This window comes from Biomphalaria glabrata, chromosome 9 (genome assembly GCF_947242115.1).
Source record: "Biomphalaria glabrata chromosome 9, xgBioGlab47.1, whole genome shotgun sequence".
NCBI classification, from domain to species: domain Eukaryota; kingdom Metazoa; phylum Mollusca; class Gastropoda; family Planorbidae; genus Biomphalaria; species Biomphalaria glabrata.
Window position 1 is genome coordinate 38,651,335 of NC_074719.1, and position 72,089 is coordinate 38,723,423.

The window sequence follows — 72,089 nt, forward strand, 5'->3', positions numbered from 1 at the left end:
CACTGTTTGGATGTTATGGCAACTCCTGGCATGCGTAATTCATTTTGTCGGAGAACATGTCCCGCAAACCTCACGCGACGCTCTGTCACAATTTCATAAAGTGGTCGACTCCCAGTTCGGCATAGGATTTCCTTGTTTGAAACCCGATTACTATAACTGACTCCTAAAATCCGTCTTAGCCATTTTTGTTGAGCCACTGCTACTCCCATATCAAGCATACAATTACCGATACATATAGGGATTATTAGCATCGCTAGTTCTGCCCGAATGTACAACCTTTTAAAAGAACAAAAAATATGATCTGTTTGGCGCCCACCCTTTTAACACGCAGTACGCCCGTGGGTTGAACAATGTTTAGGTTACTACTAACAGTACGACGACCTTACTATTCTAACTGTAAACAGAATATTAGTCTAAAGATGTAACCTACATGCGTCAAAAACAATTCAACTTTTAACCCTGGTTGAACTCGCACTTTGTGTTATCGGTATGATAGTTGGCCATTTTCAACAAGAAAAGAATTTGAAGATAACATTACTGCGCCTTATGGGTCAAGAACTTAAGACAAAAAAAAAAAGGATTCGGGAGGAGGGGGAGATGTTTTAAAGTAAATTAGGGGCCAAAGTAAAGGTCTGCTTGCGAACTATGGAGTATATATATATATATATTATCTAGGTGGAATAACTCCACATTTACAGTCACATATCTCAATATTATAAGAACTATTTCCTTTTAACAATACCAAACGAAATTAATTAATTAACATTTTAACATTTAATTACTATTCAGTCAGTTATTTCTTTTTATTGATTCATGTGTTGCATTTGTAATTTAACATTGTACACAGACCCATTTTTATGTTGAGGTCAGTTGTCAGCGGAGGGAGCACTAAGGAAGAGTTGTTTAAAGATAAGATGTCTGGACAAGTTGACAACATAAAACAAGAAAAATATAAAAAATCTTATCTAAAAAACAACAAAGCTTATCTAAAGGGGCAGAACTCCGTCCTTAAAACTAGATTTACCAACAATGTTCAAGCTATTTCCCTTATTCGATATCAAGTAAAATAATTAATTACCAATAGTTAATTGACTAATAGAGTATTTTTGTTTATTGGTTCATGTTTTGTTAGGTACAATAAATACGTGTTTAAAGTACCAACTTGATCGGAGAACGCGTGATGGAGAAATAGCGTTAACAATTAGGCCTATTTAAGGAGACTAAGCCCAACTAATGTAGCCATATCTGTGAATACTGAAATATTAGTTTCCATTGCAGCTATTAAACAAAATAATGAATTGCCAGTAATTAAGTGTTTATTTTTGGTGACTTTTTTATTGACTCGTGTCTTGTCTATGTCAATGAATAATTGTGCGAAGTGTCAGCTTGATCCGAGAATGGGTGTGGGAGAAATAACGTGTACACACTTTTTACCAGACAGACAAAGTGAGATGATATAAGCTCTGTAAGATTGGACTGGTCTCTATCTCTTGATAGCCTGCTAAGAACAGCTGCTGACCGGGAGAAGTAAAGGGATTAGGTGACGTCAACTGTTAGGTCACCCCCTACTACGAAAGTCAAGGGACAGATGAGAATTAGTGTTGGAGCAAAGGTTAAACTAAGACATGCAATGGGAGATAGTGAAAGCTTTTAAGGACAGTTATTTGGTATTGATAGAATCATTTGTGTTGAACATATTATAGAGATCCACTGGGATATAATTTTATGATGATTTAATAGCACATTTGTTTTGACCCACTTCTAATCAAACCTAGGCGCTCATTAGTGTCAACTTGTTACTGCTGTTTATTACTGTCATCACACCACATTGTTCACATTCTTACATCTCATTGCAATTGTCATCTAGAACAGTGGTTCTCAAAACTTTTCTGACCCGGTGACCCCTTTATGTAGTCAAATCTGTCAACGGACCGCTAAAGTTAAAAAGCTACATAAATGCAAAATCTATAAATAATTATAAGAAAACAAAGCTTGTTGAAGGAATGTTTGAGATCATAAATTGTGTTTCAAATAAAATTTAAAAAAATAGACTTAAATGAGTTTAATGACATTTTGTGAATATAAACATATAAACAAATACACGCAAGACACACACACACAAAAGACAAGATAGTTTAGACTAGTTTAGAGCATGTGATGTAATTCAGTCACTTAAAGAGTTAAAAAGAAATAAACAATGACCAAAAAAAAAAAAAGGAACGAGACAATGTTTTTATCTGGCATTTTAAAATGTCATGAGAGTTAAAATTATTTAATAGTAATCGAATATGCTTAAACGACAGGTGGTAGTATGGTATCGTTGTTTCACGTGAAGCCTTGTTTATTATTGATTTTCTAGATTTAATACAAACTTATTGTATTGCCGGAAGTGGTAATGGATATAAACAGTCCACTACCTATAAAATGTTTCCAATGGCTTGCGTCTCAAATAGCCTCTGATGACCAGTACAACTCCTTCACGTGGCTCAGATATCCGTTCCGGCGAAACTATTTTTACAAACTGGAGAAGGGGCAAAGGCGAGTAACTGGTGCCTAAACCAGTAAGCTCGTTAGCCTTGACTAGCTACCCACCTAGGAGAAAGAAAACTTTGAATTCAAACCTCTGCTGCCTTGCAGCTATACCCAAACATGGGAGAGGCTTCGGAAGTCAACCCGCAGGAGAATCAAGAGCCGGCGACCCTAAGGCAGTTTGTAGCGCACAATGCTACATCTTGGCAGAGCCTGCGACCCCCGCTGACCCCAAACTGTATCGGCACTTGCTCTTCCCTTTGATACCTCAGCTTCGTGGAGAGGGGGAACTGCTGTGTGAGCGACATCATTCTGACCATAGCTGATGCCCAGGCATTCATCTCATTTTATTTCTATAAGATAATCCATAGTCGTTTGCGACTGAAGGAGGCCATAGAATGGACCTCATTCACCAATCGTAAACAAACAACATTTAGTCACGTGGTGCTCTATCTCTTCTATATAATTTACGATCTCATGTTTAATTGATGATGGTTGTCACGTGACAGTTTTTTTTCCATTTTTTATCAATAAGATAACGTGACTAAATGTTGTTTGTTTACGATTGGTGAATGAGGTCCATTAGGCTACATGGTTGAGTTAAAATGGTTGATATACTATTATACTACTACTATTAATATCAACTTTGCTTTTTTTTTTTTTAAATATTTTACTTGTTTAAGTATTACGTCAGTTGCAATATTTATAATTTACAGCTCCCTTGGGCATTTATTATCTATTTTTAGCTTTTCAATAAACAACTTTTGCAATTGGTGACCTTGACACATTTTATCATGTGACATTTATTCAAATTATCTCTACCATCATCAGGCTGATATGGCAATACATAAGTGAGACATAAACCACCTCTCAATAGAATACACAAATGAATACCTTCTACAACTTATGATTTCTAAACAAAATTAAGACCTATATATAGTAAGTCACAGGCAATCTCATTAACCTGAACTTTAAATTAATTCTTAAATGAAAATTAAGAGTAAACCCAATTCCATTTTTCTGAACAGGCTATAACACATAGAAAACAAATGGAAGAAAATAAAAATGTATTGGTCAAATGTAGATTCTGTATAAATGAAACAAAATTTGTTATGGAATTTTATAGCATATTTAAAAACATGTTTTTTTAATAACAATTTTATTCATCAATAAAACATTTAAAGATTTCAACTATAAAAGATATATAAAGCAAAAGCTTCATTCAATAAGGCAATCTCTAAATAGAATAGTCACAATGCAAAAAAGCAAGAATAGGAAAAAAAAAATAGTTCAATAAAATAATGTGAAAACAAAAAAAATAAAAACGGGCAAAATTTTTGGTTTTAAGAAATGGCTTATGTGTAACCACCAATACAATAATTTTATAATATAGTAAAAACTGGAAAAATATTTTAACTCTTTCTCTCCTAACTGATCATGCCAGCATTGATTTGACCCCATTAAACTAAATTTATTTTTGGCTTTAAAAACTTTAATTTGTGTTGTGCAAAAAGAGCATGCATTCTCCTATAATTCAATACCAAACAAAACATTTTCTGATAATAAGCAAAAAAGTTATTGAAGTTTAGTCACAACAGGATAGAGAAATACAAATGAGCGAAATGAATAATTCTATCGGAACGATGAAAATAATTACGTAGAGAAAGAGTTAAGTTTTAAAAAATGACGTAACTAAGCATTAAAGCTCTTAAAAAAAAAATTAGCTATTCCAAAATACTAAGTCAAACTTCACTAAACATTGTACCTGAAATAGACTATTGGTAATAGCGTTGTTGTATGTATGCAGCATACTGTACATAATAAATGATTAAACTGTTTTATGTAGGGAAGTTTACATTTTGAATACATAAGTGAACACTTCATGTTCAAGAAATTTTATATAATTGAACAAAAAGAAAACTACCCTGTATATTTAATATTAAGTAATAATATTTTTGTTTTATAAATGCAAAAAAAAATAATAATAATCCATTTCTTTTCAAATTTAAAGAAATATAGCAATTAAACAGGATAAAATGTAGAAGTATAATTTGAAATATAAGTTACTGTGTGTTGTAGTCATCAATTTCAGTTGCATGTCAAGATCAGCTTTAGAAAATGAAAATTCCATCAAAAATGGTTTAAAAACATCATATGCACACTGATATAGTCATTCTGATTTTTTTAAATTTTGAACTCTTATATGAGCCTAGAGGGCCATAATAAGTCTATATGCAGAAGCTAATGACTAATCTTCCAATCAAAATTTAGATTGTAAATTAAATCTATCATAATAATGTTAATTTAGTCCCATGGCAAACAAGAATATTACCATTAATCTATTTTAAATCAAAGTTCACATGATGAACAAAAAGGCAGATTTAAATTGATAAATGCAATTGATAGTTCAGTTTTACCACTTTGAAATCTGGCACAGTTACAAGATTAATCCAGCTTCTTTTTAAAACATATAAAAATGGTAACATAGTAAATGTCGAAGAATAGATAACTATTGGACATAATTAGTTCTTGTAGATTGAATAATTAGTTGTAGCAATAATGCTTGCAGTAGTATTGGGAAAATAATTTGACCACATTTCACCACTGTCCTAAAATTGTTTAAATGATGTAAGTTTTTAACGTAAATAAAAGTTACAATTTTATTAATGATGTTCACCCCAACACTGCGGTGTCAGGACACTATAAGCATGCTTCTAATAAAGTCAATTTACAAAAATCTAATTATAAAGGTGTCCTTATCTGCATGCAAATATATTGAAACTTTTATCACCCACTCATGCTTATCTTTATCTCTTGTTGTAAACAAATCAAGATTATCAATATAACAAATAAAAAGGTGAATTAAAAGCTTGTGCTACTATATATGCCGCAGGGATGAAATACTGTTGTTAGAGTTACACAATGATATAACAACAACAAAAAATGTTTTAAGAAGTAGATAGAATGTGTGTCCCATCTATGCCCTTGAAACTTGATCCATCAATAGTTTGGAACAGTAGTTTAATCAACTGTACCTTCAACATCTGACTTTCGCCTGACTATCAAAATACCATCTCTTAAAGGCACCAGCACCTGGGGAAATATACAAAATTTCAACAAAAAAAATCATGTCATGTATTTTTGGCTAGAAGGATTACAAAATTCCTTTTTTTTAGGAAATTCATATAACTAGAAGTCAATACTACAACCACAGTAAGACTTGAACTTCACAATAAATGTTGCTACTTTGTTTTTTTTAAGAAAGCTGCCAATTAAACAGTACAAAAACAAAAGGAGACCAAAATTATTATTTTTTTTTTTGGAAAGCAAAAGCATAAAAGGAAGGTATATGTTTTGTCTGGCTTCACACCAAGCAAAAGATTGCTACATCTCTTCACAAAAGCAAAGCAAGAGAATTGTGATAATAAGAAACCAAAACAGTGTAAAGAAAGGAACATACTCTGTGAAGATTAGGATTTGATGCTAAAACATCTGTGAATCTATTGGCGCTGCCTCCTCTGGGGTTGGATGTGTATCCAGTACCATACACAAAAGCATTGTCAATGAGAAGAGTTCCTCCAGGAACCAAAAGATTCTGGCCAAATATATACTGAAATATAAGTGTTGAAAGCATTTAATACTTTGTGCCAAACAAAAAGCAATTAAAATATATGATTTTTATGATTCAGCAGATTCAAAAGGCATTTCATTATTTTTATCTCATGATACACATTGGAAAAAAAAAGTAAAGTTCCCCTTTCAGACTTTGCAATCTTTAGGGCAGATGATGTAAAGTCATCATTTTCTGTGGCCCATGGTTAAACGAGGGTGTCATGTGGTCAGCACAATGACCAACCACCTTTACTTTCCCCCAACTAATGTTGGGCCCCCATTAGAGCTGGGTGAACTCAGTGGGGCCCAAAGATCCTGACAACAAAAATCTCTGTCTTCACCAGGATCTGAACCCGGGACCCCCTGTTCATAAGCCTATTGCTTTACCGCTGAGCCACTGCACCTCCAATACACTAAGAAACTTAAAAAATATTTTTTAATATGCAGGAAATGATTAGTTAAATTGGCCAACATGTTTTATTTATTTATTTATATTTATATATATATGGATTCAATTTTACCTCCAAAAACTCAACATAATCTCCTTGGTGTGCATCAAGAAATATAATATCAAACTGTTCTCCATCAGCAGTCAATTTTTTCACCGTATTAATGGCAGGACCTGAAATAGTTCAAATAGTTAAGAATCCTTTCAATGCAGTAACTGAAAGTAGCTAAAAAGAAGCTAAAGAAGAGACATAGAAATAATCATGGCAAAAAATAATTTTGAGCAAAATTAAAAAAAAAAATTGGTCAGACAAGCTAACATAAATGGCAGTAGAATTTATTATCTGAAAGCTTATTAAAGACAAGGCTACTCTAAACCAAAGATTTCACCAGTCCATTTCAATTGTTTTATTAACTTTTTAAGCAGCTGTCAAGGACAGAATGGCTATAGGTTTTGTGCTGTTTGTTTGTCCAACTATGACATTACAGCCTCAAAAATTAAAAGTGCTTTTAAAAATCTTATGCATTATGCACTGTTGTAAATCTCATTTCACTATTCTTTTCATCAATTTCAAATACCCTGAGGACAGGAATGTTTATTGATGACATAAAGTTAAGACAGACTTTCAGAAATAACCATTAATTCAGTTTAATTTGATAAACGACTAATTTCAAAGATATGATGGGTGGCCAAGCGATAGGTTTCAATTTCTCACGTTGGGCAGAACAGTGACAGTGTTGATTTCTGTATGATAAGTTGGGCTGAGAAAATTTATCTCAGAAATGCTATTGCGCTGTCTCATACTGTATGTCGGTACAAGAACTTTGTTAGTTTTTCTACAATCCTACGATCAAAACATATCCCATCAACATGGCTGACAAAAGGAACAGTAAATCTCCAACAGTATCTTCTGCTAGGAAGCCCAGAAAAACCACTAGCCAAGACACAAACATGAAGATCATACAGAAGTAGGATGGTGGAATGAAAATCAATAAAACAAATGTTTTGTCAGCTGTGTGTGTTTCCTTCTTTATATATAACCTAGGAAAAATACTATATGTAATTTCAACTGAATACAGTACTGTATCAAAAGAAAAAAAAGGTACTACATATATATACATATATATAGTCTACTTTAAAAAAAAAAAGATTAATAACAAGCCCAAATCTAGTGTCACACTTAACAAGAAACATGCTTTATGATGGATTTATGATGGACCTTCAGTTCTGTCACATCATTGTTTAATAACCAGTGACATGAATATAGTTGGGAAGCATGGAATACTCTTAATATTTGTGTTTCACGTGAGAAACAAGAATCCACAGTTGCATTGTGGGTAAGAAATCTCGTTTTGGGGAGTTGATCACATGGTCAGACAGTAGTAGAAGCCATGGATATTAGAGAAGACAGAAGTGTATTATTTTATGTTGAAAGTATTGCTAGATATGTATTTGATGATTTTCATTTGGATTACAAGTGAGATGTTATATGATTTATTGATGGCTGAAGTTGCCAGTATATTGTGAATTGATATTTTATTTTAATAAACGTGTATCTGCAAAGTAAGACTTGAATCAGTGAGTTTTAATACATGTCATGTTGTGTTATGTACAGTAGAGATACGTGACAACAAAAAGTACAACAACTCGGGTGTGATGAAGGATATTTATTTAGTACTCAACAGACTTTATCACTTGTCTGGACCAGTTGTGAAAGGGAAGGGAAAAAGGGGGTATCTTGGTGAATGTTTACATGATCCTTTTTTAAATTCATCAAAAAAATGTTCACTCAGGGCACAAGTTTCTTCAAGGGGACTAATTCAACTTATGCCACCACATCTGTCAAGTAGGATTTCTTTCCCTTGTTTAAGATACCAAACAAAATAATTAATTACCAATAGTTAATTAACTAATTAATATTTTTTAAAACTGATTCTTGTGTTGTCAGGTAAAAGAAATAATTCTGCAAAATTTCAGCTTAATCCGAGACTGGGTGTGTGAGAAATAATGTGTATAAATATTTTATCATACTTACAGACAGAGTGAGTTGATATAAGCTTTGAAATAAAAAAGAATTGCTAGTTAATTTAATAACACAGCTGTGAATGTGATTTAGGTGTGACTTGATGTGCAAGAAAAATGTTTGCAACTCCTTTAGGTTCCATAATTTCAGAAAGATTTTCTAGGATGTTAAAAATATTATTACCTATCCTGATTTCAATTTTTTTTCCATGCGGCGACTGTTTAAAAAATTGGCCTTCAACTAATTCTTTCAAATAAATATCTTGATCCAAAGTTATCAGCTTCCCGTCAGCTTGAAATTCAAAAGAGAAAATTATTAAATTAATTAATAGTCAGAGCATCAGATACTTAACAGGCAGTTCAATAATATTTTCTATAGTAATGAAAAAATTGTTTTTATTGATTAATTGAATTGAAGCTTACTACATGTACTTTGTTTTGCAATTACCTAATTTCATAACATCAAACTAAACCCGAACTTTCTCATATTAAAATATATTTATTTATATGTCCTTTTTAGTCAATTTATCTTCATTTAAACATTTCATTGTAACATATAAAGGATTAAAAAATAGATATTATTATTATACCTGGCAATGCTTCTGCCATAGACAAAGCACTATATCCAGTAAACATTCCAATATCCAGAATTTTCTTACACTTATGAATGCTGACTAGAGACTTTAAGAATTGCCCTACAAGAAGAAATCAATGAGTAACTTAAAATAATATTAGAACTGTTTACATACATAACCAACAATTTAATGATTATTTAAGTGTGTACATAAGCTATGCATATTCATTACAGTACGCTGGTTTGTTTTGTTTAACATGTTTTCAATGTTCCTTCATATTGAACATTAATTACATGCTAACCTAAACCTCCCACAATCACGGGACAGCAGAGATAAGCAGAAGAAAGTGGCAGACAAGGTTTGAGCCCTGGGCCATCAAGACAACATTCCAGAGCACATACCTTGCAACTAATTAAGCAGCCATACTTGTAACCAATTTCACCTAAAGTTCGGCAGATTCAAAAGCAATATTGTATTATTATTATGACTGGAAGAAGTTTGTCTTTCTATATGAATGCTAAAATCTAGATAGAAACAAATGAAGAGATTCAGGGATGGATTATTACACTTAGAAATGAGATGTTTCCATACAATTTAAAAATATTGAATGCACAACACATGGAAAGGTTTGTTAAAGTCTCAAAAAAATCCATCAGATAGCTTGATGGGTTAATATGTATAGTCAATTTAATGAGCCTACGGTAGATCTGATGCATAAGACATGAAAAGATAAAAGAAATGCTTGACAATAATGACTAAAGAAGCCCACCAAAAAAGTAAGTTGCAGAGCTGAAACCATAATAAATGGTTACAATTCATTAAAAAATCTGCAGTGGTGTGTGGAAGACCACTCCCCGATTCCCTTCAAATAACTTTTTCCTTCCATCATAAAGTAGCAGCTCAAAAAGTCTGAGATGAACTCTGATTGGTGACAAGGCAGGGAGACCTATGTCTCCATAGTGCTCTGGTAAGGAACTCCGCTGTGCAGCATAGTGCCTCATAGCCTCCACACAGATCTAGTTGACCACTGTATACGTCTCCCCGCAGCTCGTGGAGCTGCAGACACTCTTGCAAGACGTGCTCAAATAGTCAGATTCAAAAACAATATATGACATGATTTACCTTCAAGACGACCAGTCATCATTCCTGGCCTTAAGTTCCAAGTTGTCTTTCCCTGTCTGTGCACTGCATCCCAGTCATGCTTTAGAGTCTGCTCTAAGATATTGCGACATGCTGCACTATCATAGCTAGTGTTTGAATCTGTGTAATCATCTCTCTTTTGAATCAAATCGCAGGCAAGCTCAAGCGTTTGCAAAAGTTCTGGAGGCACATTGGACGATTGGGCAAGTTGTAGAGCTTTTTCTACTTGTGCCACAGCTGGGTCATAATGTGACATAGAGCGCCGAGTACTTGACATTTTACTTTAATTGTTGAAAAGAAAATGTATTAAAGCAACATTATTATTATCAGTGTATTTAGGCAATATCACACTAATGTTTTGAACAAATTCTTAAAGCTTTCATAGAAAGCTTAGTGCATAGAAGTACCAAAGAGTAAAAAAAAAGGGGTAAATATATGGCTATATCATAATAAATATGCTAGTTTTAAACAAAACAATATATAAATTGTCAATTTAAGCTTTGTGTCAGGTTTTTAAGATCTGAACAGATCAGATCTAATACAAACTATATAATTATTATAATCTACACACACATTATTAATCTGACAAAAATATATAAAGAGATCTACTCATCTAGGGCTTTATTCTAGGACTACTGCAATGAGTACTGGATGTACTGATTCTGGGTTAGACAATAGTGACATAATATATTTAATATAATATTAATATATATTATATTATTGAGGCCTTTACTATAGTCTATAGTATTGATTCTTTGTGACTGTACGCGGCGTATACCCGCACATTTTTCAATGTGGGGGAAAATTATTACTTTTCTTGTATTTTAACGTTTATATGTATTAGTAGTTAAAATTAGGGAATAAATCACTGAGTACCGCCCCAAATGGGCTAAAAAGTCCTCGTGACATTATATACTGTACTGTCACTACTGACTACTGTGACATAGCCTTTTTATAGGCACTATGTGAATGTGACTATAGTGCTATAGTGTATAATACTGTCTAGATCGATCTAGATCTAGTATAGAGTATATAGTATAGTCATAGATAGAGTATAGAGTCTAGTACTATAGTCCCTATAGACTATAGATAATAGAGATATAGATCTAGATCTAGTCACTATACAAATTAATTAAACTTACACTCTGATAATCCAATAGATCTAGATCTATATAATTATAAGACGTATTAACTTATAAATCTTAATATAAGTGGCCTCCTAAGACTAACTTCACTCTAAGCTAGTAGATCTTTAGGCTAATATAAAATATAGTCTCTAGTATAGGCTAAGTAGGCCTACACTTGCCTACAGCTTCTCTAAAGAAATTGATTTGTCATGATTGTTACATTTTAAAGGAGGTCAAGTCACTGATATATATATCTATATCTATAACTGACTCCTATAATCCGTCTTAGGTATCTTTGTTGAGCCACATTTTAGTCTTTTTCAATTTGGCAGATGACTATATAGGTTTATATATATTCACTGCACTTTATTAATGGAGCCCAGCCATATACTGGTTTGAAATTTGTAACCTCTCTTGGCTATGCTCTTGGAATTAAGTGACTGTAGTTTGCTTTAGATTTTATATAGAAAAGGGAAGTTTTATAGTCAAAATCATTTGGGTAAACTAAAAAATCTGTGGAGTTTTTGTTTGTTTGTTTGCTTTTATTCAAAATTTAACCCCTCTAGCTACGCTCATAGAATTTGGTGACTGTATTTTGCTTAAGTGTGAGCAGGTCAGGCAGGCACGAGTGGATAGAGAGAGAGACGACCTATTCTCTGCTGCTCAACATTAAAATTTACCTAACAGTAGGCAGATGTTTGCGCTACTGGGTGGGCTCAATCTGTGACACCTCAGTCTACGACCAAGGGGCTAGAGTCACCTAAGTAACCAGACATACTAAACTAAACTAAATGAAAACAAGATAACAAACTTTAGTTTACGATAAATAAAACAAAAAGAAACTTTATTTACATACAAAATAAATCAATAATAAAAAATAATATATACACTAACTACTATAAACTACCCTCTAAATCTACACCACTACAAACACTACCAAACTAACCAAACCAACTATCTGACACAAACTGATCAAAACAACTATCTAACTAAATCACTAAAACTACTACACTAGACCTAGATCTACAATAAACACACTACAATAAACTAGTCTAGATCTACGATATCCTACTATTTCACTCATAACACTAACACTAAAACAAGAATATCTTATCCTTAGGCTCAGTACCTTACTATTCACTAAGAACAGAACTGAGAAACAGACTATAAATTTAATAAATATAACTAAGTTTACTAATAAGGCAACACTACAGAAACAAAATAAAAACTAGATTCCCTAGAATTAGAATAGATCTACAGCAGCAATTATAAGCAGCAATATCCAACAGCAGCAGTTAAAAGCAGTAACACAGCAGTTACACAGCAGTTACACAGCAGTAATAATAGCAGGCCGTCCCAGGTACAGGAATAAAAATATAATTAGATGACAGACCACAAAGATATTCAGCTGTCACACAGACAGATATGGTACTGACCACTGGTCAACGGTACACTGAACTGTTTTAAAACAGCGTGGCATCACTTTTTATACACAAAAAGCGGAAGTAGAAATAATAAGTTTGGCACTAGCCTATAAAAATAAAATATATAAAAATATAGCTCTGGGAGCGCAAGCTCACATTCATCCCGCCTTAAATTTTTGCGTCCTCGCAAAACAAAATACTAACAAACTACTTAAAATGCATTACATACATACTGCTGACATATTATACCATCAAAGAAAATACACACTAAAATCTATTTCACACAAAAATATACATCTCCATGACATGACTTAAATTACATTGCTTTACAAGGACAAAAGCAAAAAAAAATATATACACTTCATCAGCTAAAAACACAAGAAAATACTCTTGGTTCTGTACATTCTCAAATAGGTACAGCAACTACTAAGCTTTAAAAAAAGCTTTTAAATACACATGTAGATAACATGTACTCATAGAGTTATTACAAACTAGTACATCTTGATACATTGGAATGCAAATGACATATTAAATAAAAAAATTACAAATACAAATGAAGAATTATGCTAATATGGTGAGGAAACGAACTTCATTTCTTCCTCTCGTACATATCTGTATGTACTGCCATCTTCTGCTTCTACCATGTACCAGCCAGAAGCATACTTGGGTACTGCAGTAATTATGAAACAAGAGGGTTCATACTGCATGAACATTCTTCCCTGGCCTCTGACTCTCTGTTCGACAAGAACTCTGCACCCAATGTTCAGAAGGTCGTTCCTTTTCTTCTGCAACTCAGGAACCTCATGGGAAAGCAAGGTGGATTCTGGTTGGACCGGATGAAACTGTAGGAAAGGATTTGTTTCCCTACCTTCTTCTGCATGATTACTGGAAGTGTCAGGTGAGGCAACTTCTGTACGAATCGACATCATTTCTGCCACTGCAGGATGGCTTCTGCGAACCAACGAATCAGGTGTAGTGTTGGGTCGCCTAGGATTCTGTGGCACCTCCACCGACAATTCTGTTGGCTTGGGGGCAGGTTGCAGTTGTACTGCCTGTGGTTGTTCCACTGAGGCAACCTGAACGTGATTCACTGCTGCAGTGACATCAGGGCAAGCTCGGGTGAAATGGTCCCGGCTTCCACAATTCAAGCAGTTGCTTCTAGAAGGGTGTTGCTGGTGAGCCCGGTTCCCTGGCTTCTTTCGCTGACCTTGAAACCTATTCTGTAGCCTGCAATTTCTTGCAAGATGGCCAGGTTTGCCACAAGTGTAGCATTTCCTGTTCTTCGTCGTTGGCCTCTTATGGTTAAGAGTGCGCTTTGTCTCCACGCGCCGTTGTGAGGTAACCTGTCTCACATTGCCGCTAATGTGATCAGGTTGATGGTGGTTGCAGTGGGGACAGTTAGAGTTCTGTGGTCCCGAAAGTTGTAGGAGCACAATCTGGGCTGCAAGCTCCTCCACTTGCTTGGAGAGCGCAGCTAGCTGGCCTTCAATGTTTATCTCACTGCATGTGACGTTGACTTGCGGTGCGACATTCTCGTCCTGGGCCCACCTGATGGCCATGTCTCTTAACGCCAAGAATTCAGTTTCTGGCCTGTCAAGTAGTCTCTCTCGCAGGTCTCTCCTTAGGGTCCTGTCACTGAGGTTTTCTACAAACTGGTCCCTCAGGATAGACTCGCTGAAGGGAGTTTCAGATAGAGCTCTCTGCCTGTCTGTGAGTGCTTCAAATGCCTGAAGGAGACGGTGTGAGTATGCGCGGACAGACTCATACTGGTGCTGGCTTATTCGGAACAGCTCCCCAATGAGGCAGTTGATGCTCCGCCTTTCTCCATAAGTGGAGCGTAGAACTTGTACAAGGGCATCTGGGCATGCCCTTGTCGTCTGAGGGTGACACCTAAGTTCGGCCTTCACTGCCTCACCTAGATGTGCAAAGAGGAAGTCACATTTTTCCTCTGGATGCACCATGTGTTGAGACTTCCAAGCTCTCTCAACATTTTGAAGGAACTCTTCAATTTCCCTGGCAGGACCATCACCATGGAAGCGCCGGATACTCATCTCTGTCCTAGGCACCAAGATCATTGTCTGAGACGGCTGCATTCTTGCTGCTGCTGCCTCGCTGTTCATTTACGTAACTACTCAACAAAACTAAAGCCTAATAACCTCTCAATAACAATACCAAAAAAAACAACTAAACTAACACTATCTATACCGCCTATCAATGCCTAAACTCCTACGCAAACCTAATCTATGCCAATAAAAAATACAAGTCTGGTCACTCAAGCACAGATCCCACTTCTGACACCAAAAATGTGAGCAGGTCAGGCAGGCACGAGTGGATAGAGAGAGAGACGACCTATTCTCTGCTGCTCAACATTAAAATTTACCTAACAGTAGGCAGATGTTTGCGCTACTGGGTGGGCTCAATCTGTGACACCTCAGTCTACGACCAAGGGGCTAGAGTCACCTAAGTAACCAGACATACTAAACTAAACTAAATGAAAACAAGATAACAAACTTTAGTTTACGATAAATAAAACAAAAAGAAACTTTATTTACATACAAAATAAATCAATAATAAAAAATAATATATACACTAACTACTATAAACTACCCTCTAAATCTACACCACTACAAACACTACCAAACTAACCAAACCAACTATCTGACACAAACTGATCAAAACAACTATCTAACTAAATCACTAAAACTACTACACTAGACCTAGATCTACAATAAACACACTACAATAAACTAGTCTAGATCTACGATATCCTACTATTTCACTCATAACACTAACACTAAAACAAGAATATCTTATCCTTAGGCTCAGTACCTTACTATTCACTAAGAACAGAACTGAGAAACAGACTATAAATTTAATAAATATAACTAAGTTTACTAATAAGGCAACACTACAGAAACAAAATAAAACTAGATTCCCTAGAATTAGAATAGATCTACAGCAGCAATTATAAGCAGCAATATCCAACAGCAGCAGTTAAAAGCAGTAACACAGCAGTTACACAGCAGTTACACAGCAGTAATAATAGCAGGCCGTCCCAGGTACAGGAATAAAAATATAATTAGATGACAGACCACAAAGATATTCAGCTGTCACACAGACAGATATGGTACTGACCACTGGTCAACGGTACACTGAACTGTTTTAAAACAGCGTGGCATCACTTTTTATACACAAAAAGCGGAAGTAGAAATAATAAGTTTGGCACTAGCCTATAAAAATAAAATATATAAAAATATAGCTCTGGGAGCGCAAGCTCACATAAGAATAAAATTTTAAGGCGAGGTTTTCAACCTAAAACTCTCTTTATGGGGGTATTTAAACTCAAAAACATCAGGAGGGATTTTAAGCTCTGGAAGAGGGGGTTTAAACTCAAAACCCTCTTGCTTGGCTACGCTCATAGAATTTTGAGTGTGTAATGTGCTTTTTTTTATATTGAAGAGCTATTTTTTAGCTTCAAACCCCGCTAAAGGGGAGTTTAAACTCAAAACCCTCTTTGGCTACGCTCATAGATTTTTGAGTGTGTAGTTTGTTTTTGTTTATATTGAAGATGTATTTTTTTTTTCGCTGAAAGGAGGGTTTAAACTCATAACCCCCTATATGGCTACGCTCATAGCATTTTGAGTACGCCTATATGTGATTTGCTTTGTTTTTAATTGAAGGGGGATTTTTTCGAGCTTCAGACCCCGCTGTAAAGGGGGGGGGGGTAACTCAGTGCGCAAATCGCACGACTTACATGGCTCCTCCTTCGTGATCGAAGATGAGCACATTTCTCATTTCCTATGGACTCGAAGATGACTGTTAGTCCAATCCTCGCTTATAATAAAGCCGGCGACATAGTGGCATCGGTAGTTTGGTCAGTTGCAGTTAGGCCTGCTTCTTCTCTGAGCTTTTTGTTTGTTCGGTGCTCTTTCACCTCCTAGACTCACAGCTTCACGCAATGCGGAGAGATCGAGAGCTAGTGCTTCCCAGTCGTGAATGTCGATATCGCATTCTTTGCGCAACCGCAAGACTATAGGCCTATAGTGTCCCCTATAAAAATCAAAGAGAATACACATGCCAATGTCACATCTGTCGGTTGATCACTCACTGACCAACGTCACAGTTCAGTTACAACAATACGGATGTGGTCTTGAGTTTAGTTTTGAGGGCTGTACCTTTATAGTCTTTTCAGATTGTATTGAGTTTCGAAAAGTGTTGTTGTGGACAGTGCAGTGCTGGCCAGTATCTTAGAGCTAGGTATTTCAAACTACTGACACGTGTCAGCTTTCGCCCCCCCCCCCCCCAAATATTGATGTCCACTTTAATGTCCTGGCTATTATTCATATAATTTGTTGTTTTTATTTCTGCAATGGTTTGCCACCTCCATCATTGTAAAGGGTTCGGAGAAAGTCTCTGCCCCATCTTCGCTGTCGACAAACCTGCGTCATTCTTTAGCTCTTCTGATGCGATCGAGGGCCACCGACATGGACGTTTTCTTATGAGCTTTAGAGACCCCAGCAAAATGCGTGTTCAAAGCTTCAGCTCTTTTCTTCTCAGTTATAACAGGACCACCTGGTGTTTGTAGAGGTTTCGTTCCCCTCGTTCCCCCACTCCAGCCAGATTTTTTAGTAACTTCCACGCCTCTCTCCCATCCGCAAAGTCCAGGTTCGCGCAAACATCCGACCTCTTTTTAATCAATTCTTCTGACACCGTATCTCTTACCAATGCCGTGAGTTTATTATAGGCTCGTCTCGTCTCATTTGTTTTTTGTCTAGCTTGCCTTCTTCGTGCCGCTTTCCGTTGCCTGACAAGTCGTGCCAACTTTTGAGACCAAAATGACCGGTATTTGCGCTTGCCATTCGTTCGCGGTATGGCCCTGCGAGCCGCCGTTAAAAGAGCCTTCACAAAGAGTCCGTAAGTATCATCAATGTCCTCAAAATCAATATCAAGTTTCTCCTACCGCACCGGCGCACCCCTATTCAACTTTTAACCAGGCACCCACACACTGGGTTGGACGCCCCCTGGATTTAACTAGCTCCATCCATTTGGCTTGGCCCTGAAAACCGTAGACGGCGGAGATCCCAGTTAGCCGCTGCTAGAGGCGTTCGAAGCATTACCATCGTTCGCCACGAGGAGGCCGGGGTCGCCTGAACCACCTGTAGAATGCCTAGACATTCTATAGAACGCCTAAAAGCGTCAGGCAAAGTACGAAATGAATTCTTGATTTTTTTTACTTTGCCAAGGAGGGCGCGGTGGTGAAGACTAAGATTTTGAATTTCGGGATTTTTTATATATAGGTCTGTGATGATCTTGTCTTCCTTTAGTATGAAAAAAAAAATCAACAATTTAATAAATATTCTAGATCTAGATAGATAGATCTTTTTATATTCACAATTATCAAACTTATTTGTTTTAATCAGATAAATCAATTTAGATTACAATATAATTAAGCTCTAGAATGAAGATTAGAATTAGATCTATGCTGGCTGTAGACTATGACTATGTTTTACAATATTGGATCCCAAAATAGATCTTCAATTTACGTACGTCATGTGACATCCGTACGTAGCTGTTGATCAAATCTCATCATTATAATGATCATTAGCATTCTCAGCACAGCTTAGATTTTAGATCTAAACTTAAACTAGAGTCTAGGACTGGAATCTACATAGATCTAGAGATGGGAAAGCAATGCGTTGCCTTTGGCTGTTATAATAATGATGAAAAAAAAAATGAATGTAGAGAAAGAAAAATAAGTTTTCATCGTTTTCCTATTAACAACCCAAAGCTCTGTATAGAATGGATTTTAAAAATTAAAAGAACAAATTTTACGGTAAATAAACACAATGTAATCTGTTCTGAACATTTTGAAGAGGATTGTTTTACATACCAGCCTTTTACTAGTAAGTGAATATAGATCTAGACTCATTCCTCAAATCAACTATAATGTCTAAATATAAACTATAAATAGATCTACTTAGTACTCACTACTACTACTAACTAGATCTAGACTCTAGACTATAATTTATAATATAGAAAGACTCAAGATCTAGATCTAGATATATAGTCTAGATTAGATTTAGATTCCGAGATTAGCCTCATGATTAGGTACAATACTTCAATAAAAATTTCAAAATGATAATAAAATATATATGGTCTTTAGAATGAAAGTCTAATGCAATGTAACCTACTTACTTAATTAGACTTCTAAAGGCAAGTAAAGGTCCTCCCGCACATTGGGCATCAAAATGTCTCCATAAAGATCTGTCATTGGCAATGTCTGAATCCTCCTCTTACCTGGTGTCCACTGTTCTGAGGTCCTCCTTGAAGGTGTGGCGCCAAGTAATAACTTAATACGAGGACAGCCCTGTTTGCGATTCCCTTGTATTGGACTTGCAACTCTTGGTGTATGCATTTTGTCTTAGAACATGACCCACAAACCTCATGCGACGCTCTGCCACAAACTCTTTGTTTGAGTTCCGATCTGTGTAACTGACTCCCAAAATCCGTCTCAGCCATTTTTGTTGAGCCACATTTAGTCTTTTCTCAATTTTGAGAGATCATGACTTACATGTGTTGCAGTTGTGTAGGTACTTTGACAAAAAATTCAAAATAAATTTATAACAGCAGAAACTATCTGATCTAGTAATGTAGAGCTTGCTGAGAGGTTTTACAATGATACCAAATTTATCTTTCTATGTTATATAGGAAAAAAGTTATGCCATTTTATGTGTAGAAAAATGGACCATAGAAAATGTAAAAAAAAATGATAAAAAAAAATAATTTTCTGTCTTCATCTCATCATAATTTATAACCATAATAGATAGAAGCTTGAAATTTGGAACACAGCTACCCCATTTTATGATTTTTAATTTTGATTGTTTCATCTCACATGCAGCTAACATTCATTCACAGCTAATCCAATTGTTTGTAAATTGATCCTTTTTCTAGAATGCCGTTTGGTAGAAACTTCCTTAGCTTTATATTTTTATAAATATAATGTAAAATAACACCTTGATAGCATTCTCTCCACTAGGCACTAGGTTGATCAAAGATAAGCCATTAAACAATGCATAAATTATTTAAAATTCATATTATCAATGAGCATTGCTAATGTCTGGTGCCACATGTCGCTGTATCATGGAGTGACTTAAATTTTAACATTATTAGGATGAGCCCAAACTTGCCTTAATAAGCTGATTTCCTTTTATATTTTCTGTACCTACTTATAGAAAAAAAAAAGATTATTAACACTAATCTATAATAGAAATATTGATTTTAATACTATAGTCATAGATTGTTATGGTAGTTATAATTTTTCCACTTACACATTTTGAAAAATAGCGTAATTTAGCATCATTTATAACTGATAACAGCATGTTAGGGTAAGTTTTTTTAATTTTGGAGGACAAAAATTTCATTAAAATATAATGAAATAACAAACTTTAAGCATAAATCTAAGTCTAAATACAAAAAAAATACCAAGCTTGCTTAAAAATGATAGTAAATGCAAAATCATTTTTACCTATAACTTAACTGTAAATTTTCTAAATAAACACGACTTTCATTTGTTGACAATATGGTATCATTCAAAAGCTTAGGAATCCTCCTTTAAGATTATCACAAGGGTTTTTAAAAAAATGAAGCAAATTTAATGTAAAAACAACAGATACAATCAATCAAATAAACTTAGAGCTTTTGATTCAATGATTCATGATTGATACCAATTTTATTTTGCAGAGTTAATTGTGAGGGAAATTTATTACAATTTTAGTTGTCAAAAACTAGCCTTCTTTAGCTTTTCTAAAAAAAAAACCATCTGTGATAAAAAAAACTGACAGGTGAACTTTAAAAGTTAAGTGACCAGATTATAAAAAGTCTATCAGATATGGGTCAAAAACTTCACAATCTTTTTCATTACTATGTATTCTGTTCAAATTTATTTATTTTAAATCTTTTTTTCTTGATCTAATTTACATAATTTTTTTCTATGTCCCTTTTTTATTATTTTTTCAGTCTTTTGTTAATCAGGTCTTATAGATTACAGACATTTCTTCAAAAAAGAAGATAATTATGACAATTATATCCTATGCCTTCCATGTGTTGATCTATAGCAGTGGTCTTCAACCTTTTTTGGCCTACCGCCCCCTTTTCGAATTTTTTCTTTCAAAAAATCCGCCAGCGCCCCCCTCCCCCCCCCCCCTCTAAGAAAAACAGTTATATAGAAGCGTGAGAAGGCAAATTTGAACAAAATATCATCTATCTATTAATTTGTATGCTGTCAATAACACCTATCCCGGGAGAGGACCGCATGCCAAAGGCGATTGTTGTGAACTCCTTGGCCTATGACTGACGAGCCTTGAGCGGGACTGAGTTACAGAGGTGCCCCCCTCCCCCGTGAGCGCTATAAAGATTTATTCAGGTGCCATTTCGCTCTCACTGGCATAGAGAAAAGTACCTGGCAGCATTCTCTGGCAGCAGATAGCCTCTGAGAGAAACATTTCGAGAGTTCTTACAAAAACTGCGGGATAAACATTTGATACTCAAAGAAAAGCCAGCATACAAAGGCTTTGTCTGCATAAATTCGGGAAAATATGTAGGTCGCTGTTGGGTTTGCGTAGTTATGTGAAACACTGTACTCAGCCCAAATCTTCTGAATTATAGGCAAAAACAGCCAATATTATCATTATGCAAAAATTATTTCAAATAATTTGCAGTGATTACACACAAAAATTAATTGTAAAGACTTTCTTTCAAATCCTAAGAAGTCTCCGTTTAAATTTTAAGGTTTAATTGTAAATTTAGTTTTATTTTTTAATATAAATATTATTATTGCTGAATTCACTACAAAATGAAATTAAGCTAATGGTAACCTTGTGCCTCCTGCAGTCTGACAATATTAGAAATTTCAAGCTTTAAGTTAGCCAAGGCAAGGCGAAGGTCTCCTCTATTTGCTACATCCAGTCTATTTCTTTGCTTATTCATTAACTTTGTTACGCACTAAATCTAGGTTAACCATGTATGTTTACTGAAAAGCTAAAACATAATTCCAATTTCGACCACAGTTTTGGAATTTTACTGAAACATTTAAATGCAGCCACATCTCTGTTGTGGCTCTAGAGGCGTAGCTAGGAATTTTCATCGTTTGGGGGCCAGGGGTCTTGACATCTTTGGGGGCCGCTGTATTTTGCGTAATATTTAATTTACTTAATTAAAAAAGCACTTATTTGGGCCCCCTTAAATGGGGGCCAGGTTATTTTAAAATTTCCCCCCTCCCCCCACCCTAGCTACGCCACTGTGTGCCTTCTGCGTTTACATTCTTTTTACTAAAGACATGGTTTTGTAAATTTATTTTTCATGCAACTCAATTTCAATGTCAGTAACAGATGTTTAATAATTGTCATTTATATATATTTTAATTTAATTTTAGAAGCGAATCTTAATTTCTTCATAGAGCATTGTTATGTGAATTGCATAGATATCGGTGTCCTTGGGCAGTAATTCATTTTCAACAAACAAGTTATGTGAGATTGTAAAACTCTTTAAAATAGATTTAATATCTCGGTAAAAGAGAAAATAATATTATCAGTAAAAGTCAATCTCTTTCCTAGCAGTTGGAGGTTCATTTCATACATTTGTGTTAGATGCCTACCACGTAAAACAATTTTTTTTTAGCCTGCTTTAAGTCAACGCCAACTGTTGAATCTTCCCGTTTCTCAAAAAAAAAAATGTATTTAAGAGCTTAAAAAAATGAGCCATAACAATTAACAAACTCCTTTCGAAATCCAGCGAACTTCATTTTACAACAAGAGTCTAACACCTTTTTTATCATTTGTTTCATAAAACTGTTGAAAGATGCGCTTATTTTCGGCATGGGTTTGTATTTTATTTACAGTTTTATAATTAGATTCAAATAGAAATCAAATTGCGGGCTAAACTTTTCTTGTGTATCATAACTCACAATGTGAATAGTGAATAGATTTGTTCTTTATTCTATATTACCTATGAAGTCATTGTAGCGTCCAACCACTGATGGTTTCCTATATGTTCTCATACGCTACATAACTTAACAATTTTGAAATAATATTTCATCTCTAACAGAAAAAAAGTCTTTTTGTGTTACATATGTTTTAAAATAAATTTAGTTTTTAATCAATTTTTCAACAATATCATAAGAATTTTTAAAAAGCTATGCATTTTTCTAAGAAGCCATTAAAACATATCCTGCTTTGCCATTTTTTGTTTTTAATATTGTTTTAATTGTAGATTTTTATAATTGTTCATGAATATTTTTAAATTATTATTGCACATCGCTATATGTTCGTGAAGCCGACTTGGTTTCATAACCTCATCTGAAAATGCCATCAAAGTAGAACTTACTTTTTTTCTAGTGGCAATTCACTAAATCTCAAGGAAATATTACATGGCATACCAGTGAGTTTTCGTAACAACATTTTATCAATGTTTTTTGTTTTTAAAGAGTTAAATTATTCTATTAAATGTTACCTTTAATGTATTTGCAATTAACATTTACATATCAATATATTAACATATGTAGATACAATAAACTATAATCTAAACGGCGTATTACCTACTTTATTTATCAAATCTTAAACGTTTATACGCGCGGATCCAAGGACAATAAATACTCTCCATTCATAGCAAAAAGAGTAAGAATTTAAAAATAGAAAATGGGATTCCCGAACTCAATTCCTAACACTGTTTATGTTCTTAAATTAAAAGCAAGTTAACTATAATTTGTCTATATTTAGTTTCCAATCTTTAATGTTGAAGAATTTAAAAAAATTTTTTTGTTTCAGAGCACCTTTAGTTTCTTCTTTCCGCCTTTATGCCGAGCGCCCCTTACCGCCCCATTTTTTGCCCAGCGCCCCCCTACCGTCCCTTTGGCTCTCAGCGCCCCCCCAAAATCTCAAAAACGCCCCCGTTGAAGACCACTGATCTATAGTATAGTCATGCATTTTAAGTTTTTTTAAATTGTTAATTTTTTTAAATTCGTGTCTAGTATATTAGTCACCCTTGAGCCAAAAAATCGCATGTGTACACGTTTTTCTTTGAGTACTAATAATTGATAACATATAAATTCTTGCATGTTCCCTATTTTAGACTAGATTTTGGTGGTGTGTAGGCCCTATATATACACCCTATATTATAATTAGTGATTTCTGGTTAGTGTCATTAATTTTGCAAAATGTTTTTTTTTTTTAATTTGGTAAAGTAGCTTCTTCTACTATGAGTGTGTTTGTTTTTTGTTTTTTTTTTTGTTGCTAATAGAACTCCTCCATGATTATCTTCCCTACGTATTAAATGAGAAAGAATTTCTTTCGAAAGTGTTTGGGAAGCATATTTTAGCTTTTATTAAATATCATACTAGAGGCGCAGTGGCTGAGCGGTAAAGCACTTTGCTTTCATATCGTGGTCCAGCGTTCGAATCCTGGTGAAGACTGGGATTTTTATTTTTGGGATCTTCGGGCGCCTCAGAGTCCACCTAGCTCTAATGAGTACCTGACATTAGTTGGGGAAAAGTAAAGGCGGTTGGTTGTTGTGCTGGCCACATGACACCCTTGTTAACTGTAAGCCATGTAAACAGATGACCTTTACATCATCTGCCCTATAGACCACAAGGTCTGAAAGAGGAACTTTACTTACTTTTAACTTTATAATATCATACACATGCATTTTAAATTGTATATCAACAATTCTCAGGTGAGGAATGAACATGGCCGTGTTGGGAGATATTTTACATTTATTTTGAAATAAAAAAGTTTTTTTGTTATAAATAATAAAAGATATATTCTAATATTCCATGTAGATCGCAGATTTATAAAGCCTGGTGCTGTGCCAACAAAGTTTTCATTTTCCAGTAAATGTAGTAGAAGAAGCAAGAAAAAAACCATGTATGACTTAAGGTAAATGTTTTGAAATACCTGTAATCATATATATATTCTTTAAAACATAGGACTAGATGTGATGCAATTTTTTTATTGCAAATATTTACCATTAAGGTAAAAGCATTTATATTTTGACATTATGTTTAACTGTGCGTACATTTTTTTTTTTCCATTTAGAGAAAGTGTTCCTCCTAAGAACACTATGAGTGAGGACAAGACAAAAGAGGTCAGTGTCCATACAGACAAGGACTTGATTAGTGATCTCCTAGATAGTGTTAATATATTAGAGCAAACTATGGTGAACCTTATTTAAATCAAAGTGCCATGGAGTGACTTGGATTTTTAAAAATTTGAATTACATTTCAACAATCCTATCATCTATCTCTTGACTTTCATTATAGCGGTGCTGTGATGGTTTGCATTACCGAATCTCCCAATTCTTCCTGTGCAGCAGCTGTCTATAACAAAATATCAAGAGTGAGGCTGGTCCAATTTTTATCTTGCCCAGCAAGCTTTTCTTTGGATATTATAATTCTTTTTTCTATTTTAACACGTAGGGTGTAATCATCTTCTTTTTTGAAGTACACCTTTCAGACCTTGCTATCTATTGGACAGATGATGTAAAGGTCACTACAAAGACCAACCACCTTTACTTTTCCCAACTCATGTCAGATACCAGTTAAGTAGACTCAGAGGTGTCTTAAAAATTTCGAAATTCAAAATCCCGAAATTTAAAATCTCAAAATTTGAAAGCCTAGAGCTTAACCACTCAGCTAGCTAACCTCAAATATATATAAGATATTCATAATGTTTACATGAGAGGCAGTTAAAGAATATTGTAGTTAAAGACATGACACACTGATAGTTAAACTAATATACTACAACAAACAAAATCATTTTATATAACAGTGACGACATGGCCTAAATTGTGCCCTTGTGCCTAAATATTGAATATCATATCATTTTATATAATTATTCTTTTTAGCTGATCTTATAATTACAGAAGCTCTTCTTTCTCATCTTATGATTACAAAACCTCCACGATAGAACATTACAGAACTTCCATGATACAACATCTTATGATTACAAAACCTCCACGATAGAACATTACAGAACTTCCATGATACAACATGTTATGGTTACAGAAATCCCCTCAGAGCAATGTCTTTTTATAATGTATTAAAATTTCAAGCTAGAAGGATTAAAAAAAAAAGACTCATTTTACATTTAAACAAATTATCTTGTTAATTGGGTGATTAAGGACATTACATAAATGAATATGAAACCAAAAAAAAAATGCATATAGACCTGATGGGTTTGAATGGCCATTCATTAGCAAATCATGTGAATAGAGCAATGACAATCTTTCTTTTCTACAAACACCAAGTTATCATCATAAATGGCGGCATCTGTGAAATTTGAAATTTAAAAAAAATATTCTTCATATTTAGAATTTTCTAAATAACATACTTGTTTTTCAAACACCTCATCACTCTAGCATATCACTCCTGTTATTTAATTGCTTCTTTATAATGTTTATAATAAAACCTTTTTTTTTTTTCAGAATTTTGGTGCAGATTACACCACAGAGAAATATCTAAACCCAAGTTATGCCAATTCATCTACTATTAGTAACATTAGGACAATTTTGATGTCCCCGAGTAAGAATCTTGGCAGAGAACCAGCTTCCACTTCAACAAATGCAACAGATACTGGTGGTTTTAAGCAAATTAAAACTCTAGGTTTAATGAGCAAATCAAGACCAGAAACAGGCATTCCAAATATTGTCTTAATGAGTCCTATAAACCTATCTGATGACACTGCAAATAAAGTTTTGTTTGTTTGGCATAAGCCTGCTCCGAAAAATATAAGCTCTCATGAATCAGGTGTGTATATATATATGTGTGTGTGTGTATTTAAATATATATATGTATATATATATATGTATATGTTATTATTATAGCTTTTATATAGCGCTACTTTCATGCTTATAGCATGCTCAGAGCGCTTTTGGTCCAATCTCATTTGTGGATATATATATATACATATATATATATATATATATATATATATATATATATATATGTATTTAAATATCTATATATATTTATATATGTATTTAAATATCTATATATATTTATATATGTACATAAATATATATATTTATGCGCCTCCATCCCTCAAATTCCTTAATCTTAAAAAATGCAGCCCTCGATAGAAAAAGGTTGCCTACCCCTATTCTAGAGGTTCAAGTGACTTTAAGGATATTTGGAAATAATCCGTTCTGATCTCTTTGCTCTCGTTCCGGTGTTAAATATAGGAAATGGTGTTTTTCTCGTGTGTAGGTGTTGTCTTCTGCTCATAGTTGTGAGTAGTAATGAAAAAACGGTACAACATTTATAAAGTTCAAAATCACCCTGTCGCTTCTATGATCTGCATTAGCATCATTATTGTTTCTTTGCTGTTTGAATTTATTCTGCATTGTAAGCAAAAACCATCTAGTTGAACCAAGACCCAGGAGGTTTTAAATCGTGTTACTAATGATAGGCTTACAAAACTAAATATAACTTTTAATTTTCTCTAGAGATACCACATGTAGCTGATAAGGCAACACATTTTACAGAGGAATTAAGGAAAGAGATTAAGAAAGAAATACAATTTGAGGATGAAGAAACATCACATCCATGCAAGGAGCGTAGTGTTGGACGAAATTATGTTTGCGTAAGTTACAAAACTTATTTTTAGTTTAGTGACTTCTCTAAAGTAAATAACTCTTTTCATGACAGTGACTTTTGTCTATGTATAAAGTAGCCTACCTGTAGGTTGTGTAAAGGAGTGTATGTATAAAGTAGCCTATCCTTAGGTTGTGTAAAGGAGTGTATGTATAAAGTAGCCTATCTGTAGGTTGGGTAAAGGAGTGTATGTATAAAGTAGCCTATCCTTAGGTTTTGTAAAGGATTGGATGTATAAAGTATCCTATCTGTAGGTTGTGTAAAGGAGTGTATGTATAAAGTAGCCTATCTGTAGGTTGGGTAAAGGAGTGTATGTATAAAGTAGCCTATCCTTAGGTTGTGTGAAGGTATAAAGTAGCCTATCTGTAGGTTGTGTAAAGGAGTGGATGTATAAAGTAGCCTATCTGTAGGTTGTGTAAAGGAGTGGATTATAACTTTTGGTTACATGGCAAGTTCGCAAGAGTTTGAGTCCCTAAAGCTAAATTGTTTGCAGAGGAGCTAAAGGCAGCACAGAAACCTTCTGCCAGATACCACCTGCCCCGACATGTCCACAAAACCATAACACATTGAGCATAAAAGATATGCTAGCATATGGGACATGAAAGTGCCTTTATCTTTGTGTCTGAGTATTTTATTAAGTTTTGTTTTTGTATTGAAGATTATGGTTCAGTGTTTTGTTTATAATTTCTACAGGTACATTACTTAAGTCTTTTCTGGTTGATTATATTTTACTTTCTCAATAGGTTCTTTTGCAATAGCTACATGTTTTACCTTGCTAATATCTCTTCCTAATGAGTTCGTTTTCAACTAAGAAAAAGTTCAATGAGATAACAGTGCTCTAAAAATATCTTAATATTTTTATTTAAAATATCATTCTGTTTTCATTCTACAATCAATAATAAATTATAAATAAATATTTTGGGTTAGGTAATCCTCTCTTATAAAATACAGCCATTACTTAAAAAAAAATGATTACGTCTGACACATGTACATAGGTCAATCAAGTCATGCATGCTAATCTATGAATTAAACTCTGCCAAGTCATTGGTTTTCCAGCCAACCCATACCATGCTTTGTTAGCACTAGCTAGGGAAGAAGGAGTATTTGTATAATATGGAACAAGAAATGTGTATTATCTTCATGTCTTTCTGAGTATTTTATTATAATTTGTTTTTGTATTTGTAAATTATCTTTCAGAGTTTTATGTACTATTGCTACTTAACTATTTTTTACTTGAAGCATCTCTAAATTTAGTGATTTTACTAAAGGTGTTAGACTAATCAAATGTGAATATTCCTTTGTTGTGAACTCATTGCTATATTTTGTGTCTATTTTAATGTTTCAGCCATTGCTGAGTGGTAAAGTACTTGGCTTCTGAACCAGGGGTCCTAACTTCGAATCCTGGTGAAGACTGGGGTTTGTTAATTTTGGGATTTTTAGGGCATCTCTGAGTCCACCCAGCTCTGATGGGTACCTGACATTTGTTGGGGAAAAGTAAAGGCGGTTGATCATTGTGCTAGCCACATGTCACCCTCATTAACCATGGGCCACAGAAACAGATGACCTTTACATCATCTGCCCTTTACATCATCTGCCCTATAGACCTCATGGATTGAAAGAAAAACTTTGCTTTAATGATTTCTTGAGTCGCCCCATTAGATTTAAAAAAAAAATTTAACAGATATGCTGTATTGAAACACATTTTGCAAAACTATTGGAAAATGAGTGATAATTTAAAATTAAATTTGTAACACTCTTATTTGGAACCTTCATTATTTTTATTTGTATAAAACGGGTGCACTGAATATGAATAATTTTATGTTTTCTTTGAGCAGGATAAGGAGATAAAAGTGGAAATAGATGAGCAAAATATAAACTCTGGACAGACTGATGTATCTGGCGCTGTCCAAACACCAACAGAAGAAGCACAAAGCCTCTGTACAGATGAAAAGTTGGATATAGGAAATTTTGAGACAGTAGGAAAGCAATGTAGGTGCCTCATTTAGTATAATATTATTTACTTTACAACTCTATATAAGAAAACCTTTTCGTTAACTCTACCAGTCTCAGCTTAGTTTTTTTTATGTTTAAAGATTAAAATTCTTCAACATAGTCGGGATCTTTTTATGTAAAGATTAATCATGAAATTCATAGGGACTGTGGGGTATGATTGCCAAGTGGTAAAGCCTTTGGATTTTGCAATGAGGGCTCTGGTTAAAGTTCTGCTGAATACTTAGATTTTGATGCCCCTGAGCAGAGGCATAGCGAGAGGGAGGCAAGGGTTAAGATGCCCCGGGCGCCACACACAGAGAGGCGCCAAAAGAATGAAAATTATTGTAGGTATTTTAGTTAGGTAATACATTCTAAGGTTATTTGTATTACATTATTATTAAATACTTTTTATTTACAAGCCTATATTTCTATGTGATGTTCATAGAAAATTTGGGGGGGGGGGGAGCGCCAATCAAGTTTCTTGCCCCAGGGTACATTTTGCTCACTATACCTCTGCCCCTGAGTTCACCCACTGGGAAAGTAAAGAGTAAAGGCAGTTGTTGTGCTGGCTACATGACACCCTCATCAACTGTCTGCCATAGAAAGAAACATTCAGTTTGTATATCAAATCTGATTTGTGACAAAAAATGCTGCCTTTGTTGTTTTTTTTTGAATGCCTTTCTCCTTTCTTTTCAGCTTCCTTTTGCTTGCCTAACCCAGAATTTGTTGATGCAAACATGGTATCCAGATTTGATTGCTATGACCATTTTCCTGCCATGGCAAAGATAGAATCTGGCAGAAAATGTGTGAGAAACGGTTGTGGCCGAGTGTCTTATTTCTTCTGCAGGAAATGTAGTGAATTTTTGTGCATCACTGGCACCGACATCAATGATGACTGCTTTTATTTATATCATCATCGCTGACATCCTTACATCAGGCCTCTGTTGAGTTATTTTAGACATTATTTCCATCAGTAACTATTTGATGGTTCTAGTACTTTATAAGCCTGGTCAGAAAGACTAAATTTTAAGAGCTGTTCCTAAAGGACTAATGGTGTTCTCTTGAAAACTGCAACTGTGATACTCATGAAGCTTTCCAGCTCTGCTATGAAGGACACAGAGCATTTGTTTGGCAAAGTGTGGGTTCGATCCTTTTGTGGCCTGTCAAAGCTCTGGCTCATCATCTACACCTCTATCCCTGTTTAACATTGAGGCCTCAATTCTAAAAGGCTTAAAGTGATGATGTATTTAAAAAAAAAAGCTAAATATGAAAATAATTTAAAAAAAAAACAAACTTATATAAGGAAAGAACTCCACACTTACTAGTCTCAATAATGTAGCTGTAGAAGGTTTTTCCCTTTTTATATCAAACAAAATAGTTTATTGCTTAAATTTTTTTTTATTGATTCCTGCTTTGTTAAGTTACAATAAGTAATTGTTTTAAAGTTTCAACTAATATGAGAATGGGGTGGGGGAGAACTAATGTGTTCAAAATGTTTGACAGCCATAACTTTTGATTGGACTATTGTGACTTTATTATTTTTTTTCCTTTTTCTTTTAAATGAATAGATTTATTACCTCATGCTTTTTTTTCCCCATTATCTTTTTAATGGATAGATTATAAACTTTTGCAATTTATGTTTTTAATTGATCAGAATGGGATACTTTCATAATAGATCATTGAAGTCCATATGTTAATTGCTTTTTTTAATGCTAACATGTAATACATTTTTCTATTTGTGTCACTGATTGATATAATTGGCTCGTGCTGTTCTTAGCATCTTTGGATTGTGATGGCAGAATGGTAAAGGCTTCTGAACAGATGAGTCTAGAGTTAGAAGCCCTGTGTCCGGTTTGAGGAACTCAACTGGATACCTGATACATGGGTTGGGGGTGTGGTGCTGGACACATGACCCACTTATTTATCATCGGGTTGGGGGTGTGGTGCTGGACACATGACCCACTTATTTATCATTGGTCATAGAAACTGGTGAGACTATGGTGCCTCCATAGGTTGCAAGGTCTGACATATTGCTTTTCAGTACTTTTGAGCTAGCAATTAATACAGTCTAGTTATCAACATAAATTATGAAGTTAATTTGATTGGACCAGAGTTTGCAAGAGCAAGATCCCATTTCTCTATTTCATAATGAAATAAAATTATGATAACTTGTTTTTTTCATTGTTTGTTTATTTGTGAGCTAAGTCACATGACTTTTGCCTGAGTTGCTTTAAATTACAATGTAGATAAGACGCTCTGCACACTCAAACATTTATAAATAATTATTAAACTAGAAGATGCAAAAAAAATATTAGAGTTTACATAATTCAAAAAAAAAAAGTTTGGCATGCATCTAGCAGGAGAGTAAATGACATTACATTGCAATACACACGTCTGACAACAAGACATACTCATTCTACTGCTTCCAATAACTTGAAGTCATTGCCTAACCTTTCCAAATATAAATTGTTGCTATATCTGGATCGAAATATGTGGGTGTAGCCTTTAAATTAAAATGTTTCAAAGCAAAAAATGTAAATCTTCTAGAAATATAGCAATGGGAGTGTACTGAAACAAGAATTGACAAAATAAAAAGCTTATTAGATGATCACCAGAAGTAGAATCTAGATCAACTTTTTAAAAAATTTACACAATTATTTTATATAGTTTGTAGTGTGTGCTTTCTTAAGCTTAAAATTATAAGTGCTGCATAACATAAGAGTGTTTGTTTGTCTCATTGTATAAGATTGTTGTATTGCAATAACATAATTCTTCGAACCGACTCTTTTTGGAGATCTTCATACATGGAGATAAATATTGTAATAATGGCAGCCATGTCTTCGATTCCGAAGATTATGGATGACTGCAGTGTTGAAAACGCAAACTCAGTTAAAGACCTGCCTATGTTTCTACACTTGATGCAGCCTAAACCGTTGTCCACCGGGGGTCTATTTAATCCATAACTTGCAAGCTTGTTGGTGTATCGGTGTAGAGAAGAAGACGGAAGTATTGATAAGGGAAGCATTTTAATAACCCATATAATAATGTTATGCTTTTTTCAGCGCTGTGGGATCACATTTCTAAATTCTTTCTTTTGTAGCACAAAGTAATTTTATTCTTTAGTTGACAACAGTCATCGTCCATTACGTTCTATGCATTCTTTAATTTGTCTATATTTTAATCTCTCAATCTTCCTTTTTTTTGGATTAGTTTGAACTAAAAATCAAATCAAATAGTAACAAAGAGCAGATTACTGTGATTAATTTCCAGTCTGAAAATCTCCATCAAAGTAAATAAAGCAAAAGAAAAGAGTGTGCTCGATTAAACAATATTTAAAATTAACATTTAAATTACAAGTGAAGTTAGGTATAATAATACACATCTTACTATAAAATACAATACTTAAGGCTTGATTCGTTCAAATCTCTTGCCTTTGTAAGCATAATTTGTATAATAATAATATTGGCAATGCCTTCAATTCGGAAGATTACAAAGAGGTGCAGAGTTTCACAAACCCTGTTGCGACCTGCATATTTTCCATACATGAAGCAGACAAAGCCGTTTTCCGTTGGGGTCCTATTTAAGTTTTCTGCCCCAGTCTTCAATAAGTGCTTTTCTTTAGCAATGCTTAATTAAATGAGATGACGCCTGCATGAGGGCACCTATGTCAATTTGTCGCGCCGATGGCAACATATTTAACATACGGCGCTTGATCTCCCCGTTCTAAAATTAAAGAGTGTTAACTGGCTGACCAATATAAATAGTTCTAGATGAAAAAATATGTTAGGAGCATTTTGAAAATGATGATAACAAAATAGTAGGGTCTACATTTAACAACGAGTAGCAACAACAATAATAATAATTGAATTGATATAGCGCTGTAAATAATGCGCTATGATAACATAGCAGACATAAACACCAGAGTTAAAAGGATATTAAAAAGTTTTGAACAGATAGTTTTTAGTGTTCTTGGTTGTAGTGAAGCATTTTGTATGTCTGAGCTCAATGGGAAGCGAGTTCCAAACTTTGGTTTATGCTCTGAAAAATCCCGCAAACCGTAACTTTCTAGGGATCTCTAAGGGACATATAGCGATCAGTTCAGTAACGTACAAGGCATTTCTTTGTTGTAGTAGATGCACTTATGTCAAAGTCTGGCCACGTTGTAGTTGATTACTGCATTCACAGGAAGCCAGTGGAGTGTGTGCAAGAGAATAGCGGCTGAATGACGTCATGCTTTCTGTACAGCGTTGCCCTGAATTCACTGCAGCTAATGATTATGTCATCGGATAGGCCTATACCTGCTAGTGCGGCATTACAGTAGTCAGTACGAATTACAAAGCTAGATTTTTTGTTTACTATAGGCCCCTATTGTCAAATATGATCGGATCTGGCCATTATCTGTGTTGCTGCAGCTAAAGACCATTGCAGAGCTGAAGCATGTAAGTCAAAGCTGGCGTTTACAGCTAGATTTAAACCTCACAGCTATTAAACCTTTTAAAACTATAAAGTTTAATGAAGGAGTTGAGTCGAAAAAATCAATAATATTAACATAAACCTAGTAGCCAACAACATATAAAAGTAACGAAAGCTTTTTCACCTACATCTTCATTTTTTTCTTTTCGGAGGAGGGTAATAGGTTTGAAAGTAGGTCCTAGTAAGCACGACATCGAGTCCTAGTGTTTCTTTGAAAGCTTGACATCGAGTCCTAGTGTTTCTTTGAAAGCTTGACATCGAGTCCTAGTGTTTCTTTGAAAGCTTGACATCGAGTCCTAGTGTTTCTTTGAAAGCTTGACATCGAGTCCTAGTGTTTCTTTGAAAGCTTGACATCGAGTCCTAGTGTTTCTTTGAAAGCTTGACATCGAGTCCTAGTGTTTCTTTGAAAGCTTGACATCGAGTCCTAGTGTTTCTTTGAAAGCTTGACATCGAGTCCTAGTGTTTCTTTGAAAGCTTGACATCGAGTCCTAGTGTTTCTTTGAAAGCTTGACATCGAGTCCTAGTGTTTCTTTGAAAGCTTGACATCGAGTCCTAGTGTTTCTTTGAAAGCTTGACATCGAGTCCTAGTGTTTCTTTGAAAGCTTGACATCGAGTCCTAGTGTTTCTTTGAAAGCACGACATCGAGTCCTAGTGTTTCTTTGAAAGCTTGACATCGAGTCCTAGTGTTTCTTTGAAAGCACGACATCGAGTCCTAGTGTTTCTTTGAAAGCTTGACATCGAGTCCTAGTGTTTCTTTGAAAGCTTGACATCGAGTCCTAGTGTTTCTTTGAAAGCACGACATCGAGTCCTAGTGTTTCTTTGAAAGCTTGACATCGAGTCCTAGTGTTTCTTTGAAAGCTTGACATCGGGTCCTAGTGTTTCTTTGAAAGCACGACATCGAGTCCTAGTGTTTCTTTGAAAGCACGACATCGAGTCCTAGTGTTTCTTTGAAAGCTTGACATCGAGTCCTAGTGTTTCTTTGAAAGCTTGACATCGAGTCCTAGTGTTTCTTTGAAAGCTTGACATCGAGTCCTAGTGTTTCTTTGAAAGCACGACATCGAGTCCTAGTGTTTCTTTGAAAGCTTGACATCGAGTCCTAGTGTTTCTTTGAAAGCACGACATCGAGTCCTAGTGTTTCTTTGAAAGCTTGACATCGAGTCCTAGTTTTTCTTTGAAAGCACGACATCGTGTCCAAGTGTTTCTTTGAAAGCACGACATTGGGTCCTAGTGTTTCTTTGAAAGCACGACATCGGGTCCAAGTGTTTCTTTGAAACAGTTTGATCTTGTTCTCAAGGTGTCAGAAACTGGAGTGGCAATCAATGTCATATACAGAGCAGGGGGGTGCTAACGTAGGTATACAGTAAGGAAAAAAAAGTGAAATAAAATTTACTGCATTCATTATATAAAAACAAACTAATGTCACAAAAATATTTTCTTTCAATGAAAGCATTAATTATGCTTAACTGAGCTTAACTTATAGTTATAATGTTTTTTGTTTGGTGTAATGCACAAATTGTAAGACAAATTTCCTTACGGATAATAAAGATTATTATTATTATTATTATTATTAAGTAGCGATACATACTTGTAGCATTTCCTTTTTATTCTTTCAGTATAATAAGTACAGTAAACAAATAAACGTATTTCCTCTTTTTTTTTCATAATCACTGTATACCTTCTTGTGTCCCTGTATTTATGTTCTTTCTAACAGTGAATAGTCTCTTTCAATAGTTTTCTAAACTTTTTATTCAAAGCCACATAGATGAAGAAATTACTCGCACTGCAAACGTTGTCTAGGAAGTAAATTGCAAGGGACAACGCGAGCGCTAGTTCCCTTGAGTTGTAATCTTCATTCTGATTTACAAAGTCGGCAAAGTATTCTATAACGCTTGCAAACTTTGTGATCGAGAACACTGCGCATACTGTTAGTAACATCCTCGTAGTTTTTGAAGAACTCGCTTTTGTTTTCGCCGAGGCCGATGAAACCAAAGATCTTCTTTTTGCCAGTGTTAACTTAACTTTTGTGGCTATAAGCAACGATCCTAGTGTTACTACTATAAATGGCATGTACAGCCCAAGAGGAATTACGACATAAAGATTTGTCACCACAAATAAATCGTCCAAATAGATCAAAATGCTTCCAGCATAAAGGTCCCAAAATTTAAAATATTGAAATGAAAAACGATACAATGTGAAATTGTACAGAGGCCAGGGTAGCCATATGACGTAAGCCAAGATGACTGCAAGCCACGCCCTCTTTGTTGTTACAATAGCTGCGAATTTTAGAGGGAAAAAAACGGCGATAAATCTTTCGAGAGTTATGAAGGTAACAATGGCAGCGCTTAATTTCACGCCGTATACATTGAATCCGTGAATGATTATAGTTAATATGTAAAGAATATAACATTCTGTCTCACTGTACTCCCATAATGTAATGTGGTTAGGTTTTTTGCCAGGTAGAAATGACGTAAACCTTGGGATATTCACAGAGGCAATCAGAACGAAAGTGTCGGCAACACAGAGCGCTGAAAGAAGAACGTTTGAAGGTTTGCTGAAGCCTGACTTGACCAGAACAACAATGCTGAGAATGTTTCCTGTGATTCCAAACAAGGCGATGATGGGGTTGACTAGAACTGTGGCGAATGTGTTGATAACATAAAGTATTGGTATGTCGATTATCAAAAGCGGTTGGAGTGTTCCATTTACAAATGATGTCAAAGTATCTGTGGTGTTTCCATCCTTAACAGATGTTCCCATCATGATCAATGCACTATATTAGACATTATTATTAATGTTCAAAATTTATGTTCCTTATCTTACAGTTCAGCAGGCACAGTGGCTGAACGGTAAAGCGTTTAGATTCTAAACAGAGGGTCACGGGTTAGAATCCTGGTGGAGACTGGGTTTTTTATTTCGGGATCTTTGGCACACAGCTCTAATGGGCACCTGATATCAGTCTAGGAAAAGTTAAGCGGTTGGTCGTTGTGCTGGCCACATGACACCCTCGTTAACCGATGAACTTTACATCATCTGCCCTATAGACCACAAGGTCTACACAAGGTCTGAAAGGGGAACTATTATACAGTTCCAAACAAACAAAAAATATTAAAACAGTAAGCCTACAAATTTGTTATTTTATCTATTCGTTTTTACTAGAACAAGAAGAACCAATAGTTCTGATTCTCAGTACCATCTTACACTTTGTTATTTTTTTTTTTTTTTTAAATAGGGCAAATAAAAGAATTTTTGATTTATTTAAAATAATATTTAAGTTTAGAGAAAATGTTGAATGAAAGACGTGTCTATTGAAATCTTTTGGTCACTTTTAAAACGTTCAATGTTTTCTTCGTTTACAGCTAACAAAATGCATCAGTACATAAGTGTTCTATTGTCTTCGTACGATGTCGAGACGTATATAATTAGATGAGGTGGGCTGACTTGGTGTGCATTTTCTAAATTTCTGCTAATATACAAAATCTCTTTGTAGTGGGAAGCGTGGTCGAGAGGTGCGCTTGAACTTGGCTTGGCTTGGCTAGAAGGGGGCTCGAGGTTCCACACCCGACTCGGGCAGAATTGTGTCTACTGAGCGCCTAAAGGCAGCACGGAAAACCAACTCCCCCTCACTGGTCCACAAAAGAGATTGGACCATAAGCGCTCTGAGCATGCTTTAAGCATGAAAGTAGCGCTATAAAAAAGCTATAATAATAATAATAATAATCTTGTTAGTTAGACTTTCAAACACATTTTTTAAAAAATACCTAGGCATTATTTTTCCTGTCTAATTCTATTTATTATTCCTTTCTAGAGTAAGGGTACTAGAAATAAAGATTTATCATTTGACTTTGAGTACTATGAACATTATTTATATTTCTGCAAAGATTTATTTTAGGTTACGGTCTAGTAGTAGTACTGTGAAATATATCTTTAACTAACATCGTACGTCAATTGTAATGCACCATATTTTTTTTAAAATTTCATAAGCAAATTAAAATGTAGAAGACATTTTGGGCTAATGTCTCACAAAGTCTGCTTGAGTTATAAACATTAGGGAAAAAAAAACATGAGGAAGGCAACAGGAAGAAATACCAGAAAGAATTCGCCAGTAGCGTCAGAACGGAAGCCTCGATGCAGGGTCTGCCTTAAGCCACTGCAACCTATGCGGCCGCAGTGGGCCCCGCACTTTTATAGGCCCGGCGCTAATTCGGCGCCTTCGACATTGTCACGGAGGTCACGGCTCATTCGAGGTGTAAATTACTAAATTAAACCATTATAACTTTTAACGGGGTTTCCGAGGCCTCCTGATTTTCCGTGAGCTCCTGGAAATCTTCTAAAATTATAAAAATCTCCTAAAAATCTAAAAAAGTCTTTTAAAAAATAGACAAAAGTGTCATCTTTAAGACATATTCGGTTAAATACCGCTAAAACCCGACTAGAAATTTTAGCTTATCTGTCCGCGAATTAAAGATACATTGCTTTCCTAAACTACTTTGTTGCAGAATATTTTTAACAATACCCGTAGCTGTGGCATCTGCTGAAAGAAGCTTTTCGCGCCTCAAACTAATCAAGAATTACTTGAGGTCAACGATTCACGAAGACAGATTGAACAAATTGGCAATTCTTGCTATTGAGTATGATCTATGTAAAAAAATATAACTTTGACGATGTATTGTATGACTTCGCTACATGCAAGGCTCGTAAAATTTGATCATGATTTTGTACTTAATAAAGAATGAATAAAATATAATGAGTTTTTTTTCTAATACAAAATCTCAATCTTCACTTATTATCCTTATTCCTACCCAGACTGGGCCCCGTGCTATCCGTTTCGCATAGGGCCCCGCCATGATGATGACTACACTTAGTTTAGGTCTTTAGTTATATAGTTTAATATTGCGAATTATCTGGTTTAAACAAAATTGTAAAATCACTATAATTTGTATTTTTACAAAAAAATAGTATTTTTTGTATTAAATTGTGTACTGGAAAATGTCGAATACTTCTAAAAAAAAAAAGCTAGTTCTAAATAATACACAGATCTTGGATAAAATACTCGTCAAAGAAAGTACTGTAAATGTGTAGTTTCACGTATTTTATAGCCTGTACCCCAACTCTCCGTATTTTTGTACAGATTATTTCTTCTCTATCAGCTACACCATATATTCATAGCCTAATAATGACAGTTTAATTTAAAAAGAGAACTGAAAAATGCACAAGATATACAAGGAGAAAATGTTTTGAACAAAGAAATGAAACTCATATAGCAATATCGACCATTTCTACACCAAACAAATGATTAACTTTATCTCAAAATTCTCGGTATGGCTATTGATTGTCCATTCATTGCAAAGTAAAATATTCTTATGGCCTATCAACCTGTTTTACTGTATAATATTTAACTTGTTCCAAAATAAAACTTTTGTTGGATACGTTATATATCAGTAAGTAAACAATTAGGACTACTCCAAGAAAATTAAAATGATGTGATAAACTAAAGACAATAAATAGAACAAATAAAGAAAAAAAAAGGTAAAATACGGACATATGTATTTTTTTATCCCTTTATAAAAACAAAATCTATCTAAAATAGTTAGCTATCAAATTAATGATTTTTCCATTGTTTGTAGAAGTTTTCTACTTCTATGTAATAATTTTAAACTTCGACTTTTAACCTTTGTTCTTGTTTAAATTAATTGTGAATGTTCGAAAGTTATACCAAAATGATCTGTTGGCATATTTGCCCTCTGACAATTTATCAATTTACTTAATAATTCTGCTATTACTGTGGCTGTTATACTTCATCACACCGATTGTCTCATCGCGAAGCCTCTCATGTAAAGCGTTTTACTATTAATCGATATCGGTATAGAACTATCTGTTAATGTCTTGGTAATACATTGTGAACTATCAAACAATCATTTAAGCTTTGAAGTCAATGAAATAATTTTATAGAGAGCAAATAAAAAAAATGTTCTCAACTCTTTGACCAACCAATTATTGTCTTTCTTTTTTTAAATGCAAATAAATCTATATTATAAGCGCAAAAGCCCCAAATTCACTGACTGGCACATCACTGATTCGATTCTCCCTTTTGCTGTGGACGAAAAAAAAAAGACAATTTAACCCTTAACTACTTTCTGTACGCCTATAAAAACAAAGTACCTTTCACGTTCGAAACTGCAGCGGTTAAATGTACCGAATAGATTTTTTTTTAGACCCGAAAGTTGTTTTTTTTAAGCCGACAAGTCAAAAAGCACTTTTATCAGCCAAGTCATCAAAAATTGGCTTTTTGAAATTAAAGATAGCTTGAGGGAGTCCATGCTTATGCTTATATTGCATAAGATTCTGGAGATACCCACACCATTCAATGCTACAATGTTGGTGCTATGGGTTATCATCAGTAAGAGGCATCATTCATGCTCTCACTCTTTCTCTCTCATGAAAAAAAAAAAGAAAAATAGTCTAGATCTATCTTATTAATACTATTATAATTTTTTTTGTTTTTTGTTGTTTTTTTTAGACCGCGTCTAAAAGGAAGTGGATATGACGTAAGGCATATAAAAAATAAATAGAGAAGGAAAATGAAAAACTGCTTTAAAAATAAGAAATTTATGATATTTTAAAAATGCTTCAAATGTAGACTGCGAAATTCCGAAAATAAAATACAAAGATTTGATAGAAAGCTCGCGGTTTTTCGAGAATCTTTCAAAGCTAAAATATAGTTAATAAGCACTTAGGAGGTAAAAGGAATCTGCGTAATAATGTTCATTGATTTCATAATTAATGATTCAGTAAGTCAGTGGAATTTTACGTTCATATTATAGATATTTACATATATTACAATATCTGTGACAGTGTTCAATTCAGCAATATGACTATTGTCACAGTCTCGCTTGACATTGAGTGTTATTTGTTCATCTCGGGTCAAGAAGGTGAAAGCTCTAGAAAACCTCTGAGTAGAAAGAGGAAGTAAGAATGACTAAATTCACTTTAAGTCAGTAGCAGTCGTCTTTTGGTACTTGGAGCAGAACAGACCTTTTGAGAGTTGCATTGTTACCCGCTCCGATGCTGACGTGATGTATAGCTGTACTACTCGTGTGATCTTATTTATTTTAAAGCAATTATTATTTGAGACCGCCGTGATGCGCATGTAACTGTATTTCAATATGCTGGATTATGTTTATGTAACTACTATGAAAGATATCATGCCATTTCTTATTCAACGAGTGATTTATTTCTGAATGCAGGGAGTTGCAGTATATTATTCTCATTAAATAAACGTTATTTTGTCTGCTGAAATCGGACTATAGTCTATGTGTACTATCTGTGTTTGTGACGTGCTAAGTGTAGCTCCAGGTCACACAAACCCAGACCATTCCACATCTTGGTGACCAGCATTTTACGCATTGATAACAAACAGCGCGTTACATCTTCAATATTTATATTTGTCACGTAACATTTACATTTTGGTGGCCAGTATTTCGTATTGCTATATATATATATGGGTATATGTTATATTGGGTACATGTTATATATTATTATAGCGATACTAAGACTTGTTTTTCTTTTTCATTTATATTAAGCTTCCCTTCCGAAAGTCAAGAAAACACTATATTACTTTATTGATTTTCATTTTTAAAAAATCAATTTTTCAAAAGTTGCACTTATGTTACAACAATATAGATGACCTATGACTCTTTTATGTAGAAATAACTATAGCCTTGCAACTCATTCAAACGTGATCACTACGCGTTTTCATATTCAAATCCGATTGGCTGTCGTTTACGAAATACACGATGTTAATTGGTCCATCCCGAGACTTGTTTTTATAGATGCAAAGAAGGTGAACTGTTAAACAAAGATAGCCTCGTAGAATAATCGACGGGTCATAAGAGGCTGTTTTTACCTAAACTGAAGGGTATTTGAAACTAGAAATGTCATGTTAAGAGCTTGCATGGTAATTAGTATCATATATATATATATATATATATATATATATATATATATATATATATATATATATGCCGGGAAGGTTTCCGAAATACTGAGTTACAAGTCCTAATTAATGAGAACTGATCAGGATTGTGAAGTTAAAGGTGACAAGGAAATCCCCCTCAGGCTCGATGACTAAGGAGGTTGCCCCACTTGCCATCCCTAGGGTCGCTACTGACTATAGACACACTACTTTCAACGGGCAAAAGTTGTTTTAATTAATTGTGTTGATTATTATGGAGAGCAATCCATAAGAAAGAAAGCAATTTTGTATATCAGGTCTACAAAATAATTGTTTATCAGGTGTACAAAATAATGGAGTATGGAAAAGCGAAGTATTTAAAACTATTTATAAGCCATATAATATGATATAGTAATTAAAAAGCTTACATAAGCCCACTCTGTCTGCCTGGTACACTTTTTAACACATTGTCTCTCTCACTTCCCATTCTCGGATCAAGTTTAGAAACTTTGCACAATTGTACATTGTTCCTAACAAAACACGAATGAATTTTTTTAAAAAATTAGTTAATTTGGTTTGGTAGCAAAAAATAAATAAATCTTATAGTATTAAGTGGACTGAAATGTGGAGTTTTTCCCATTATTATAACTGCAGATTTAAGATTTTACTTATGGCAAAATATAATTTGATTGTATAGTTAAAGATTGTTTATTCTGCCTATTAATTTCAAAATCTCTTATGATGTTTCAATTTTCACTTTTGTCTCATTTCAATTATATTGTCACCACATTTCTCCATATATCATTTTCCTCTATTATGTGAGAGACACTATTGCTTACAGAACGTTGAAGGGACCTTTAAAAAAAAAATCAAAATGTAACCGAATGTCAGGGGGAGGTATGGCGAGAGTGAATGTTAGTTTGATACTTTGATTTGATAGTGATATCCCCTTGTATATGTATTCCCACGTTGTGAATGTGAACAGTCTTGCACGTGTTGTGAACGGAATGGTTTTAAGTCTTCGTTGAATGTAAGAGAGAGTGTTTTAAGTATGTGAGGTCTTACTTCCGGTCCAGGAAGGTTGGACGTTTACTTCTTGGACTGGTGTTTGTGTATTATTTACTGACAGTTAATATAATTGTGTTTTATTAAGTATTAAGGTATTATTGGGATTTCCATGGATATCTGAGTTGGAGTTAAGGTATATCTAGTAGTAATTGTTCTTATAAGTATTGAGTAGTCACACCCCTAATGAGCCAAGTCTAAGACAAACAAGAAATGTGATGAACCCTGACACCGAAGAGGATTTTTTAGTGCCGAAGATTCCCCCAATCACTTTAAACATTTAATGTGAATAAGCAAGTTTGTTGACATGACAAATATATTACGAAACATTTAGGGAACATTAACAACACAAATACCAACATATGAAAAATGTATTTTTATTTAAAAAAAAAAAAGCCATTTGATTCTAACTTGTATAATAAAAAAATTATATAACGTAAAGTAACGCCTAAGCATTCTTATAATAAATGATATTACATTTTAAAAAAAAGCTAGCACATGATCTTCTCTATATAGGCCAAATATTTCTACGTTTAACGATTAACCTTATTGCTATGTAAGTGGTTAGGAAGTTGAATTAGAAAAAAATCAGCAATATCGCCATACTGGTAAGTATAAGTTCATTATTACTATTTCATATATTTCATATATTTATGTTGTAAGTATTATGTTACTAATACAATGTCTACAACGTTCACATTCAATGTGCGAATATGTTCGTTATAGGCGCATAAATATCTTTAAAATATAAGTTAGGGCTTGGGAGGAAGGAGCCGAAAAAAAAATTGAGTAAACAATAAAAGTGAAATTTTCTTTATAAATCGGGATCTGTCTCCCTTTGTTCATATTTCTAAAACAAAATCTTGCCTACAGAAAATGTAAATTAGTATTAGTTTGATCACAGTGTATTTAACGTATAGGCATAATTTGTATCTATCATCCTTTAGTCACGTTTGTTTTCTATTAATTTGTAAGTCACATAAGCAGAAAGAAATAGTTTTAAAACTGGTCTATAACATATGAATGTATCAAAATATATAAAGACATTTGATCATGTTTTTAATTAGGCTACATTCGTTATGCAGCTTTGATGATGATTACGTAATAATTACATATCTCTATGCTATACACATTTTAATGTAAATAAAAAGATTTACAATTTAAACATCTTGTCATGATTTCAGATTAATCTTCATCAAGTATGTGTTTAGCACCATGAGCCGCTCCGGCGCCAATGGCTCCGCCAGCCACCATTGCTGAATACGAAATTCCAGCCGCTCCAGCAGATTGCAGGACAGCCACTGGCACACCAGCAGCCATCATGGAAGCTCCAATGGAGCCTGCGGTGATTCCAGCTGGAAAGATACAAAATTTGCAATAATACTAATAATACTAATAGTTTATATAAGAAACTAAGTATAATACGCTGATACTAAAATAGGGTTATGACTGAAACGGGTATTATGGTGCGCACCAGTGCACTATTCAACACGGGACTAAGACCTGACAGTTCAGAGAGACAGAGTTTATGTTCGGCCCTAGCGACAAGAAGGGTATTGGAGATTTTCATACATGGCGGAAAGCAATAAATATCTAGTTTTTTTTTTTTTTTTTTGGGGGGGGGGGGGGTTCCGCTATACAGAATAAAGGAATTGCGATAAACTGTGTTTTTTTTTTAAGGTAAATGATAATTTTCTGAAGTCTTCCCTTTATAGTAAAAAATTAAATCAATATGTAGTTGAATTGCAATTTCAATCATTGACTTACAACTTATTTAATGAGTAATTAACTAGCGGTAATGAAGAAGACTTGATACGAAGATAACTGCCACGCATTGTGATATTGTTAACATTATAGGCCATACTTTTTCTATTGGTTGGAAACAGTAAAGTTTAATTCAGCGTCCTTGACATTGTTTAGTCTCTCGTGAGAATCTTCCATGGAATCTGGAGTTCATGAACTTGAAAAAGGAAAGAGCAAATCATTCGCCCTGCCAAATAATTCGCCAGGTCAACACAGAGGAGCGTGTTGTTGGTGCTACATGGCAGGGGTCGCCTGAATAGGCGGGAAGGAGAGGTTAAACTATGAATACAAAGATTTGAGAGTCGCTGTTTGATGCCATTGTAAAGGTCTCACAACTTTCTTCGTTATTTAACATCATTCATTGTTATCTCTTTACTCGTTGACTTGATATACGTTACAAAGATTTATTGGTAAATAGAATGTGATAAATAGGGACTAATACGTTCAATAATCATATGTAAAGAAAAAATGTCTGAACCAAAAGTCCAGTTCCTCTTATGACCTTGCGATCTATAAAGAAAAGAATTACGTTGAAAAAAAGGTTGAAAAAAATAATATGTTGCAAATATGTTGATAAAAAACGTTGAAAATAGGCCCTATATGACTACAATTTGCAGCTAAAATATCTCATCTCTCACCGAATTTGATCTTGTCCATCTGAACTAACGAAGATGCAATGCAAGATTCAGAAGACAGAAAAACTTGACATATCATACTAAAGTAAAATCATGAAGAATAGAAATTGCCTTGATGTAAAGTTTACTTGTTCCCATGAAAACGATCAGACGCGTTTACTGTCATCCAACAAAGGAGATTTTTTCCAAATACATTTTTTTGGCTTTCCATCTTAATCGGCAATTGAACAAGAGACATTACTGTTGTAAACATGTCCAGATTTTTAAAAAAATGTAATCTGATGGCTATAGAATAAAAATCAAATAAAAATATAAACCTATAAATATGTTTGCATGGCTCCTTCTATCTCTGAAGACAATGGATGCGCCTTATAAATATTCTGCAATAAAAAAAAGTACCTGTTGTGAATCCTAGCCCAGCCAGTGCGAATGGTCCAAGTACCCCAACTGCAGCCACACCGGCGACCGCTCCAATCACCTCTCCAAGAAAAGCATTTGCTGCCAAAGGTTGTCCAAGGATCAACAGCACAAGGAAAGTTACTTGCACTTTGGCCATTTTCTAAGTAAAGAAGAAACGCAATGATTGCAATACAATTTACAAATCAATGAAGCTTTGTTGGCAATTACATCTACTAGAGGGGAGCGCGATTCTCATGTTATTGCTATATTGGTTGTAGAAGTAGTGAAAAACGCGAACTTGAAATTGTGTTGTAAAAGCATTGGTTGAATAAGGAACCAATGAAATAAGACAGAAAGAGTTAAACGTCAAGTATTACACTTAGATTGTATTAAGACGAAAAGAGTTAAAAGTCTAGTATTACACTTAGATTGTATTAAGGGCGAAAAGAGTTAAAAGTCTAGTATTACACTTAGATTGCATTAAGGCGAAAAGAGTTAAAAGTCAAGTATTACACTTAGATTGTATTAAGGCGAAAAGAGTTAAACGTCAAATGTTACACTTAGATTGTATTAAGGCGAAAAGAGTTAAAAGTCTAGTATTACACTTAGATTGTATTAAGGCGAAAAGAGTTAAAAGTCTAGTATTACACTTAGATTGTATTAAGGCAAAAAGAGTTAAACATCAAGTATTACACTTAGATTGTATTAAGATGAAAAGAGTTAAAAGTCAAGTATTACACTTAGATTGTATTAAGATGAAAAGCGTTAAAAGTCAAGTATTACACTTAGATTGTATTAAGGCGAAAAGAGTTAAACGTCAAATATTACACTTAGATTGTATTAAGATGAAAAGAGTTAAAAGTCTAGTATTACACTTAGATTGTATTAAGGTGAAAAGGGTTAAACATCAAGTATTACACTTAGATTGTATTAAGACAAAAAGAGTTAAACGTCAAGTATTACACTTAGATTGTATTAAGGCGAAAAGGGTTAAACGTCAAGTATTACACTTAGATTGTATTAAGGCGAAAAGAGTTAAAAGTCTAGTATTACACTTAGATTGTATTAAGGCAAAAAGAGTTAAACATCAAGTATTACACTTAGATTGTATTAAGATGAAAAGCGTTAAAAGTCAAGTATTACACTTAGATTGTATTAAGGCGAAAAGAGTTAAACGTCAAATATTACACTTAGATTGTATTAAGATGAAAAGAGTTAAAAGTCTAGTATTACACTTAGATTGTATTAAGGCAAAAAGAGTTAAACATCAAGTATTACACTTAGATTGTATTAAGATGAAAAGAGTTAAACGTCAAGTATTACACTTAAATTGTATTAAGGCAAAAAGGGTTAAACGTCAAGTATTACACTTAGATTGTATTAAGGCGAAAAGGGTTAAACATCAAGTATTACACTTAGATTGTATTAAGACAAAAAGAGTTAAAAGTCAAGTATTACACTTAGATTGTATTAAGGCGAAAAGGGTTAAACATCAAGTATTACACTTAGATTGTATTAAGACAAAAAGAGTTAAAAGTCAAGTATTACACTTAGATTGTATTAAGGCGAAAAGGGTTAAACATCAAGTATTACACTTAGATTGTATTAAGACAAAAAGAGTTAAACGTCAAGTATTACACTTAGATTGTATTAAGACAAAAAGAGTTAAACGTCAAGTATTACACTTAGATTGTATTAAGACAAAAAGAGTTAAACGTCAAGTATTACACTTAGATTGTATTAAGGTGAAAAGGGTTAAACGTCAAGTATTACATTTAGATTGTATTAAGGTGAAAAGGGTTAAACGTTAAAAAGCACATCTGATGCCGACTCGTGTTTACAACTTCCCTTGGACCCAATCCAACTCAGCGAAAAACACTGTGTTCTAAGTCTGTTGAGAATGGTTCCTTCGAGGACGGTGTGCAAACACAAGTCGTAGCAATTTATATAGCTTTATATATTTATACTTCTCTTTATTTCTACACTTCCTTTTATCAGCTTGCAAATTCTTCATCGGTTAAAAAAAGGAAAAAAAACCTGGGATGGTGAACACGTAGCATTGAATTCACTACTTTCTTTAAAAACTTGGTCCCTGGTGCTGCTATTCATGTATGTTTAATATATGTATGTATCACATTTGTTTCAGCACCTAGCTTCAACTCTATGTTTACGTTCAGTATTTACAGCTACGGATAAATATTTAGGGTTCCTTCCCCTTCGATAATTGAACACGTGATTTCTCCCACATCCATTCTTGGGTCAAGTTGAAAATGTGCATTGTTATTCATTGTCCCTCACAACAATGAATCAATCGAAAAATCAAGCAATTATTTTATCAGTTAGTTGTAATTCATTAATTTCGTTTTATACAGAGAGAGAGAGAGTACCTGCTAAAGGGAGATAAGCCTTATGTACAGAATTAAGTCTCCCGATAAAAATTTGAAACTAACAATATAGATAGCTGAAACGCCTTCCCTCTTATAAGCTCAGTGGCTAGCTAGTCGGCTCTCCATCAATGAGTTTTCAGCCCTCAAGTCCAAATTCAGTTTTAGAAATGTTTTTAATTACTTTTGAAAAGCCAGTATTAAAACTTTCTCCTAAACACCCCCACCTCCCTTTCCCAACTGGTCCACACAAGTGATTGGATCCTTGATCCGACCATAGCGCATTGAGAAAACTAAAAGCATAAAATTGTGCTATTCAAAAACAATTGGTACAAATAATTCCAACCTCATAAATTTGTCATAGTTATTCTAGATTTATCTAGATCTAGATCTATTAGCCTAAAAATTAGTTACATGATTGAATCAAAATAATTACTACAATTACATTACATACAAGCTTATATTATTTTTATAAGTATTCTTTTATTTTTTTATAAGTATTTTTTAAAAAATGTTCTTGCTAAACTTGTGTCCACTAACCTTAGTAAGTTGAGTTTACAGAGGAAAATAAGAGCGCAAACAAGAGACGAAACCTTGAACAGATCGATTGGGCAAGTCGTTGGCACGTTTTCTTGTTGAGTTCGTCGGCAGCATTGTATTTATAGAACATGGCAACCTGTTTCCTGGAATGACGTTGTGTTTTAGTTTCAGTTTGCTTCCAAGTAACATTACGTGGATATAACATAAGACTCTTACTCATGGATTACTGTTTCTTTTTTTTTTCCTTTTACTCTTTCTCTCTCTCTTTCTCTCTCTCTTTCTCTCTCTGTCTCTCTCTGTTCCCCCCTCTTTCCTTTTTAAAGTTTCTCTTTCTCTCTTGTTGTTTTCTCTCCCATCCCCACTGCTACTCTCTTTTTGTTACCACCACCTCTCTCTGTTTCCCTCCCTCATTCTTTGGTTTTTAGCTCTCTCTCTCTCTTTTTTTCTCCCTTTCTCTATCCTTTATCCCTTTTCCCTCTATTAGTTTTCTCTTTTTCTCTTTTTTTTTTCTCTCTCTCTTTTTTTGTTTCCTCTTTCTCTTTGTTTATCTCTTTTCACTACCCCCTCTTTCTCTTTGCTTCCCCCCCACACCCTTTCTGTTTTATCTTCTTCCCCTTATCATTGTCTCTATTGTTTTCTCTCTCATTCTTTCTCTATTTCCTTCTCTCTTTTTATTTGTTCCCCACTCTTTTTCTTCTTTCTCTCCATTTCTCTCTCTCTCTCTTTGTTTCTCTCTTTTGCTTTAATTCTTGCACTCTCTTTGTTTCTTTCTCTTTTTCTTCCTCTCTCTCTCTCTAATTTCTGTCTGTTTTTCTCTCTTAGTTTTTTCTTCCTATCGCTCTCTCTCTCTTTTTCTGTGTTTCTACCTCTCTCTCTCTCTCTCTCTCTCTCTTTCTCATTTTGTTTTTCTCCCTGTCTTTCTTTATTTGTTTTCCAACCCCACCCCTCTGTCTCTTTCTTTTCCTTTCTCTCTTTCTCTTTCTCTCTCTCTCTCTCACACACACTTTCTTTCTTTCGTTCTTTCTCTCTCTCTTTCTTTCTCTCTCTCTTTCTCTCTCTAATTCTCTCTCTCTTTATATCTCTCTCTTTCACTCTCCCCCCTCTCTCTCTCTCTCTCTCTCTCTCTCTCATGCAGATGTTTTAAAACAAAGAGAAAATGAAAACTGTATTTCCAGAAGGGCGACGGTTTTGATTCAAACGAAACAGTCAAGTTTTAAGAAGGGTGGAAACTGTAGTGCAAGCTTGGAGGAATCGGGGGGGGGGGTGGGGTAAAAAGGTAAACTGTCGGTGTCAAGGTCACATAATTAAAGAGTTCGATTGAAATGTTATGTAAAAATATAAAACTTCGAATAGAATTGAATAAAGTCTCTATAAAACAAACAAAGACATAGTTCCTGTAGAGCTATACAAAGCTATAATACATATCTGACAGGAGGTGGGGAAGTGAATGGCTGTGAGACTAATCTTTTTATCAAACAAGAATTCTTGAGATCAGCCCAGACTGGGAAGTAGAGGAGGCACGGTGTAGTTCTGGTCGTTTTTTGTCGACCATTCTTTTAAAGACAATCAACAAATACGGTCTTGTGAAATCTTCACTCTAGCATGTCATGGTAGAATTGTCTGATATCCAGTGAATTGGCCTTTCCCATTGTATGCGATGCCTCCGAGCCCCTCAGTTTTGTTTAGGGATATCAAAAGAGTGGGCTTCGTAATATGAGAATACTAAAGGTTAAAGGTTAATGAAACAGAAAAGGGTCAAAGTAACATTTCAACACGTGCAGGGCAGACTATTAATTTTAAAACGTTATGTACCGGTAAGTGAAAACAGTCTACTCCCATGGACGCAAAAGAAACAAAAAATCAGATAGGATCAATTTATGCAACATATGAACTTTTAAAATGGACGTTCTAAATGTATATTTGTGTAATTTATAAACATAGTTAGCTCGGTATCTGGTCTTTCCGGAAGTAATAAACCATTGTTTCTAAGGACGCTAGCGACGTGACAAAAGGAAATGAGAGTTGTAATAAACAAAGATAGTGGTCACGTGACAGAGCCTATGACACACACTTACATAATTCGTTTTTTTTTTCTTTTGAATTTGATGCTAATATTTCTAAGATTGGGGTGTCACTTGGCGGCTGATAGTTTAGCACGAAATAGAAATACTAGAATAATATATGCTTCATAGTAAAGTCAAACAATGCAAACTTAAACTCTAAGGCCATATCATAAGGTCCACAGGGCTCGTAAAGACCTTCTTTCTGGGAACAGTACCAGGAAAAAGAAGAAGAGGCAGACAGATAAAGCGATGGGAACAAAACATAAGAGAATAGAAAGGTCTGTCATTAGGAGAAATTCTATCCAAGCCAAGGCACAGAGAGGAATGGAGAAAGACGGTCAACAGATCTTTTGTACCACTAATATTGTTAAATACACACTATAATCGTTGTGATATACACTGTTTTATTCCTGATAAAAATTTGGTAGACTTAATTACTATTAATAGTTTTATAAAGTTTTAAGAAAACTTGTGACCCTAATTAATCAAAAGTTTTTAATGTTGATAATAATTAGCCTTATTTGTCATTTTTATGCGACAATAATAATCCTAGATCTTTATTAACATTGCCGTGTATATGGTGTAAATGTGAATAGTGCTATGCTTTTGCATGATAGCGTAGCTTTCTGTAACTAATGTAACTGTTAATAGTTCATACACCAGTATAAGTTAATAGTTATATATATATATATATATATATATATATATATATATATATATATATATATATATATATATATATATATATATATATATTAAAATTAATTAGAAAATTTATTTAATAAAATGTATGTATAAATTTTACAAATAAAAACAATAGGCCCTAATTTGCCTTTCTTTTATTTTTTATTTATAAAAGTTGATTTAAAAAAAAATACAAAATTGAGATGAAAGGAGGATTACTTCCATAATAAAAGAACCAGAGTTGTTCACCCCTGTCTCACATCAACTAGTTGAACCTTTTAATCACATCTACAAGCACAAGGATTCCAATGTCACCATAATTCTCTTTGTCTGCATGCTGGTGTTGTGGGCCAATATTATCTGACTTCTATCTTCTATCTCAGTACTCCGCATTAGCCACAGAACATTACAAGTTAAAAATACACTTGATAACAACTTTCACTGTTATAAAATGACACCTTTATATATCACTGGGAAGTCCGTCTATCTTATCTTATATGATATACAGACGTTGCTTAAAAAAAAAAAGATGATTACGTCCTACGCGTCATGCATTTAATCATGACCTAAACTCCGCCAAGTCACTGGTTTTCCTGGCTAGCTCAGGCAACCCATTCCATGCTCTAATAGCGCTAGGGAAGAAGGAGCTTTTGTACAAATTTGTCCTAGCAAATGGGACGAGGAATGTGCCCTTATCTTTGTGTCTTTCTGAGTATTTTATTAAATTTTGTTTTTGTATTTGAAGATTATGGTTCAGTGTTTTATGCTACTTTACTTTTAAGTCTTCTATCCTGAATATGGGGATTCTATGAAAGTTTTTCATGTATTATAATACCTAGGCATTTTGCATTTTTAGTCTGTGTTACTGCTCTACCATGAATAAGATAAGTTGAATTAATTTGTTTTCGTTTTTTTTTATTCTCTTAATAACTGACATTTTTCTGGGTGGAAAGACATGCTCCAATTTGATTCCCATTTCTGTAATTCATCTAATTCTCGTTGTAAAATATCTGTGTCTTGTGTTGTTTTTATTGTTCTATATATTATGCAATTGTCTGCAAATAATCTGACTTTTGTTCTAGTCTTCATAAACGTCACTATTTCCTTCTCCAAAACAAACTACTTCTCTACTATCGCCATGTTGCTCTCTTGTTCGTCTAGTCTCCTACGTCATTCGTTTGTCTTACTACGTCACTACTTTTACCGTCGCTAAAACAATACACGTGGGAAGCGTGGTCCAGAGGCTAGGCTTGAGCTTGGCTTGGCTACCTAAGAAGGGGGCTCGAGGTTCAACACCCCTCCACCCACTTGTCCACAACTGAGATTGAACCAAAGCGCTCTGAGCATGCACTTTCATCGGACCCGCGCTATTTCAAGGTGTATAAATTTTAAAATTAAACCATTTTATAACTTAAAACAGATTTTCCGCACCCTCCTGTCGATTTACCAGGAGCTCCTGGAAATCTCCCGAAATTGCAAAATATACGAAAAAGTCCTTAAAATATACGGAAATATATAGACAAAAATTGTCATTTTGGGGTGTCATTCAATATGGAAAACGCCAATCCTACGTGCGATTAAAACAAAAAGGCATTATGCATTAGCCGTAATTATGTAATCTGGTGAAAAAAGCTTCTCGCGCCTCAAACTAATGAACTTGAGGTCAATAATTCTCAAAGATAGATTGAAACATTTGGTAATTCTTGCTATTGAGCGTGATCTCTGTAGGAAACAGAATTATTATGATATACTGTATGACTTTGCTACACGCAAGGCTCGTAAAGTAATTCTGTACGTAGTAAAGAAGGAATAAAATGCATAGACGAATTTATTTTCTAATAGAAACTTAAAATTTCACTTATTATGCGCTTCCCTAACCAAACTTGGCCCCGCGAAATCCGTTTTGCATAGCGCTCACAATGGTTAAGTCCGGCCCTGCTATTTAGTGACGGGTGAATATACATAGTAGATTACTTTTTCTCTTTCCGTGACTTCTTGGTCACAATGGTAAAGTCCGGCCCTGCTACTTAGTGTTTGTAAAATGTTTGTTTGTAAAATGTTTCACATGTTTCGGTGTTCCTTCAGAGTTGAAGATAGTTTACTTCCTAGTCCAAACCTCCCGCAGGACGAAGGGGGGTGGGAGCGGGCAGGGTTTGAACCCGGGACTATCGATAAATCCAAACGATAGTCCAGCGCGCAAACCACACGACCAGGCAGCCATCCGTAGTGACGGGTAAAAAAAATACTTGTTCTCCCCCCTCCATCTTTTTTTCCTGAGCCGTGCTCTCTGTCGCCCCGATAGTTCATACAGAGTAGATTACTTGTTCCCCCCCCTCCCCCCTCCTCTTTTTTACGTGAGGTAGAAATAAAAAAAGAGTGATCTTTCTTGGTCACAACGGTCCGGCCCTGCTATTTTGTGAATACTTGTTTTCATACCCCCTTCTTTTTTTTTTTCGTGGGGTGACTATCCGCAGAAATAAGAGAGTGATCTTTCCTTTACTTCTTCTTCTCGTCCAAACTCTTGAGCGACGAAGAGAATAATATAAATAGATATTTGTCTAACAAAACTAACATACTCTCTAAACTAGTACATAACACTGGCAATCTTGCAATGGTCACACTAGGCACAAGCAGGACCTCGTGCAGTAGGTTTAAGTGATTAACATTTTGTCTGGAGGGAGGTAAGATGGTGTTTATTGGTAGTTCATTGCTTCTTGCTGAAAAGGTTGAAACCTGTCCCACCGCTCCCACCTACCTGTTACAGATGTCCTGAAGGTCCGAGAACTTCCGGTTCCCTTTTATGGACCTCTTGACCAAGGAAAGGCTTTTATCCATGGCCAGGATGAGGCATCGGCTCTTCACCAATCCCTCTGTCCGAAATCCCGCCTTATCCGAAACGATCATGTACTCTCGTCCGGTATGTCGCTGGACACGACCCCCTTGAGCCCCACACGAGTATCCCCCTCTCGTCCGAGGCCGGAGGCCGAGCCTGCGTGGGGGCCTTTCGTATGCCTATTATGTCCCACCGAACCCGTGCGAGGGTCCATCACAGCGCGTATGGCCCCCGTTGGGGAACGAATCAGTGGGGGTTTGGACGGGTTAGCGAGCCTTTGTTACATCCCTACCACGTGCAGTGTACAGTCTCTCGACCGTACGAGTGGTAGCTCACTGAGAGCTATGTGCGCTACCATTCTTTGTCTATCCGCATCCCCTGGCGGACGTATCCACGAAGGCGCCACGCTGAGGCGACGGTAGCTGGAATATCCTCCGCTCCCACCTACCTGCATTGCGGGCCGCTTGACCTACCTGCATTGCGGGCCGCTTGAGTTTGTGTAATTACACAAACTCTTTTTGAAAATTTGTTTCTATAAAATTTAAAATCTTGGGAACAAAACCTTTGAAGATATATCCAAGAAATAAAAAATAGTATAAAATGTTTTGTATCTGTAAATAATTGTTGCGGGTCTCCAAAAATGTCTCGTTGTGTCACATGTGGCCCTCGATCCGTTAACCCAACCCTATTCTTCACAATTATACCTAAGGGCTAACAAGCTACTGTAATCTTCTGCTTTGATAACTTGCAAATGTTTTGTTTTGAACTTATCATTATTGATTTCGAATTGGGCAAAACGCCAAAGCACTGAAGTAGACCCTAAAAATAAATTGCTTATTGTATTTCTAAGTAGGTCTAGTATTTCTTCGCTTCTATTTTAGTTATAGTAAATATAGTGGAGAAGATACACTTAGTTTGTAATGTTAGGTCTGACAGATTGTTTAGTGGCCCTGGGAGAACTGAATTTGGTGGCCCCAAATGAAAAAACAAACAAACAAAGTAACAACGAAAGAATAACATTGCGCAATTTATTAAAAACCGGCATGTGTCTATATCTATATGAAATTTGATATTTTGGTGTTTTTTTTGGCACAACGGCAGAATTTAGGCTATGTCGTGATATAATCCCTCAAAGGTTACTTCCCTTTTATTGCTCAAGAGCTAAATGTTATACCTCTAAGTCAGTGATGCCCAAAGTACGGCCCGCGGGCCAGATCCGGCCCGCGACGTGAGTCCATCCGGCCCGCCGAAATGTCGCCACAAGGTGTAGAAAATCCCCCCTTTTCCAAAAAAAATTGTAAAAATGTATCTTAACTTACGTTTGGGGCTTAGGGCCCTCAATTTTTCTCCTGATGATAAGTTCCATGACATTTAACATTTGTGCGTTTATGAAATAGGTATCTGAGTGTAGAATGTACGTTTTCTACCAAGAAAAGTGACACGGTTCTTTACTTTTTTGTGTAACATGATAATAAGCCAACATATTTATAAAGAAAGTGTGGCTATTTAAAATAAAACAACAACAACATATCAACGACATATGAAACAAATAGGACGGCATTCTTGGTTTGAGCCGCGAGTAAAAGATTGTTAAACTAAGCCTAGAGATTGGAGGATTGATGGGAATATTTACCAGGACAGGAAAATGACTCGGTTGTAAAGCTAGCTACAATGTTGCTCATATTCTAAGTAGAGGAATGAAGCCCAATCTTGCTGATATTTTAAGCACAGAAATGAAGCCATCTTCTGACGTAGGGAAAAAAAAAAGATACATTTCAAATATCTCATTAATTAATGAAGCATGGGATCTACGGGTTTCAAGTTGATATCGTTTTTGTAGGCTTACATTTTGTTCAAGTGGCCCGCGATACGAGTGTCGGAAATAGAAATGGCCCGCGGGTCGAATTAGGTTGGGCATCACTGCTCTAAGTTATTAAAAAATAAGGTCCATTCAAAGCTCAAGTAGTAAAAATAGTAAAAATGTATATACTTTAATAAAAATATGTTGTAAATATGAATAAATTTAGAATTACTTTGCCAAATCTCAAATCAAATTTTCGTAGTCGACCCTACCTCCCTGTATTTTCTATATCTAAATCGACAAATAAATGAAATTTATATATCGCAATTTCCGTACTAGAGACAAAGACTAGAACTAGTTAACACAGAGTCATAGTGCTTTAATATGTTTGAGGTCAGATCCACGTTTCGTGTTTTTTTTTTCTTTAAAATGTAGTCCTGTGCGAGACCCTCACCTTTTGGATGCCCTAGGCGGCTGCCTAGTTTGCCTATGCCTAAAGCCGGCCCTGGTCATGACATTATAGATATGTTCACCAGATACATGGAATGAAAGTAGAAGCAAGAATGACGAAAAATTATTACATTTTCAGTTTCAATTGAAATGTGTGACTAACGGCTTAAGAAGTTTGAAAGAATTAAAAGAGAGAGAGAGAGAGGGAAAAAAGAGAGATGCGGGATCTTATCTTATAAAGTACAGAGATTACTTAAAAAAAAAGAAGATATTCATGAGTTCAGCTACCGGTCGTTGTGCATATTAATCAGAGACTTAAACTCTCAGTGGCGTAGCTATGGTGGGTAAGGGGGGATTTAAAAATCCCCTCCACCGGACCTCCACTTGAGGGGTCCCCCAAATTAGTGTTAATTTTTTTTTACAATAAATATGAAATATTACGCCATTATCTCATGTCTTAATGTCGAATGCCAAAATTCAGGGGCCCCTAAACAGATCAAGCCACACAGGGCCCCCAAATGATAGCAAATTTCTAGCTACGCCACAGTAAACTCTGTTAAGTCTTTGGTTTCCCTGACTGATTCAGAATGCCCATTCCATTCTCTAATGGTATCAGGTAAGAAGCACATCACTTGACGAATCAGTCCTAGCTTATTGAATAAGAAAAGAGAGAGGTTAGTCGAAATACTAGTCAGACGACAATCTGCCGTGTGTTGTTGTTATTTCTACCAGAGATTTAATGTCGAGACAGGAGGGAAAAGCATCCAGGCGTGAAGAACCTGAAAAGCAGAAATGAAGTGAGGTAACATTAAACATGTAAAATAAGCCCGCCAATAAAATAGCTGGGAAATCTGTGCCACGTAAGCTGTTGTTGAGATCTTGAACGTAATACGCCATACCAAGCCGGCCAGCCAACTGCTCCATATGTAAAGATATTTTGCTAATAAAACCAAAACATTTCGTAACAGCTTAGACAAACAGCTCGTTGACACGTTGCACAGACCTGTGACGTCGAACCGATCAATTGGTCTAAACGTCCACAGGTTGTCACGTTGCAGGTCAGTGTTAGGCCTTCTATTACGACAGGTCTCGGTTCAATAGACTTTAATTGTAAATCGTTTAAAATGTAACTTACGTTTTAATTAATAAAGCGACCTTTCTAAAATGTTAATAAACTTTGTACTAGAGTGTATGTGAGAACTAAAAGATCGATGGAACACTGAAATATCGTCCAAATACATGATTCAAAATGTCGACCTTTTCCTTCGATGGTGTGAGTTAATGGTAGGGAATTTTAAAGACTCAGTGGGTTCAGGGCTTGGGGGGGGGGGTGGAAAGTTTCTTCCCCCCACCCCTTTTTTAGCAAGGTAATCTTATGAAGACTCTACAAATAAAACTATTGAATAATTTAATTGTCACGAACCATGACAAAAGAAGACGGGATTAATCTACCCTTGAACTTTAGAGGGAAAGTCAAGCTGTTTCGATATATTTATTTAATCTCATCGTGATAATTGCAGATAGATTCGTGACAATAATAAATGTTTCCTTGAAATTCATTCCTAGTTTTGAGGCATTTTTGATATTGACAATAAAAGTTCTATTTAATTTTACAGTTTCACTAATACATCGATTTAAAACAAGAACTATTCTTTCATTTGATCTTCAGTATCATGCAAGACAATGCCACTATGCAAATATATCTTATGTCCGCAAGTCCAACAACCCACTCCATAGGGTGATGTAGAGTGTCCACAAGAGGGCCAACAGAAGCGATACAAGCATACTCTCAAGTATACTCTCAAGAGATTTCTCCATTCTTTTTGAAGAAAAATGATATCCCATGATAGCCAATGTCAGAGAAATGATAGCCCAAGATAGAGAAATGATTGCACACATGACAGAGAAATGATAGCCCATGACAGAGAAATGATAGCCCATGACAGAGAAATGATAGCCCAAGACAGAGAAATGATAGCACATGACAGAGAAATGATAGCCCATGATAGAGAAATGATAGCCCATGACAGAGAAATGATAGCACATGACAGAGAAATGATAGCACATGACAGAGAAATGATAGCACATGACAGAGAAATGATAGCACATGACAGAGAAATGATAGCCCATGACAGAGAAATGATAGCCCAAGATAGAGAAATGATTGCACACATGACAGAGAAATGATAGCCCATGACAGAGAAATGATAGCCCATGACAGAGAAATGATAGCCCAAGACAGAGAAATGATAGCACATGACAGAGAAATGATAGCCCATGACAGAGAAATGATAGCCCAAGATAGAGAAATGATTGCACACATGACAGAGAAATGATAGCACATGACAGAGAAATGATAGCCCATGACAGAGAAATGATAGCCCAAGATAGAGAAATGATAGCCCATGACAGAGAAATGATAGCCCATGACAGAGAAATGATAGCCCATGACAGAGAAATGATAGCCCAAGACAGAGAAATGATAGCACATGACAGAGAAATGATAGCCCATGACAGAGAAATGATAGCCCAAGATAGAGAAATGATTGCACACATGACAGAGAAATGATAGCACATGACCGAGAAAAGATAGCCCATGACAGAGAAATGATAGCCCATGACAGAGAAATGATAGCCCATGACAGAGAAATGATAGCACATGACAGAGAAATGATAGCACATGACAGAGAAATGATAGCACATGACAGAGAAATGATAGCACATTCACAAACTATGATTTCTCCAAAAGGTTTAGGTGGGAAGGGCAGTAGAGATAAATTGGCAAACAGGGAACGACATAATACAAAGATCGGTTAAAATATCAATAACAAGTTTTAATCACATAGATATTTAATTGATTCTGTTAGCAAGCTGTGATTTCTACAAAGAAATTGGACCGCCCCCCCCCCACTCGAAAGTTTATGGGGGGGGGGGGGCGGGATTGATACCTTCGCCCCCTCCCGACCCCACCAAATCGGCCAACATACTAGAGGGGGGGGCGAAATAATCTAAAAATAGGTTGAAATATAAATAATTAGTATATATTATTAACATAAGTAATGAATTTGTATACAAATTGTGTGAATTCTATACTAAAATTCGTCCGCTCCCCCCTTCGGGGGGGGGGTCGGCCGAGTGGGGGGGCGATCGCCCCTACCGCCCCCCCCCCCGGATCCGCCAGTGGACAGAGAAATGATAGCACATGACCGAGAAAAGATAGCCCATGACAGAGAAATGATAGCCCATGACAGAGAAATGATAGCACATGACAGAGAAATGATAGCACATGACAGAGAAATGATAGCACATGACAGAGAAATGATAGCACATGACAGAGAAATGATAGCCCATGACAGAGAAATGATAGCACATGACAGAGAAATGATAGCCCATGACAGAGAAATGATAGCCCATGACAGAGAAATGATAGCACATGACAGAGAAATGATAGCACATGACAGAGAAATGATAGCCCATGACAGAGAAAAGATAGCATCGCTTATGATGTTGCGGAACCGTGATTGTTAAGGTCTCTTGCTACGAGGCCAGAAAAGAAAAAAGAGTAGGTAAGAATTTAAATCAAAAGCATGCAATACTAAAATGGGCGCAGCCTTGAGTGTAATGGCTCTTCTAAGCTAAGATTGGACTTTGAGTTCATAGGAAACAGACTGCACTCATCAACGACCTCCAAAACAATAATAGAGCAGGAAATCAAAAAAACGTTAATGGGAGCTAAATTAGCCAAACAATGTGAGAAAAAGGGAAATTATTACAAAGCTCTGGGCTGGACCCAATAGCGTAGATAGAGAAGGTGGAAAGGCTGGGTCAAAAGTTGAAAATCCCCCCCCCCGGGCCCCCACTTGATGTCCCCCAAATGAGTGTCCACATTTTTTTTACATTAAATATGAAGCCAGTGCCATGTTATCTTGCTATTCATGTTGTTATGTAACTTAGTGACCATATTCCACACATTAGACTTATATATTTATTAAGCACATTATCTCATGACATGATGTCGAATATCGAAATGCAGGGGCCCCTAAAGAGGTCAAGCCCCTGGGCCCCCAAATCCCTTGCTTTTCCACTGGTTGGAACCCAAAAGAGAAATGCTTGGAACCCAAAAGAGAAATGCTTGGAGACCAAAAGAGAAATGCTTGGAGACCAAAAGAGAAATGCTTGGAGACCAAAAGAGAAATGCTTGGAGACCAAAAGAGAAATGCTTGGAGACCAAAAGAGAAATGCTTGGAGACCAAAAGAGAAATGCTTGGAGACCAAAAGAGAAATGCTTGGAGACCAAAAGAGAAATGCTTGGAGACCAAAAGAGAAATGCTTGGAGACCAAAAGAGAAATGCTTGGAGACCAAAAGCAAACGTGTGTGAGAACCAGTAAAACAAGAAGAAAACTTGGCTGGATGGGCCCAACTGATGGGTATGGCCCAGAACACAACTGATGGGGTATTGCCCAGAACCCAACTGATGGGGTATTGCCCAGAACCCAACTGATGAGGTATTGCCCAGAACCCAACTGATGGGGTATTGCCCAGAACCCAACTGATGGGGTATTGCCCAGAACCCAACTGATGGGGTATTGCCCAGAACCCAACTGATGGGGTATTGCCCAGAACCCAACTGATGGGGTATTGCCCAGAACCCAACTGATGGGTATTGCCCAGAACCCAACTGATGGGTATTGCCCAGAACCCAACTGATGGGTATTGCCCAGAACAAAGTCCGTTTGCGATATTCTTTTGTGGCTCTGTGTGCCAATTGCAGTCAAAAAGATGAAGTCAAGCAAGTCAAGTCACCATCGACCAATCTTTGTATCATGTATTACGTTAATTTACTATTTATTTACTTAAGCGATTAGACATTTGAGTCTACAACGCTAAAGAGTGAGCCAATTTTATTTTTTTCAAATCGAGATTAGCACGCTAGACTAAACAATGTCAAGGATGCTGATCTGAGGTTCACCGTTGCCAACTAAATGAAAAAGAAGTGATCTATAATTTTGAGCTAGTTATTTTTAGCTTTTGCGACATGAATGCAAAATCTCCGATGCTTTTCAAAATACAACATAGCTCAGTATAACTTACATATTCTTTACGCTGGAGTCACACACACACACACTAACACACATATATACATACACATATATATATGTTACAAAAAAGCACTGTACATATATGTATATAGCCTATTATCTATATATATACGCGTCCACCTATTGATGTATTAAAATAAAAATGAGAGTGACATCGCTTGTTAATCAAATTTCTTGTTTCAGGTGGGCCTGTTGTTCATGACATCAACTTGATTTTATTTCCCAATATGCAAATTTACAACACCAACATTTTAAATTTATTTTTTAAAGGCGCGAGTTTGTAACCTAATAACGTATAACGTGAGAATGAGATACAATAGATATGGTGAGAAGATAGAATTCGTCCTTTAATTTCCGTTCTGGATTATCTTTTCTTGATGTTTATTGCTGGTTTGTTCTTTGCTATCATTTTTTAGCAGAAATGAAACGACTTAAGTTACAATTTAATCCAGTAGGCTAAACTAGTTTCAAAACCTTTTTTTTTTAATCACTTATTAAAACAAGACATTTTTCGGCGTTTCGCCATGGTTTATAGTATATTTAAAGTTTCTTCTTAAAAAAATAATAATAATAATAATATATATCTAATTGAATGCTTTTGGGTATTCTTAGCAGTCATTTTTAACAGGAATATAAATCAAGTTTTGTAAACACCCGTACAGTTAGCTTCATTATATATATATAATGTTGGATTGGAAAATTCTTTGTTTTTTTCTTTATAGTATCAAATTGTTTTTAAAAACAATCTACAGACTAAAAACATATCAAAGGCTACAACAACAACACAAGTAAGTAAGTAAACAATCTGTTTATCTGTTGTAATGTTTTTTTTAATATTTTGTAATGTAATTTCAATCTCCGATTATTGCATATGCATCTCATCTGTCCCTTGACTTTTGTCGTAGGGGGGGGGGTGCTGTGACATGTGACAGTTTGCGTGACCAAATTCCTGCATGTTTCCCTTCAACAGCTGTTCTTATTAGAATATTCTATTCTAACTCTGCTCCCGCGCCGACACTGATGATGCGCATCAAAGCACCGCTCAACACTAGCAGGAGAAGACATGTTGATTCTACTGGAAGGACTGTTGTAGATCCGGCTGAAGAGATCTGCTGGTTATGGGAGTCTGAACAGTCTAGGGCTAAGTTATGTCCTGTGTGATATCAGTGAACCGGCTAGATAACGAAAAGAACTAACCAATGAGCTAGCACAGGTGTTCAAAATACTCTTTCAGGCTTCACTTAACCAGGGCAGAGTTCCAAAGGACTGGAAAGAAGCTAATGTCACCCCCCCCCCCTATTTAAAAAAGAAGAAAAATCTGACACATGAAACTACAGACCAGTATCACTTTCCAGCATCACATGTAAAATCCTAGAACACATAATATGTAGTAATATCATAAACCACTTAGACAAACATAATGTCCTTACTCCATACCAACATGGCTTTGGGAAATATAGATCATGTGAAACACAACTAATAGGACTAATTGAAGATTTTTCAAAAGGTTTAGATAATAGTGAGCAAATAGATGCTATCATACTAGATTTTTCCAAGGCTTTTGCAAAGTTCACCACCATAGTTTGCTTAAAAAACTAAAATATTTTTGCATTGATGGTCCATTGCATCAGTGGATTATAGATATTCTGATAGGAAGAGAACAAACTGTAACAATAAATGGCTCCAAATCAACACCGATAACAGTAAACTCAGGCGTAACTCAAGGAACAGTCTTAGGTCCATTACTATTTTTAATTTATATAAATGATTTATAAAATTGCATTAGTCAGATTATTTGCAAACGATTGCTTAATATATAGAACAATAAAAACAACACAAGACACAGAAATTTTATAAAGAGAATTAGATGAATTACAGAAATGGGAATCAAATTGGAGCATGTCTTTCCTCTCAGAAAAATGTCAGTTATTAAGAGTAACAAAAAAACTAAAACAAATTAATTCCACTAATCTTATTCATGGTAAACCAGTAACACAGACTAAAAATGCAAAATACCTAGGTCTTATAATAAATGAAAAACTGTCATGGAATCCCCATATTGATGAAGCTATCAAAAAATCAAACAAAGCATTAGGGTTTATTAAAAGAAATATATATAAATCAAATAAGAACATAAAACTAAAATGTTAAAATAATAGAATATGCATCCTCTGTTTGGGACCATTCAACTTAAGAGAAAACATTAAGAAACTGGAACAGAAACAAAATAGAGCAGTGAGATTCATAACAAACGAATATGCACATTTGACTAGAGTAACACCTTTAGTAAAATCAATTAATTTAGAAAACCTTTAGGATAGAAGACTTAAAAGTAAAGTAGCAACTATACATAAAACACTGAACCATAATCTTCAAATACAAAAACAAAATTTAATAAAAAATACTCTGAAAGACACAAAGATGAAGTCACATTCCTCGTCCCATATGCTAGGACAAATTTGTACAAATACTCCTTCTTCCCTAGTGCTATTAGAGCATGGAATGGGTTGCCTGAGCTAGCCAAGAAAACCAGTGACTTGGCAGAATGTAAGTCATTGGTTAAAATGCAAGACTAAATGCATGACGCGTAGGACGTAATCATCTTTTTTTTTTGAAGTAACGTCTGTATCATATAAGATAAGCAGATAAGATAAGAACTGTTTGGAAGACCTGGAGCGACACAAGTGTTAAGTAGAACTTGTAGAACTTAAGACATTACTGCCTGTGACTTGATAGCGGAACTCCATGTCTAACTATTTGTCTGTAGCTGTAACTAAGTACATCGACTTTTATTACATCCTTCCTTTCGCTGAGTGCTTGCATTAGAGTTACTCCAATATCAAGTCCAGTCCACTCTATTACGTTGTCCAGCTTGCTTATCTTTGAACTTCCCTTTCTATGCACTTCCTCCAATGTATCTTGAAGAGTCACATTTTTTACAACCTGGCCAAACCAGCTGAGCTTTCGTTTTTTCTCACTATTCAGGTATTTCCCCTTTTGCCAGCCTGAGGGTTGACTTGTAATATTACAAACTCATTTATTTTATTTTCCTGGTATCTGATACCCAACATTTCTGTGTAGGATTTAATCTCAAAGGCTTGAATTCTTCTTTCAGCCTCAGCATTCAGTGTCCACCTTTCATAGCCATATAGGAGTACAGAGACCACTTGCGAAGAATACAGCATTAATTTTACAAAGAAGCTGACATACTCTTCCAGATTTTCCACAGTTTGCTCATGGCAGCAGATACCCAAATTAAACGGGGTTTTATCTCTTTTATTGATCCTTAATCTCTAGTTACGTTTGACCCTAAGTATTTAAATGAGTCAACTTCTTCTTATGTTTGGTAATTTAACTGTATTCAACATCTCGTACTATCTCCACTTGTATTTTCCTCTTTTTTTTTGCCACTTATTTCCATACCAACTGCTCTAGCTACAGTGTCCAGTTTTGAAGCAAAATCTTGTACCTGGCCTGCATTTTCTCCAATAAATATATACCATCTGCAAACCTGAGATAGGAAATAGGTCACTACACATATATGGGAAGCAAAGTGACACCTCTAGGCGAGTGTATGGCGGAAAATACCGCTCCGCCTACAAAAATCAGTGTCTATCAGGCTGTCATTCTCTCAACCTTTCTATATTGATCCGATACTTGGACACTATACAGAAAGCAAAAAAGACTTATTGAATGCTCACAACAAAAATGATTGTTCTGTATCATGAACACAAGGTAAAAAGACCCACCACAAACTGCAATGTTCTTAGACAGTATATTGGGACTTATTGGAATCTGTTTTTGTTACGAAAATGTGTGGTATCCTTGATGTTCAAATTTGGTTTAAGCTCCTCGTTTGTGGATATTTCAATAATCTGCCTCTGTATTAGTAAGGATTCATGTGTGATTGGGATCTGAATATGTCCACTCAAAAAGGTTCCAATCCCAGTCGAGAATGTTTAAGTTAAGCATGTCTTCTAATCTTTGGATAAGTTCAAAATAGAGTACTATTTATTAGACCAATTAAGTGAGGGGCGAGATTTACTATTATTAAAACTATCCGATTGGATAATCTGGCTTTTAGCTAAGATGTTCTCTTAATTCTATACAACTTTCATCTTTCTGTGTACCCCCTAAAGTCGACTTGCGGACCTCTGGAGATCCCCGTTCCACAGTTTGAGAACCGGTGCTTTATACTCACTTATGTGACAAATTATAGTGGAGCTAATTTGACGCAATTACTACTTACTTAGATTCTCCTGCGCCGTACTGCGTACAGGGTGGCTAGCCTCTCCAGTGATCGGTCTTAGATCAGTGATGCTCAACCTAATTCGACCTGCGGGCCATTTTAATTTCCGACGCTCGTATTGCGCGTCACATGAGCGAAAAGGTACAAAAACAAAATGAAATTGACCTGAAACTATTTGAGTAGAATATAAACTTTAAAATCTTGTACTTACATTAAGTAATTAATTAATCCCTCAAAAGCTACGGTTTGCGGGCTTTTTCAGTGCACGGACCAAAAGGTTTGGAACTCACTCCCAATTGATCTCAGACAGACAACATGCTACACCACTTTTAAGAAGAATATTAAGACATATTTGTTTAAAACTTTTTTAGATTAGTTCTTGAATGCTAATGTCATGTTTGTGTTTGTAATGTTATTACAGCGCCTTGAGCCTACATTTTGTTGTTACAAGCGCTTTATAAATAAAATTATTATTATTATTATTATTTATTAATTGGCTATTTGAAGTTAATCTGTTTCAAGCGTCAGAAAAAGGTTTAATTTATCTACTTAAAATGTGAGCAACATTGTAGCTAGCTTTGCCACCGATTCATTTTCTTAATTATTTTTTTGGGAATATTTGGGAATCTGTTTCAAGCGTCAGAAAAAGGTTTAATTTATCTACTTAAAATGTGAGCAACATTGTAGCTAGCTTTGCCACCGATTCATTTTCTTAATTATTTTTTTTGGGAATATTCCTATCCTCCAATCTCTAGGCTTAGTTTAACAATCTTTTATTTGCTGCTCAAACCAAGAATGCCGCCATATTTGTCTTATTATGCCGTTTATATATTGTTTGTTTTTAAAACAGCGACACTTTCTTTACAAATCAAATATATTGCTTTATTATCCAGTTCCACAAAAAAAGCATAGACTCGTTCACTTTTCCAGATAGATTCTACATTCAGAGTCCCATTTCATAAACGTACAAATGTTAAAGGTCATGATACCAATCCGTCAGAGAAAAATTGACGCCCCAACGTAGGTAAAGATACATTTTTCAACCTTTTTTTTTTTTTGAGGGTGATTTTTTACACTTTGTGCCTACATTTCGGCTAGCCGGATGGAACTACGTCGTGGGCCAATGTGGCCCACGGGCCGTAGTTTGGGCATCACTGGTCATAGATGACTTCCAGCTGGCGCCCACTGATTTTAGGTCTTCTAAGACGGTGCGACGCCATTTTATATGTGGACGCCTCGTTTTCACTTTTCGGCTTCTATGCAATGGCTGACTTCACTAAACTTGTCTCGGCCTATCTTAAGAAAATGTCTCGCGAATATCTACAACGTTCTGTCACGCGCCTCAAACTAATGAAGAATTACTTGAGGTCAATAATTCTCAAAGATAGATTGAAACATTTGGTAATTCTTGCTATTGAGCGTGATCTATGTAGGAAGCAGAATTCTTATGATATACTCTATGACTTCGCTACACGCAAGGATCGTGTAGTAATTATGTGCTTAGTAAAGAATGAATAAAATGCAAAGACGAATATATTTTCTAATACAAACTATTAATTTTCACTTATTATCCGTATCCCTACCCAATTGGTGACTTGATCTCGGTGTGTTATTCCTTGGATTCTTCTCAAACCATCGCTGAGCTACATTTAATCTCTTTACAAACTTTCTTATCTTATCGTATCTTATCTTATATAATACAAACATTACTTCAAAAAAGAAGATAATTACGTCTTTCGCGTCATGCATTTAGTCATGCATATTAACCAATGACTTAATGACTTCTGCCAAGTCACTAGTTTTCCTGGCTAGGTCAGGCAACCCATTCCATGCTCTAATAGCAATAGGGAAGAATGAGCATTTGTACAAATTTGTCCTAGCATATGGAACGAGGAATGTGCCTTTATCTTTGTGTCTTTCTGCGTATTTTATTAGATTTTGTTTTTGTATTTGAAAATTATGGTTCAGTGTTTTATGTATAATGGCTACTTTACTTTTAAGTCTTCTATCTGAAGGCTTTCTAAATTTAGTGATTAAAAAAACTGACTGGACATATGTTAACATTTCTAACGCTGAACCGCTTTTTCAGACAGCAGTGATCTTCTGACTAACCGTTCAGATAGTGAAGAACTTTATGAATGACTTGCACGTCTTGCACACATAGGTAGCCAATAGGACAATCATAGTATTGAGGATCTTGGTTACAAGGTTAATTGATTTGTTTGTCCAGATAAGTCGTAGAATGCATGCATAATATTTAACTTTTAAGTAAAGAAAGTTCAATACATTTTAACTATTCATTTTTTTCAGACTAAATCGCTATGAATTTCTTACAAGAAATACTATTGAATATCACAATGTCCTTTGCATTTTTGAGAAATCTTAGCAACGAAATTCAAGGGAAATTCATTAACATTTCTAATGATGCACCACTTTTCTCAGGCAGAACTGATTGGAAACCTGTCAACATTTCTAATGATGATCCACTTTTCTTAGGCAGAACTGATTGGAAACCTGTTAACATTTCTAATGATGCACGACATTTTTCAGACAGACCTGACCTTTTGAGTAACAGTTCAGATACTGAAGATCTCAATCTTGTCAGTTTGATCAATTTTAAAAAGTACATCAACAAGCTTGTGGAACTTTCGTATGCTCATGTCAGCGAAGTTTTTCAGTACTTCAAATTTGCTTTGAATTTTTCCTTTTTGACGATTTGGTTTACCGATAAAATGGGACGATTTATACGTGAGAATAACGGGAACTCTAATTCAACTGTGTCACAAGATAGGAATCGTTGGTTGGATGAAGAGGAAGTAATTTGTGACTTACAATTTTATAACGAACTTGTCTCCCTTACTTCAAGAATATTAATAGAGGTTATGAAGTGTTTTCTTAATCCAGCGCTGGCGACCATTGGTTTCACTCTGAACGTTGTATGCGTGATGATACTGAGAGAAGATGGATTTAATAAGCCTTCAAATATACTTTTACTTGGCCTTGTGACTTCCGCATGTTTTCTCCAGATTTCAGTATTGAATATTCCTGAGATCTACGTATATATGTCAGGGAAGAAACCTTATCAATACAATAAACACATTTGCTTTAAGCAAGGCTCTCAAGTACTGCTCACACTTAAACAAATATTTCACTTTTTCGGAAGCTGGGGAGAGATTGTTTTCACCCCCATGTACACTCTGATCACCATCGAGAGACTGCTGGCGGTGTTCAAGCCTATGACTTTTAGAACCCTTGTAACGAAACGAAACGTCATCATTGCCATTGTCTTTGTCTATGTATTGTGGCTGCCCTGGGTTGTTTTTAAGGTATATTTTGTGCACTTTGTGGACAGTATAACGATGGAAAACTATCATATTGAAAAGAATTTAGAGTTTCTGACTAGTCTTATGAAATGGATATATCAGATTATGAATGCGCAAATGGCCAATGGCATTATTAATAAATTCTTACAATTAATTATCGTCTTTTTCGGGAACGTCGCTATTGCCGTCAAGATCAAGCTGGCGCTAATGAAAAGAACAAAGTTAACATCTGAATCCAGAAACGAGCGATGGTCAAAACAGACTACAAAAACTCTGTTGGTCACATGCCTGGCACATTCCAGCGCTGAGATTCTCTCTATCTCATTGATGTATGTTGTTCACTTCTATTTTGACCTGTACAACTCTGACGCAGTGTATCTTATCGCTGTGGATTTCTTCAATCTGTCCTATCTCCTCATCACCTCCAGTTTGTTCTTTATATTTATATCGAACAACAGGAAGTTGTACGGCCATTTTAATTTGATGTTACAGAAGACAAAACTAGGCCAATGCTTTCAGGGGCGTGTCCAAACTTAACATCAGGAGAGAAATGGTGGAACACTCTTACGTTTCAGAATTTCTACTTAAATATAAGTTGTTTCGCATAGCGAAATAAATCTTGTGTTTAATACGAAAAATAAAGAAAAACATTAAAAATACTTTAAAAAAAAAAAGACAATACCTCCTTTATATAACTAATAGAACGATTGGTAATAATGATTCATGTATTGTCAATAAATATTTTTTTTAAAGTTTCAGTTGATACAAGAATGGGGGTGGGAGAAATAGCCTGTAAAAACTTTTAAAGCGACAGGCAAAGTAAGCTAATATAAGCTTTGTAAAAAGAGGTACAAAATTACGATTACTAAGAAAAATGTCCTCCTTTAGTGTTAGCGAAAAGGCCTTGTCAGTGTTTTATCATGCTCACATCTTCAGCATTTTAAGTTTCAATATCACTGCTGAATGGCAATATGAACATTAGAAATAAAATTTAACTGTAGAAAATCATAAACGCTCTCAGTAAAGTCATTGGAAGCATACAAGCTCCATTTATACAACTGTTCGAGAGAAATACTGGTAGAAAAGCTAAAAAGATTTTTAAAATTAAAAAAAAAAACACCCTCTGGGCCAGGATTTTGAGACTTTGTTTACCATCAGACAAAAAACAACATAATACTGTTTACAAGAACAGACAGACGTTACTTCTTTTGCTCTGCTAGCAATCAAATCATTGAATAGAATAGATCTGTGGTAAACATTTTACACGTTACTTTTGTGGGAATCAAGTGTAAACGTAGATTTCTTTTTTTTAGCGGCCCCCGTAAGGGGAAAAAGCCGCTATTAGGTTTGTGCAAAATGTCCGTCTGTCCGTCTGTCCGTCTGTCCGTCTGTCCGTCTGTCCGTCTGTCCGTCTGTCACACTCAGATCTCGAAAACTAGAAGAGATATGAAAAATATTATTTCATCATTAAATCCGGCTTGAAAAGTTTAGGTGCAACGGCTACTTTTGGTTTTCTAAAAGCAAACCGTTTAATTTATAAAAATAATTATGCAAGCGATTTTTTCATAAAAATACACCAATTCTAAAACAATTACGTAAATGTAAGGGAGGCAATGTTACAATATGCTAACAAAGATGGACAATTTTTGTGTATTTTCAGTATCACTAAGTCAAATATATTTTTAAAATGTACAGGAAATGTTTACAACAAATACAAATAATAGTTAAAGACGTTTTTTCTGGTCAACTAGCTGCTAAAATTAAAAGAAAACATTTCTGTTTGTTTATAAAGGCTAATAATGCACTTTGTATGTAAATATCACGCACATTTTTTTAAATGGACTTTTTATGCAGCGATTTTCGTGCAGAAGCGTAACGTCGCAACATGATCAGGTGCTAAACCAATTCCTTAAACTTTTTTTAAAAATCAGATTTTATTTATTTTTTGTTTAGTGCCCCCATCCGAATAAAAGAAGCTTATTTTTGTGCGTTTTGTCTGTTGGTCGGTCTGTCCGTCACGATTAGATTTAAAAAACTAGAACTCTAAAAGCTATTGAAAATCTGATTTACCCTTTAATGTTCCTCCCATAACATCTCAATAGTTTTAAGTATCTAAAATTGATTGTTCCGGATTTTTTTGTGCAAAACTAATCAACGCCAACAAATGTTTGTTTGCTCTTCTAACTTATATTACATTCAATTTCCATGCTTAAACGTTGCAAAAACACATTATCAATAATATGTTGTTCCGTTTTTTATGTAAATAGCATATTAATGCTAAATCATAATCTCTATACTGACTTATATTTCATTAAGTGTAAAAATGTTCCGGATATTGTTTTATAAAACATGAATTATGCCTAATGATTGTGTGAAATCGCATAAGGCTTTTAAAAAAAGTAATTTACTAGAATTGATTACTGAAAATTACTTTTTAGACATTTAATTTTCTTGTAAAACATAACATAGAAGTTTTGTAATCGATAAAGAAAGTTCCGGATTTTGTTTCTTACAAATCGTCGCCAGAAATTTCCGAATTTATTTAAAAATCTACTAACGCCAAATAATTGTTTGAACTCCCTCTTCTAATTAATAAACAAATAATCTTATCATTTACGAAATAATGTTTTTACGGATTTTTATGAAAAATATTTTAACTCACTACTCTCTTACAGTACATTTAACTTTCTACCTAAAACATTAAAAAATCTAATTATCGTTAATATTATGTTCCGATTTTTAAGGAAAACAGAATCCAAACACCAAAGTAAGGTATGAAAATCTCTCCACGTGGCTGTAGTACATCTAATTTTTATACGAGACCAT

General features: G+C 35.0%; 4 protein-coding genes across 7 annotated transcripts; 1 reads left to right on the plus strand and 3 right to left on the minus strand.

Annotated features, from left to right (window-relative positions):
* Positions 1-3,299: 3,299 nt before the first annotated feature.
* On the minus strand, positions 3,300-13,107 carry LOC106073331 (O-methyltransferase MdmC-like). 4 transcript variants are annotated; one of them, XM_056040808.1, is made up of 7 exons: positions 12,890-13,107; positions 10,309-10,607; positions 9,202-9,306; positions 8,796-8,903; positions 6,663-6,763; positions 5,990-6,139; positions 3,300-5,622 (listed from the first exon to the last, which is right to left on the minus strand). In XM_056040808.1, exons 1-7 carry the CDS (start codon positions 12,931-12,933, stop codon positions 5,551-5,553), a joined length of 879 nt encoding a protein of 292 aa, XP_055896783.1. In that variant the 5' UTR covers positions 12,934-13,107; the 3' UTR covers positions 3,300-5,550. The 4 variants fall into 4 exon arrangements, with proteins under 4 accessions (XP_055896783.1, XP_055896786.1, XP_055896785.1 ...); XM_056040811.1 differs by lacking the exon at positions 12,890-13,107 and adding an exon at positions 12,847-12,865; XM_056040810.1 differs by lacking the exon at positions 12,890-13,107 and adding an exon at positions 11,557-11,664.
* Positions 13,108-18,063: 4,956 nt separating this feature from the next.
* LOC106073330 (uncharacterized) lies at positions 18,064-31,684 on the plus strand. Its single transcript, XM_056041886.1, has 7 exons — positions 18,064-18,082; positions 24,708-24,804; positions 24,964-25,012; positions 26,351-26,672; positions 27,371-27,507; positions 29,354-29,507; positions 30,207-31,684. The coding sequence occupies exons 2-7, from the start codon at positions 24,791-24,793 to the stop codon at positions 30,431-30,433; spliced, it is 903 nt and encodes a 300-aa protein (XP_055897861.1). The 5' UTR covers positions 18,064-18,082; positions 24,708-24,790; the 3' UTR covers positions 30,434-31,684.
* A 4,003-nt stretch (positions 31,685-35,687) lies between these two features.
* Positions 35,688-36,740, minus strand: LOC129928396 (probable G-protein coupled receptor B0563.6). The gene has a single exon (XM_056042628.1). The coding sequence runs from the start codon at positions 36,738-36,740 to the stop codon at positions 35,688-35,690; it is 1,053 nt and encodes a 350-aa protein (XP_055898603.1).
* Positions 36,741-43,360: 6,620 nt separating this feature from the next.
* Positions 43,361-48,907, minus strand: LOC106068581 (interferon alpha-inducible protein 27-like protein 1). The gene is made up of 3 exons (XM_056041675.1): positions 48,761-48,907; positions 45,837-45,996; positions 43,361-44,354 (listed from the first exon to the last, which is right to left on the minus strand). Exons 2-3 carry the CDS (start codon positions 45,991-45,993, stop codon positions 44,185-44,187), a joined length of 327 nt encoding a protein of 108 aa, XP_055897650.1. The 5' UTR covers positions 45,994-45,996; positions 48,761-48,907; the 3' UTR covers positions 43,361-44,184.
* Between the last annotated feature and the right edge of the window lie 23,182 nt (positions 48,908-72,089).

Excerpts from the sequence above, each read along its gene's own strand:
- LOC106073331 (XM_056040808.1), bottom strand. The coding sequence starts at position 12,933 with ATGCCACGCTGTTTTAAAACAGTTCAGTGTACCGTTGACCAGTG. Across the intron at positions 9,307-10,308 it reads GATGACTGGTCGTCTTGAAG|GGCAATTCTTAAAGTCTCTA; the intron begins GTAAATCATGTC and ends TTCTTCTTGTAG. Across the intron at positions 6,140-6,662 it reads ATTATGTTGAGTTTTTGGAG|TATATATTTGGCCAGAATCT; the intron begins GTAAAATTGAAT and ends CTTATATTTCAG.
- LOC106073330 (XM_056041886.1), top strand. Across the intron at positions 27,508-29,353 it reads TTGGACGAAATTATGTTTGC|GATAAGGAGATAAAAGTGGA; the intron begins GTAAGTTACAAA and ends TTCTTTGAGCAG. Across the intron at positions 29,508-30,206 it reads TGAGACAGTAGGAAAGCAAT|CTTCCTTTTGCTTGCCTAAC; the intron begins GTAGGTGCCTCA and ends CTTTCTTTTCAG.
- LOC129928396 (XM_056042628.1), bottom strand. The coding sequence starts at position 36,740 with ATGGGAACATCTGTTAAGGATGGAAACACCACAGATACTTTGACATCA.
- LOC106068581 (XM_056041675.1), bottom strand. The coding sequence starts at position 45,993 with ATGGCCAAAGTGCAAGTAACTTTCCTTGTGCTGTTGATCCTTGGACAA. Across the intron at positions 44,355-45,836 it reads TGGGCTAGGATTCACAACAG|CTGGAATCACCGCAGGCTCC; the intron begins GTACTTTTTTTT and ends GTATCTTTCCAG.